Below are 72,089 nucleotides of genomic sequence, written 5' to 3' on the forward strand. Positions count from 1 at the left end.
CGGGTAGAGTTTTGACCCAGTTCCCCTAGAAAAGAAGCCTGAGTCTAAGATTTTTGTGTTAATACTTCGCTGGGGTTTAAGATTCCAAGGAAGCAAGAGTGAGGGAAAAGGAGGAGTAAGGCCGGGGAGAAAGAATAAATGTAATTAGCTGCTTTCTGAGCTGCCACAGATTGACAACGAACTGATTCCTTCGTCTTCTGGCATCTTCAGCGAGGCAATATATAGCTTCTGTGTCTCTAAACTGTCCATCTGGAAGAAAGTATTGGTCCATCAGCAACCATCCCCCACTAGTCAGGGAGGGGCCGAATGGAGTGTTAACCCTGGCAGTTCTAGGTTGTTCAACTGAAGATATTAGGAAGTTGGTCCTGCCGTGGCTCAGCTGTGACACAAAAGCCCCAGGGCAGAAGACAATAAGATAATGGTATAGGCTCAAGGCAGGCACTAGCAGGGCTTACCCTCAAGGGATCTGAGGGATTAGGAGAAACTGCCTCTGTTCCTGATGGTCTCTGCAAACCCCTCTGTTTGTAGCAGCAGCAGAAGCTGCAGAAGGAGCAGAGACTAGAGTCCAAGGTCATGGGAACCCAAGTAAGTCTTGTCTTGGCCTGCGCTGGTCAAAAAATGATGTAAGGGGCAGATCCTGGCTAGGACACCATCTGAATCCCTTACACTTAGGATATACGGACCTGTTTTCCCTTTTAATGGTTCCTAAAATATTTCAACTGAAATCAGCATCAAAAAGGAGGGTTCTAACTGGAACACTATAAATATCTTTTAGGTTCCGAAGGTCAGGTGCCATTTCTTAAGACCTAATGTTTTCCTTTAGATGATTTCAATATTATAAAAGCTAATTATTATTTGCTCTGTAGAAACACTGGAGAAAGTTTGTAAAATATCTAAAAGTGTAAATGTAAAGAAGAAAATAAAAATCCCTCATATCAATAATACCTAGATATAACCATTGGTAGTATTATGTGTATGTGTGCACATAAAAAATAAAGGCAGGCATTATATACAAGCACTAAGTAAAAACATGAACCAAAACTGCATAAGCAGTTTGTTGGATACATATATATATATATTTGATTGTGATAAAGTGTACATAACAACATATGGCATTTTAGCAATTTTTAAGAGTATAATTCAGTGGCATTCATAACCCTCTACCTTTTCCTATCCCCACTGTTATGGATCACAGCTGGGCATGTCTCTTGGAGATTCCATGCCTGTGACAACTGCAAAAGGTCGACTTCAGCAACCACAGCCTGATAAGAGTGATGTGATAAAGGCTTGGAGATACAGAATGGGATCTGCTGAGATGCATGAAAGCGTCAAGGGATATGGGAGGATCACTGAGAGCATCTACTCAACTTCTGTGGGGTTCCCAAAGAATGAGGATCTCTCTTGTTTTAAACCATAGCCCAGAAGTCTGCAAGTTTTCAGTTTCGTGTCTACCATGGAAGGATGGGTCTTCTGTGTCAAAATCATCTGCCCCGGTGCTAAAACCCACAGCATACAGAAGAGACACCAATTCCCTTCTGAAACAGGCCTGGGTCTTTTAGGGATGAGGTTCTGGATCCCTCTACTAGATAAGCACTCTAGGCCTGCCGAAGTGCAGGCTGAGTGTGAGAGAAACCTGGACTGGGCAATGGAAGAGGGAGATGCTGACTATCAATGCAACCTGGGGACCACCTGCGATAGTAGAGACTGGGCTTGTTCCACTAACCCACCTGTATTAAGTCTTGAGGAGATTGCACTGAGCACGGCTCATGGAAGGTCAAGTGCCAGTTCTTGTACTGAACAGTCTCAAGATGGAGCAGAAATCGTGATGGGCATGACTGGTGTAAAGAATGGCCTGACTCAGATGCCTCTTATTTATGCCCGCCTCCTGTAATTCGGCTCTCCCTTCACTTCACCCATTGCTGCAGCATCAGCTTCACACAGGTGTAAGTTTTCAATACCTTGTGTTCCTTGCTTTTTGCCCCAGGTCTCCCCTGACATCTCAGAGTGGGAGGTCCATGGCAACTCTCTCAATACTTATGTTTATGCTGCCCTGGACACAGAAGGAGGCAACACCCATGGGTAAGCCTTGACCAACGGGGTCAGTGACGTATCCTCCCCTCTCCCATCCATTCAGTGGATGATTCTAAGCATTCTACACAGCTCTTCAGAGGGTCCCAGTGGGGCTGAGCCCCCCTTGCTTACAGTGGTGACAAGCTCAAAAACGCATCCTTGCATTGACTTTCCCACTTTTCCTGTCTCATTCTTTCCACCCCTCTGTTCCTCTTTCCTGAAATAACTTCTCCAAAATAAATTAGATGCTAGCAAACTCTTATCTTAGGCTGTGCTTTCTAGGAGAACCTAGGATAAGATTAGTAGTATGTATGCAGTTCTACATAAATATCATAAGCTTGTCTCCCTATTATAAAGTATATAAACATTTTTAATGGTTGTAACATAAGGCAGTCCCTAGAGCCACACTGCTTGTCAAATATCTGCCTGTTAAATAAAATTGGACAAGTTATTCAACTTTTCGGTGTCAGTTTTCTTATACATAAAATGGTGATAATAGTAATTATACCCTTGTAGGGTTTCTGAGAGAATTAATATATTAATTCAGATGAAGTGCTTTGAACTTTGCCTGACACAGAACAGTTAACACATTGTGCTTTCTATTATTATTATAACAAGAAATTGGCTAATTACAACTTTCCCACTGTTTCCACAATTTTCCAGTTAAATTATTCACTGTGTGAACCATAGTGACATGAACAGTGTCTGCCGTAACCATGTTCACGGTGTGAACAATCTCTGCGCGAATCATTCTGCACTTCCGATTATTTCCTAAGGGTAGATTTTTAGATGTAGGATTTCTGGGCCCAAATAGCCCACGCCCTTTGCTATGGCCACACTTAGCATATTCCATTGTAACAGCCCGTGATTACCTGTGATGACCCCCACAAGATGTAAGTTCTCGGGGGTAGGATCCACGGCCTTTTGATCCTCATTGTAGCTTCAGCACTTGACAAATTATTTAAGCCCCTCCTACGTGCCAGCCCCAGTGTTAAAGAAATGCAAACTATGGTACTGATAGATGTATATATATATTTCTAAAGTATTTTGCAGAATAGGTGATAATTCTTAATAGATTTTATAGTGAGCTTGAGTATAAAGATTGAAAATTGATCAGTACATGCCCAAGACAGACAATTCGCACAAGACAAACATCTGATCACAGTTTACAAGAGCTGGCGTGAGGAATATACTACTGTAATATAAACGTACCCATCTATCCCCCCATTTACAAAAGTAAACATGTTTCATATTCCAACTGTGTCAATAACCAAGGGGCAGAAATGGATCCCATAAGAAAACAAACATTTGGCCTTCATAATTAAAAGTCAATATTAGACGAGGACCCCAAATAGTCCAGGCAATTACCTGCCTCCTCTTACCTAAGACCTTGACGATCCCACCCTACATACTGTGGGAGGAACAGCTGCTTCGCCAAGGCTCACCTGGTTAGAATTTTTCATAGAGCGTGACTTTGAGAAAAAAATCCAAGTCAAGCAAAACTGTGCAAATTAATTTAGGTTTACGTTACCAAGTGTGTGTCCCAATTGGGTGTCTGCAAAGGGAGCTGAAGGAAAATTGAAACAGAAAAATGTCTTATAAACAGAAAAATAATTGACCACTTTGGAAGCAATAAAATTAGTACCATCTGGGAAATTAAACTCAGTTACAAAAGGATACTAAGTGTAAACAGAATTGATGGAAACAGACACAATATACACAACTACTAATTTGAAGATGGTGAGATTTTACATCTTGAACTATTACAGTGCATTGTCATGCCTGATGTCGTGATATGTACTAGAGGCACGAGGATCAGGGTACACTCTTCCACCAGGGTTATAGTCACAATACAATGCATGTTATAACAAAGTGCAATGAGAACACAGATGCTAGAGCAATTAATTTTGCTTGTCATCAGGGGGTGGTTATGGAGAACTTTTAATATACAGATAAAATTTGCAGGTATAATGAAAACACAAGGAGAAGTCACCTGCTCTTTGAGATGCAAAAGTATTTCTCTTGAACTCCCATCTCAAGATGAGAAACTCTCTGCCCTTTTAATCTCTGTGGGATTCTAGGGTTTGAGTGTTCTGGGGAGGTTTCTATTTCTCCTGGTTATAATGGCTGTGGCTGTGAATTCTTGATTCTAATAAATTAGACTATTTACCAATCACCTGGCTGTCAACACATGTGGTCCCTTTTCCATCTGGCATCATCCCACACTGAAAACCACTCCATCCTTACTCCCCCAAACACCACTGATACCAGCTGTGCAGCACCAGTGATTGGACAACAGAGGGGTATCTCACATTATAGTAGCATCAAACACAATCTCCCTTTGAGTATTTAAATATACTTATTCTTAATTTGACCACTAGGAGTTTGACTGTCTAATTTATTTCTTATCTCTTTCTCCCTTCAACTCAATACTGTTCAATACTTCTCAATACTGTTCACCCCAAACTCCCAATTCTTGTAGCTATATGATTCTGGGTTAAAATTTTTATTTCACTTTTGTTAAAAGTGAACTGGCATCTTAAGATGCTTAACCATAGAGCTGGAAAGACTATGGGTGGCGCTGGGCCCCTTGTTAACTCTCTAGTCTTGACTTCCAATTGTGCTCTATGGTAACTTCTGGGGGAGGGATGCGAATACAGGGAGCCATGTTGGGCTTGTCCTTCTTCCCACGTGGGTGGCCGGTGGGCAAGACCGGCCAGCAAGTGTGCATGCACTCCTTCGTTCTGTTTCTTTTTCTTTTTCCAAATAAACCATTTTCTTTTGGTGGATTATCTGGAGAAATATTGGCCAGTTGACACTTTATAGATTTCTTTTTCAGGTCTATCATGTTAGTTCTTTAAAAAATGGGGGGTATTTGGTATTTCAGGAGACAATGATATAACCAAAACAAGAACACAGACATTGGGATCAGAAAGAACTCTTCAAACTCTACGTATTTTCTATTTGAGTTGTTTGACCATGAACAAATCAGCAATATCTGAGCCTCTATGCCCTCAAATTGAAAATGGGGACCCTACTAGCTATCTCAAAGGTTGTTGGAGGATTTGATGAAATGCTATGTGGGGGCATCCATGGACAGACAATGATAACAGAGAGCTTAGAGAAAGATTGAAGTGATCTGGCAGGCTGAGGCCCAGTGAGCCTATAGGCAAATGGGCATTTGTGCTTTCTCTGGTTTTGTTTTTTGGCGTACTCAAAACTTTTTCAAGTCAAGTTAGTCGTAAACATTTTTTTTTTTTAATAAGATATTTCACCTGAAAATCTGGTTTTCAGCATTTTAAAAGGTCAGAAGATCTAAAAGAAATAGGTAAATAAATCAGGCCTTCCCTTTCCCTGGCAACAAGTGTCTGGGGCTTTAGTTGTAACTGCCCCATTATAGCAGGCCCTCTCCATTCATTTCTGCTAGCTGCTGGCTTCCAGCAGCTTTTAGGTCTGAAGCGCCCATCCCATCCCTGAAGCATCCAGGGGTCATGCTTCCGAAGGCAAAAATCGCACACCTGGTCTGATGAAAAGGGGAGCAGTCATGAAGGTATTGGGACAAAACAATGAAAATTGGGATTCTCCTGGAACATCCAAAATACATGGTTTCTAGAATAATGTCATGATGGAGGGTAAAGAGTAGTAAGAGTTATGGATGGGATAGAGACTGAAAATTTAGATTAGGACCAAGCTCAGCAACCCTGCAATAGACACTCAGGCCTAGCTGATCTACTCAGTGCAATTCATAGCAATAAGAGCTTTAGTTTTCAGTTTTTAGGAGTCTATCAGTTCCTTCTTGCCCTGTTTCCTCTTATCTTATCAAAACATGATTTCAACAGCCAGAGAATGCAGGTAGGTAGGGGCCCTTTTCTCTCCTGATTTCTTCCATATGTGGGTTATTTCATTTTCCAAGGGGCCCTAGGGTTTGGGAAAACTACTTACCCAGTGCAATCACCTATGAGCTAGTATAAACTCAAGCTTTACTGCAATGTATTAGTCACTGACATGCCAAAATGAAAAAAAGGTTTAAGGAAACTAAGAAAACAGTCATTCAAAATTTTAATTTGAGGTTTATTTGACCATGTTGGGGATTTAAAAAATAAAAAATAGTAGATCCATTTCTATCAGCATCCATGCAACATCCTACATATTTTTAAGCTGATATGGCTTATGTGAGCCCACATTTACAAAATAGCCCAGGAATGGGTTTCAGGAGGTCTTCCCTGATCTATAGAAATGCCAGTGTCTGATGCCCTCTTATGAGAAATCAAAGCCTTGGGTCTGTATTAGTCTTGCTCTGCAAATTCCAGATGGCCTAAAACATCTTTTAAGGAGGAAGTTGGTATACCCTAGGACAGATGAATGTCTTTCCTATAATATGAAGAGCTATCACATTAGTGTTGGGCAGTTCCTTAAAAACTTCCGACCCCGTCTTTTTGAAGGTAGGAAAATTTAGGCCCCAAGAAATTCTTCAGCAAGCCACCAACCTCTTACTCATTCTGGCACTGTGACATAGTAGGGAGAGAACTCTTGCCCTAACCGAGTTTAAAGACTGACAGATGAGACAGATGTATAGTAAACAAATATGAAACCACAATTAGGATAAGTATAGAGAAGTGTATGCATAGACATGTTAAATCTGGGCTAGTGGGGGGTCTCCGAGGAAGTGAAGACTAAGAAGAGATCTTAAAGATGAGCAGGCTTTAACTAGGCAGGCCATGTCAAGTCATGAGGTAGGAGTTATCTTGCGCCAAGAGTGTAAAGAGTTAGGAGATTTGGATTATGGGTAGAGGTAGAAGGAATGCTTTATACAGGGTTCTTTATTCACAACGCACCTCCCCCCCCCAATATCCCTTCAAACAAATTTTAGAACGTTGCTATGCCTGCTTCTAATTATCTTTTTCACATTTCTGTGCAGTGCTCTATCCTAGGCATCGCAAGTGTTTGATTATTTTTATTCCAAAGCCTAAGGCCTGTTACAGAATCTATGATTGCTGAGATTTGTTTTGTCTCCCTTGTTTGCTTACTTTCTGGTAGAAGTGCTAATTGACAGAAAATCTTCCAAAAGAATTTCCAAATCTTCTAACCTCCAGAAAAGAAAAAGGAGGAACTCCCTGACTAATTGGGCTTTAAGTCAAAAATGTTTCCCCTCTAAATTGGTTGTCAGAGGAAGTCAGTGACCAATGAAATGATGTGCAGATTGCTCCCACATTCAACCTCCTCCTGCTCACATTGCTGTATGGGATATGGGATCAGCGGAACTGGAAAATATTAACAACCAGACCTGTGATGACAGACACCTGGACACTTGGCTCTATTTTGTAGTCATGATCATCGGATGGTTCATTAGTGAGAACGTTAACAAAATTAAGCAAATGTTTCCGCTGAATCAGCTCCAGTCAAAATTATATTGCTTTTGGCCAAACACATCACAAGACACTTAGAGCAAATGGTAGTTATAATGTATTTTAATAATCATATTGAAACAGTCACATTCACAAGTCATGCTAACCTTGCCTAAAGAATTCTGTCCATGAAAAGCATCAGACCCATAGGCTGTATAGTCATGTTAAATATAACGCTAAAAATGGCCTTAGCTCTGATGTTAGAAGAAATTGATATAAAGAATGTAAACAAACAAGTGCATATCAATATCTGACAATAGGTTAGTTTTCCTGCAATGGTAGGTACTCGTTAAAATCACCTCAAGAAAAGTGTGGTCATGATACCAAATTCCCTAGATAGGATTAAATTGAATGGAGTAGAACCCAAATAAAATTGAGACAACTGTTGATCCAGCCTTAAATGATGTCACATTAAAAAAAAAAAAATCAGTGAATTATTGTTCACATTATTTTTTAAAGTACTTCAAAATGCAGATAGGAGAGTCCATGTATGACATTGTCACTTGTCCTAAGTTTTTCTTTTCCCTTTTCTCCCTTATATGCAAAGCAGTTGTCCATCCAACAGTCTCTTTTCCAAATTCACTCTAAATCTAAACTTCAGGGGCTCACATTTTTGTAAGTTACTCTCTAGATGTATTAATTACTCTTCTGCCACAAAATGCCTGTCCTCTCCAATGTAAATTACTACATAGGTCATGTAGCGTCTCTCAATTCTCTCCCTTACTAATTACCCTAATCCTGCAAGATAAATGTCCAGGGACCAAGCTGGTAAAGACAATTTTCCTGGGAAGTATGCTTATGTGAGGGAGGAAGAGGGTGTGACTCTGTGATACAGGAAAATGTTAATGTACAAATAATCACAATCCCTTTGCTTTAGTCTTAAAGGTCCATCTCTTCAGGATACCGTGAATCCCTGTAGGGAGAAGAATGATCCTGACTGTGCATATAATGGTCCCTTGGCAATTTCAGCATTATACTGGGAGTTGAGTATACAGATAAGCCTGTTAGCAACAGTATTAAGATGTATTTGGTCAGTGGAGTCTTTTGGTAGTAATTAATGCAAGAAATAATCACTGAGCACCAAACATGAGGGTCTCGGAGATTCTGAGGTCAGATAATCCCTGCCCTCGTGGACCTTTCATTTCATTATGGCCCATTAAGATATCACCTTCCTTTGGGAAAATGAATGTTAAGAGCCCCTGTTTAACGTCACGCAGCAAAGATAGTACTCCAAAGTAAGAATGGGGTAGACTGGGAGTGGTGCTCTGTCACATTATAAGGACAACATTAATCTTTATGTAACCACACAATGCCTCCGCAGGGACCTCCCTTCGCTGGTGCTCTGAGCCACCTCGTCATTCCCACCTCAGAATCTATTTGATCACCCTGGCACATGACCCAGCTGCCCTATTTACATAAAACTACTCCAGCTCCCTTATATGGCTAACTGGATTCCCAGGAGCTAACTAGAAGACTAACTTTAGTTATATTCCTCCTATACTTTCTCCCCACTCATTCTATAAATATTTCTTAAGCACGTGAGCTGTGACAATCATCATGGTTGATGCTAGCAAAACTAGAAAAATATTAATTTCTGGTGAATAGGGATGGCCTGATTGAGTGAATGGGATTAGTTAGAAGGTGGGAGATGTCACACCTTGTTAGATACCGAAACTAATAAATATAAGCATTAAGAGATAGGGAAATCCAAGGTTCTATAATCATATAGAGGGGGTGTTTGACTCAGTAGCCTGGGAAGGAGATCAGAATTCTTCATGGAGGAGACTCAAAAAATGAGTTATGAAGGATTAGCGGGGTATTCATTCAATTGCCTAGGATATGCCTGGGAGTAAGCAAAACAGTATCCTCTAGAAAGCAGAGCCTGAGGCAAGGATTAAAAAGTTGATGATTTATTTAAGAGATGCAAAGCCAAGGCAGCAAGGATAAGAAAAAGAAAAGTGAGGGAAGGAAAGATTGAAGCAATGTGAAGTGACGCATTATGATGTTGGCAACTACTTTGTGATAAACTATGAAGAGACATAGCATATTCCTTGGCAGATGTGTTTGTATGGCACGTGGGACTTCTCCAGGGAGACCACGAGGAAAAGTTGCACCTGAGAATAGTTTATGGTGGGGATTTTCTCTCTCCAGCTACTTCCCATGTCTTGTTTCCTTTTGGTCAAAATTTGCCTTGCAGGAATTTTATCAGCTGCTCCAATTTTCAGCTACTTGGGCTGCCAGATCCATGCCCTGAGGCATGATATTTTACCCTTAGACTAGAAGTGGTAGGAGAAGCCAAGAACTTCAGGCATGCAGCAGGTCAGCCTGGCTGTGGGGTGGTAGCCCTGACATTCCCAGGGCAAGTGACGTTGGCTTCAGATGGGTTTAGGTTTGTTGATCAAGCCTATAAGCTTCAGTGAGTACAGGAAGTGGGTAGTGGCAAGGGAATCTGAGAAGGTTCATGTAATTTCTATCGGATACAACACATCTGCTGTGAGCAGAGAATGTCCGTAAGTCCTTCTAGTTATTTCTTCACATTCCTTGCCCAAGTGATCTTTTAAATACCTTCTCCTACCTCAAACTTTTAAAATATGTCTTCCAAGGCTAGAGAAGTCCATGCACATGATGGATGTCCAGTCCCGTTGCCTTTGAGACCTTTCAAATATGGCCTAAAAGCTGGCCTGGCAATTGGATTTGTGGTGGAATGAAGTGGGCATCAGCACACGTGCTTACTGAATGATTGCTCATTCCCCTGACATGGGGCGTTACTTTTTCCATCAGAGCTTGTTCTAGCTCTATATTTTCCATCCATTGAAATATTTTCCTTCTCTAAAGTCCATTTCCAAAGACTAGCACAGTGAGTCCACATAAACATGGTACTTCAAGAGATGTAAATAGCTCATTTTGACTAGATTCAGAGTCATGGCTAGAAAAGAGACTATGATGATGAAATGGACCCAAATCAACTTTCTGAGTGAATGATCATTACAGTGATGAAACATGCTTCTTTAACATCATTGGAACCAAGAGACAAATAGAAATATCTGAGCACCAGCCTAATGTGCCGAAGTATAAGAGGGAAAGCTAGGTTATAGCTGTGGACAGTCCAGGGCTAAAGGGAATTCTTGCAGAGTGATATTCTAGCTTACTCTGGCCCATGTAAGAAACCACTGATGATTGTCTTATGTTATTCTCCCTGACCAGCCAGGACAGGAAGTGGAGAATAAGAGGGTAGTGAGATCCTGCAGGAAAGTACTGTGAGCCCCTGGGCATGAACAGCTAGCCTGAGCAACCAACAAGAATGCTGCAGTGAACAGTAAAGAGGCCTCTAGGGTCTGATCCAGGTTCATATCAGCTTTGCTTCGAACTAAATGATCATCACTAATTTATTTACATTCTCAGGACCTCAGTTTCATGGACCTGGCAAATGAAGTGTCAGATTCTTCTTGTACCTCTGTAAAAGTAGGGCAAGGATGAGATGATCTCTGTATTACTTGGATTTAGGTGCCTTGTCTTAACTTTAGGCTGGGTTCCCTAGAAGCAGAGCCAAAGAGGATTCTTGTAAAAATAATTCAGTGAGGGAATGAACCAAGGAGAAACCTGGATGGGAAGTGAAGGAAACAGTGTAGAGCAGAAGAAATTCGGCAAAGATGGAATTTCAACTAAAGTCAAATCTTAGCCTTCATTCTATGAACAGCACTGGGGTATGAATGGTATTACAGAGTTGTCCCACCTTGAGGGGCATTCCCACTGCCACCTCTGGGTTCCCAGAACCCTGCACTTTACTTGTGGGAACCCAGCAGCATATAGTGGCTATTGATTCAAGGTGAATCGATATCCTTCTGCATCCAGAAGGATAATGCCCTCTGCTTGCAGGTATCCTCTTGAGCTGGCACTTCAGCTACACCTTCAAGAAGCAGTTTCACTGGTCTTTCAGGCCAGCAGCTTCTGGGTAGGAAATTATGTGGTGTGATCAGTGGGTCCAACAGACACATGCACATGTAAATTTGACCTTTACTCCTGGTGCCAAGGGCTTTAGATCAGGTTCCCTAAGCACGGGAATTCTTGTGCAAGTGATTTGTTGAGGGAGTACTTTCAGGAGACATCTGTAAGGAGGTAAGAACAGGTTAGGGCAGGGGGAGGAGGTAAGCAGAGATGGGGTTTCAACTGCAATTTACTACAGCGTGATCTCTAAGGGAGCACTGGCCCATGAAAGGCACCATAGAATTGTCCTACCCTGAGACAGGAGATCCGTGCTGTTGTATCCCAACATCAGTTAATCATTGGTCTTGGGGAACCCCTGAGGACAGCCTTTCCAGAGGAAGAAGGTTCCCATCAGCTGAGGGCAGTTTTCTAGAGAAATATACTTCTGTGAGCTGTTAGCATCCCACACTCACATTAGCTGGGTAATGGATGTGCTGACCCAGGAAAGAACATCTGGGTGAGGCCCCAACAGTTGACTCCACCATATCTTGTATCCCTCCCATGAAAGTTTTGGAATACCTTGAGAGGACTGTCATAGTCATTAAGCTTGAAAGTGCCCCATCCTAACTTCTAAATCGGGGTAACCTAGCTAGCTGTCAGATTAGAATATCTCTATTGCTTCTTTGCATCTTCCATCCATCAACTCAAAACATTTATTGAATCTTGACTGTGGCAGACATCATTATATGCTTTGGGGATATGGAAATAAATCTAACAATGTTGCTCTTATAAGCACCTCTTCCCAGCATTTTATAGACAGCATTAACTAAGATTTTACACAAGTCAAGCCTCAGCCTACTGTAGTAACAAAAGCATCAGGATAAGGCGTTGAATCTCTCATAGCCACCACATGTTTTCATATCCCTGCCTATGATGTCTGCCTCTGTCAGCTTCCTGATCTGCTTATTCTGGATGATCTGACATCTCTGCTGCGGCTGGTCCTGATAGCATGCTTTCAGTGCCCCCAAATGTAAGTACTTAAAATGATAAACATACCTTTCATCAATTCTAGAAACTATCCTACAATGAAGTTTTTCAAAGTATCGTCCTCTTTAAATACCTGGGGTATTTTTTATAACACACCTTTTTGATCCTTGCTCCAGAATTATTTAAACAGAATTTATAAGGCTGAGTATTCTGCATTTACAAGTACTCCCTAAAATCGGGCACACTAAATTGTTGGACTCTCTAGAAAGTAAATCCATACCTCCCCTTATTGGGACAGAAGAGGAAATTGACTTGGGGCTCTCTAAATAAAACTGTTAATAGGTAGCAAGGCCAGGACCAATGTCCTGAACCTTTAAAGCAGCTATTCTCAACCTTACACCATTGATATTTTGGACCAGACAATTCTTTGCCGTAGGGGCTGTCCTGTGGGTTGTAGGATGGTTAGCAGCATCACTGGCCTCTACTTATCAGGTGCCAGTAACATTCCTCCATGTTGTGATTACCAAAAATCTCTAGTCATTGCCAAATGTCCCCTGGGGACCATGATTGCCACCCCTACCATGGTTGAGAACCATTGCTCTAGGGTATGGTATTTCAAAAGCAATAATTATGCCATGGCTTTTCTTATCAGATGGACTTGTGTTTGAATCCTGACTGCACCACTTATTGGTTGTATGATCTTAAGGAAGGAACTTAAAGAATCTTAACAACCCTACGAAAGAAGTAGCAGGCACACAAATTCATAGCTTCAAGAGGGTAAGTTGTACCTCCAACCATGTTCTCCTGAGATTCCACCTCTAAGAAAAGACAGGTCGCTTACCATACCAAGACAGCTTCACAACAACTCTTCTTGGTTCCACCCTACTTAAAACTAGATTTTACTTCCCACATGACTCTCATAAATATAATACTGAGTCAGCATGGGTAGCATTAATAGTTCCTCTAAAATAAAATGGAAAGAGTGTGAGGCAGACATCTGTCAGTGCTACCTTTTGTCCCTCAGAATATACTATATAATTGGGTTCCAGGCAGTTTCCCAGCTTCTAGTATCTGAATTTCTGCTATTTCCAGAAGGCTGTTCTGCTGCCACATGCATAGCAAGCTGGACGTGCTGGAGACTAACCACCACCCAGAAGCGGTCCTTAGCCAAGGATGGCTGAGAGTGGGAATATATACACCGCAGTTCCCTTGCCTGTCAGTTGGGATAACCCTGAGGGATGTGTGCTACACCACTTCTGAGATTAAACTCTCGCCACCCACAGTGACAGCTTAATACATCCATTATTGACTCTCTTCCCAATATTACTTCTTCATTCCCCCGCCAGTGTTCCCTGTACCTTCCAAATAAACCACTTGCGTCGAGTCTTTGTCTTGGGGCCAACATCAGGGGGAACCCAAACTGGGGGACACTGAGTCTCAAAACATTCACATTTGAAAGCGTGTAGTTCATTGCCTTTCAGCTCACCCAGTAGGAAAGTCAACCTCTCATGGGAGAAAGGTAATTCAACTAAGATGCTTTCAGTCATTCTCTATTAATGCTGTAGCTTTAAGGCAAGAATGGCAGCAGAGGGAACCAAATATGTCATTTGAACACTTTGCATTTCAAGTGCAGGGGACCATGCTTTGGTGTCAGTTCGCAGTGAGGAGGTGGTGTACTAGGGGAGGCAGTTGAGCCCCAACAGTGTTGCTGTCTCTCCATCACACAGAATTTGTCAGAGCCCAGTGAGCCTCCGGAAGCTTTTCACCATTACTCGCCCTTGCAGCCTAGAAGGAACATAACACTCTTCCGAAATCAAGATCCATAGATTTTGTTGTCTTCACCAACTGTTTTATATTTTATCAGCCTAAACACAGAAAAGTCTTTTCAACAGATGGATTGCATCAGATTCTGTAAACATTGTAATTGTTTGGCAGGATTACTGCTTATGCTAAAAAATGTAATTTGCAAGGATACACACAGACGGCACAAATTCCCCCACTACACACAGTGACACCGTTTATGCTGCAAATGAGGCTCCATTGTATGCCTTCTGTACAGTGCGCATTAACTCATCAAACCCAGAATTAAACAGCAATTATCTCCAACATCTCAGAGTGCTGTTTCTGCCATGTTGATGTTTGATGGGAGCTTGAGAAATGAAATAAAGCACATCCCCCTGTCCCTTTCTCCCTAGCATATTCACAGAGAGACCCTGGAGGGAAGCCAAGTGACACAGTATTCTAATGAAATCAGCCCTTTTAAATTAGGTGTGGGCAGAGCAGATATTTTACTTTACTAAGAGATAAGCATCCTGTAGTTTAGGCGGTTTCACAGTCATTGCCCAAGGAAATGTACAAAGATGCTGGTCGAGCTTACAAGGAACTCTTCTCAGATGATTGTTCTGGGAATGATTCAGAGCGCTTGGGAAAAGAATCCTCTTAACTTACATAATTTCATCAGCCTCCCATTGTAATGGAGTATTTTATTGCTGAAATCAAGGAGGGAAGAAACTGCAAGTAAATCAACCTCAGGCATCCTGCCAGGAAGAGGGAGACAGGCAAACCTAGGTCCATGGAAAGTTCAAGGCTGAAGCAAGAGCTCTCCACTTGAGACTTCAGTAGAGCAACTGTGGGTTTATCATGTTGATAACTGAAGGTTTCCTCTGTGCCAGGCACTGGCCTGAGCATGTCACTCCTTAGGTTGAGGCTTAAATGATTTTAAGATGGGAGAATTAAAGCTCAGGGGGGTGCTTTAATCACTTGCCCAAGTCGATTGCCATCAGACCTGGATTCAAACTTAGTTTTGCCAGAGTTCCAGGCTCTGAAACTGTGCTGAGAAAGGGTTTTTTTTGTGTTTTTTTTTTTTTTTTTTTTCCTTTCTAAACTTAATTTGACAAATCTTCAAAGAGATTCCTGGTGTTTCTAAAACTTATATTGCCCACTAGGACAAAATTGTTTTCTTTTCCCTGATTTCTCAAAATTGAGGAATGGAAGGGGGGAGGCAGGCTCCTACACGGTGGGGGTTGGGAGAAAAAAAAAAGAACATGTTGGTTAAAAATAAAGTCATCTTAAAGTTTTCTTTAAAACGTCTCTCGATTCTAAAAGCGTTCACAACCAAACTTTGTGGCAGAATATAGATATTTTTTGTTCATTGAAAGATGAATTTCAATCATTACACACAACATTGCTTCAGTGTTTTTTGAATACAAAAACAAATCCAATGTAAAGTTCAAAGTCAAAAAATAAATTGAGAAGATAGAGAAGCACAAAAAAAAACCCTCAATCTAAAGTAATCACTATTAAGACGTATTACTGAATTATAACATACAAAAGAGTGCAAAAATTGTAAGTCAGCTCAGTGAAAATCTTTGTGTAATTACATCCCCACATAGTTCAAGGGATATTAAGAGTTGTTCAGAAGACCCGGTCATGTCCTCAATACGTCATTACCCTCTTCTTCCCCCACCTTTTAACTCTTTCTAAACTATTAATTGAGTTTTATCTGAGTTTGAGCTTTGTGTAGACTCAACATTGCTTTATGGCTTCATGTTTTATGCACCTATAGTTCATTTGTTTTCATTGTTGTATAGTATTCCGTTACAGATCAGGTTAACAGATTTAGCAAATAAAAATTTGAGATACCCAATTAAATTTGAATTTCAGATCACTAAACATTTTTTAGTACAAGTATGTCCCATGTATTTCTTGTGGTGCTTTACCTTGACCTATTTCCCATGTCCCTCTCCCCAGATCCATGACAGCCTTGAAAACTAACAGCCTCACAATCATAGTAGCCATGAAAAATAGTAGCCTATACTGGAAGGGCAAAATGGGATTAAACCTCCCCCAAAAATCTCAATTTCCAGAGAAGAGTTCTTATTTGCACTGTCAGTTCCCTGGAAATATTTAATCGGAGACATTGTCTATTTGACCTGACTCAGAGCTTACTCTTTGCAAACGGTTTCCCCTGTGCATTTGTCAAGAATGAAATTACGCGTTAGTGTGGGCCTACTTCTGAGATCTCTCTTCATTTTCATTTACCTGTTTGCTGAACCTTATACCAGCGCCACACTATCTTGATTATAGGAGCTTTGTACTAAGTTTTGAAAACAATTTGAGTCCTCCAAATTTGTCCTTTTCCAAGATTGCTTTAGATATTTCAGGTCCTTTGTATTTCCATATACATTTTAGAATAAGGTTATTAACAGTTACCAAAAAGAACCTGGTAGGAGTATGATTAGAACTTCATGGAACTTATAGGTCACCTGGGAGAGTTGAAAGCTTAATAACATTAGGCCTTTCAATTAATAAATGAGGTACACGTCTCCATTTATTTAGTCTTTTCAAATTTCTGAGGACAGCACTTCAGGGTTGGCAGAGTAAGAACATCTGAAAGTCCGTATCTCCATGCAAGCAACATGAACCCTAGCAAAAACTTGCCCAAAATTGATTTTTTGCACATGGAAATTAGGCAGAGGCTTACAACAATTTGAGAAAAGTTTATTCAAGAAAAAGTGAATCTTGGTAAGAATAGCAAAATGTGTGGTGCTTTAACTTGACCTATTTCCCATGACTCTCCCCCAGATCCATGATAGCCTTGAAAACTAACAGCCTCACAATCATGGTAGCCATGAAAAACAGTAGTTTATACTGAAAGAGCAAAATGGGATTAGTACCCACCCCAACCCTTAACCCCCGACTATCCCATCCCCCCAACCCCGCCCAAAATCTCAGTGTCCAGAGAATAGTCTCTATTTGACCTGTCAATTCCCTGGAAATATTCAATCAGAGACATTGTCTATTTGACCTGACTCAGAGCTTACTCTTTGCAAACTGCCTTTCCCTTGGGCATTTGTCAAGAACAATCACAAAAATCATTTAACATCACCACGCCTAAAGTGGCTGATAGCAGTTGGTGTAAACAAGAAGCTGACCACCAAATTTAAAAGGAAAAGAAGGGGAATGACATGTCAATAAGGGGCTTGGCAAAGCTCCAACATACTCCTGGAAGCCTAGAAGGCCACACACACGTGTAGAGTTGGGCACGTTCCCAGAGTTGTGTACATGCTCACCCAAGACCTGAGAAGGTCTGAGGATTTTTTGTCCCTGGCTGACCTTGACACTCTGTGTAAGCAGGAGTGAAAGCTAAGGTGAAGTTGTAAACCGCCTACCCGAGCATTGACGGCATGTTCAAAACACACACTAAGTCCCTAACAGAGCCCGTTCCTGGACGGCCAGTGTAAGGACAAAATTTGGGAAATTAATAACTTAGATTTAGTTCAGTAACCTCATAACTTGCTATTCAGCCATCTTCTCTTTTTTGTCCCTTTCACTGCTTGATTTAATAACTCTGCTTCGTTCCCTTCTTAGACTGTACATACATGTTATTGATCTAATTAATCAGCACAGCACTAATTTGAAAAGATTGATGACCAAAGGGAATTTTCTAATACTAGCCCTCAAACAGCCAAGATAGAAATCAGATATTACATATTTGAAAGAAATGGAAAACTAAGTGCCACCATTAAAAATTGCATTACCCCATTATATTTCACTTAAACCATCAATCTGGCCCCTACAAAAGTCAGGTTCCTGAAGAAACTTCCTTGAGAAAGAGTGGATTACTATAAATTCAATTCCGTAATAGACGAGTATCGATGTAAGAATGTATAAACCTACAGAAAAATTTTGTAAGTGTGCATTAGAGTTTATTTGAGCCAAACAGAGAATACGCCTGGAAACAAGATCTAAACAGTGATAAAATGCTTCTGAGAATGAGTTTTGTAGTTCCTTCTATACATTTGGAATTGAGGTAATATTAGGAAGATTACACGAAGGTGGAAGGGAAATCTCTATGATTGGATTACAATATATTTAACATGATTATGTGCTCCCTTGAGGGTTGTTATGCCTCCCAGAGGTCTGAAAAAAGAGATTTACTCTGGCATTTCAAAGATGCTAACCCAGAAGCACAAAAACAATGGACAGGGCTTGCTTAAGGCAAAGATAAACTGTTTACTAGGGTAGTTATAGGCCAGAGGCCTGACAGCCACCATGATCTACCCAGTTAGGAATTTGTGATCAGATCATGCTGTGAGGTTACTTTTCATCACAGAGCTTTGTCAGATTTATTATGGGGTCCCTTTTTGTTTACATCAGCTATTTTGCTCTAGCTGGCTAATATAGCCTCAAGTACACAGCCCTGGGGCTAGGTTATAATTATCTTCCTGAGGCTTTATCCATTTTACCTTCGGTTAATAGTCTGAAAGGGCTGGTACATCTGGACATTTTGTAAAATATTGTATTAGTTTGCCTTATGATGACATCATATCATTGGTTAGATGAACAAGATATAGCAAATACACATATTGGAGGGTGAGAGTTAAAAAGCCATGAAAATTCACTGTCATTTCAGTGAAGCTTTTAGGAGTCCAGTGGCTTTGGGGGCATACCAGGTCATAGCCTCAAAATAAAAGACACCGCTCACCATGTAGAAAGAAGCACAATCAATGGCTGATATGCCTCTTCAGCTTCTGGAGGCATCACATACCACCCTTGGGAATAACATTCTGATATTTATACCAGATGACACAAAGGGCTGCCAGCTTTAAAGGCCCTTCTATTTGAGCCATACAACCTGGCATCTCCTATAGTATTAGAAGTGTCTATGATAAGAGGAAAAACATAGAATGAATGGCATATTCTAATAAAATCACAGGATACATCGCTGGTGTGTTAGAACAAGGCTATACCATCTGTATCAGAACTACATTCCTTTAACAAAATAGCTCTTAGTATGTTATTGGACCCAATAGAGATAAAGCAACTAATCCAGGACACCAAGAAACCATATGGCCAGCACAGCCTTTCCTGAGTGAGGTCCTGGTCAGATTAGCCAAGACATAAATTCAGGTAGGTCAACAGTAATCCCTCATAAAATGGAAATTGTACATCCAGAATCTAACACAATTGAGCTATACAATTATGTGGCCAAGACCACCGTGTCCTCCACAAGTGTTTTACTGATACAACTCCATCAACTCACACCTGTAGCCATGTAGGGTATTTCTTACGGTGAGGTGAGAGAAGTAAAATGATCAAGTTTTGGCCCAAATGGCTCACCTTGTATGTGGCTACAATAAAGGACCTCTTCTATGTACAGATACAAGAGAGAAAAAACCCTCTAGGTGGACAGAGCTGTGAGTGGTGCACCTAGATACACACTTTGGGAAAAGTGGGTAGCTAGTGGAGAACCAGGAAGCAAAAAGATCAGAAGATGAAGGGCAAAGAGGTCTGGGGAAGAGGCGCGTGGATGTACATGCGGTAGTGGGCATAACATAGGAGAATCTTTGCATTATTTGTTACCCACCCTAAGATGCCTGCCACTGAATAGACACTCTACAATAAAGCAGACTGAATAGTTCTGCCAGTTGACATCAACCAGTCGCTCTCATCATTGAACTCAGCACTTTCCCAATAATTATACAGAAGTAGGGTAGTCATGGTGACAATGATGGAAGCTGTGCATGCACCCAAACCCACTGACTCCCATTCACCCAAGTTAACCTAACTACTGCTGCTGCTAAATATACAAAATGCTAGCAACAAAAATAAATCTTGAGCCTGAGAATATGGTACCATCTCTGGAGACCAACTGGTCATTTGGCAGTTCATTTTGAGAGAAATAGACACGTACCCCAGGCAAAGGTTTGCTTTTCCTGCCAGCAGGGCGTTAACTAGTACTAGTGTCCTAAGGCTCCTCGGGTGTTAGACCCAGTGGCGGAGAATCTTGTATATTACATGGAGCAAGATAGCCATTTTACAGCAAAGTAGGGTCGCAGTGAGCACATGACCATGGGATGTACTTGTCCTACCCGTGTATTGTACCACAACATCCAGAGCTCCAGACGTGATGAAGTGACGAAACAGCCCATTAAAGGTGTAGCTGTGATCCCTAATTAAAAATGATCATCCTGGAGGATAATACCCCATCATCACAGAGTGACTGTATAATCTAAATCAACAACCATTATATAAGTGCTGTATCACCAACAGATAAAATCCCTGGGCCCAGGCACCAAGAGATAAAAGCAAAAGTGGCCCCACTTCTATCACTCGTGATGACCACATTTGATAACTTGTGTTTCTAGTCCTTGCAACTTTGGACTCTGTAGTTTTAGAGAGCCTGGTTACCAGAATGGTGTGCTTTTATTAGGGGACACAGCAAAAATCCCATTCTATCTCAAGCTATGGCTGGCACCTAGCCACGTCAGTGCCCTCTTGCTAAGAGACCAGCAGGCTAGAAAAGTTATCCTGAACCTGATTACGAGGAGAAGGTAGGCCTGCTGTTAGAAAATGGAGACAGGGTATGGAATCTAGTTGACCATCTGGGCATCTCTTGGTATTCCCTTGACAAATTGTTATGGTAAATGGGTAGGTATAGCAACCTTGGACTGAGAAGCCATGGTGACCAGAGGCAGATGGCCCTCACGTCTTTGTTGCCAGTAGGGCCTTGGCCAGCACTGTCACCCTATTGTAGATTAAGTAACAAGGTCAGCAGAGGAGCTAGTCAAGGGTAAGGGGAGGGGAACAATAAATATTTATGGAGTTGAGACCAGCTGCAGCTGCAGGGGCTCTAGTGCATTCTACTAACTCTTCTGTTGCCCCTAGGGGAAAAAGCCCAACAGAAACTTCTTCCAGAGTCTACGAGGCAAGTGCATTTGAGTAGTATATTGGTTGAGCTGTATGTAGTAGATGCTGTTGTGCCACCTGGACTCCCCATCTCCACCCCCACTTCAGGATTGAGCACTTATTCCCTCAGTTTACAGAAATGTCGGCAGCTAACAGGTCTCAGCTAAATCTTATTTCATCTTGCCCTTGGCTGAAGAGAGCTGCCTTCCCAAAATCATACTTCTAGAGCCATTCTGTATTCAGTGACTATTTGGCATGGGGACAGAAATACCAGGACTTTTGCTTCACTTTAGGATGACTCTGAAAGGCCATCACAGCTCAGAGAGTTCTCTGTAGGATTGGCTAAGGCCTTTGTGATGTGATTGCAATCCAGATCACCTTCTTTCTCTGCTCAGTTGGGCTTCCTTCCCTTTCCCAAGGGCATTGCTTCCAAGAGCACTCTCCAATAAACGCTGCAGACACATTTTCATCTCAGCCTGTTTCCTTGAGAAACTGACCCGTAACAACGTACAGGTCCTGCTCTTTGTGTGCACCTATTATGTTCTAGCATAAAATACTTGAAGAAAACCCCTAAACTCAAAAAAGCAGTGTCTGTGTAAAAGTTAATCTACATCAAAAATAAAATGCCTGACTGAATAGCAATGACTCTTGTGATGCAACATGTTAGGGAAGAACACTTACAATGGCCATGTCCAATAAAGGTTAAAAGAAAATTATATAATATCCAACTCGTATTAGAAATAGGATTACCATGAAACGATACACTTCAGTACATTTCACTATTAGACAGTGTCATTGTCTTTTAAGGAGCAAAAGAATGTGGCCCAGCCAAGGAACTTATTCATTCCCCTTTGGTAATTTCTAACAGTTTCAGACATCACTTCGTAAGAGATTGCTATGTGAGTCTGGAGTTTAAGACATAGCTTTATCCTTTATTGATCTGCCACCAATCTCCACACAAACCCTATAAGTACCTCATAGTATTCAGAGCAGAAATAAGCTGAATCAGCCCCCTGTTATAACTCAGCTCTTTTGCCCACATTCTATAGATTAAGAAATGGTAATGGACTTATGGTTCCACTTAGAAAAATATGTTCCATGAGCCATCTGTATCACTGATGTGCAATATTTGACCTATTGAAGAGACAGTAAAACTTCTGATCAGTCAAGATGACACAGATTTCTGGACTCTATCCCAGATGTACTGATTGAGAAACTCTGAGGGTTGAGTCTGGAATTCTGCAGTTTCAGTTCCTGTTTGTTCCGAGCATGTTAAATGAAAGAGCCATTACTTTAAATGTGTGGCCACTGAAGTCTCTGCTGTGTTAGTTTAGTGGACAACTAGTGATTGAACAGAGACTTCCCTTAAACACTTTTGTCGATGTAAGGAACATCCAAACCTGTAAAGAATTTTCATAAAAGTTTATTTGAGCCAAAACAAGATCTCAAATGCTTTGGAGAGTCACAGTTTTACAGTTTCTTTTGTGTTTGTTTCCATCGATTAATAGGAATAAAAAGTAATTTTTATTTTTGTCTTTTCTTGGTAGCATAGCATTTACTTCTGTGAAACTATCAGCCAGATTCCTTTAGTGATCAATGAGGAAAGGAGAAGTAAGAAGAGCTGGGTTGGGCTGCCTGCCGGTTTCACTTGTCTTTCTGAGGGTGTGACTTCGAAAGTGTTAAATCACACTCGTGCCACTAAATGATTAACGTTAGTAATCTTTTTTTAGATGATAAAAAGGAAAATATACAATGGACATAAAAATGGTTAAAAGATTTTTCCTGTGGATCAATTCCCTCCTCCCCTCAAAATACAAAATGCTCATGTAATTGGGATGGTCACTCCTTTGGATATTCCAATTCACCCCATTGCTTATTCCCCACAGACGTAAGGGGAACAGGCATTATGTTTTATTAGTAGTGTTACAGTAGTCACCAGATGTGTTCATGGCAGCTTATTTGAGGTCCATTAATCAAAGCATGGGTGCCATTCTGACTGCCCACATCTGAGCACATTTAGCTACCACGGAAACTACAAAGGAAGGAAAAATATATTGATTCAAAGATTCATTGGCTGGGATTTTTAAGTGCCCTGTCTTCTGTAGAGCCCCAGAGTGGTGATAATGTGCTAGGGGCTGCTGTGTTTCCCAGCATGAACTCCCATCCTGTGAGGGTCTCAGAAAGATAGTGGATTAGCCCTGGAGCCCTCATGAAAGGAGGAGGTGGTCCCGTTGGGCGGAACATGTGTGGCCCAAAACCAGGGAGTTGGGGCAGGGCCAATGTTCACCCAGCGGGAGGCCCACTGGGCAGTAGGTTGAAGTAGTTGGCAGAGGCTTCTTCTGCTGCTGCTAGAGGCTGAAGAGCTCCTGGTGTTACCGGACTCAGATCCAGAGCAGCTTGTTGCCCAGGGCCCAAAAACTTGAGTGACAAGTGTTGTTGCGGAGAAAAGCGTATGTTATTCTAGATGCTGGCAGCTAGGGAAGATGGCATACTGATGTCTAGACAAAACCACCTTTCCCAAACTGAGGATAAAGAGGTTTTACAGTCAGACGAGTAGGGAGGGCAGGGGGCGGAAAGAACAAAGAAAGGTGGAAGGTGGTCATGTAAGTTTCAGGGCTGACAGTTGAGAAATCGCCTCCTGTGGTCTGGCTTGCTTCATAAGCTTATCTCAAATGCAGTAGGCCTGGGTTGAGTGTCATGCATCGTCAGTAAAAGCCACAGGGGAATTGCATCCATGGATCCCAGGGTCTGGGACCTGACAATTGTTCTTTCCAGATTAGTGCTCTGCTGATTAATTAGATCAATAACATGTATATACAGTCTTAAGAAGGGAACTAAGCAGAGTTATTAAATCAAGCAGTGAAAGGGACAAAAAGAGAAGATGGCGGAATAGCAAGCTATGAGGTTACTGAACTAAGTCTAAGTTATGAATTTCCCAAGTTTTGTCCTTATACTGGCCATCCAGGAACGGGCTCTAGCTTCATCCCAGCACCTGTGATTCCACCTCTTTTTCTTTTCCTCTGGCTGCTTGGGACCTTCCCCATTTCACATTGAGTCTTTGGCCATCGACGATCAACTTACGAAAGGACTTCTCCACAGCCGCTTCTGCAGCCTGCATCGTGGCAAACTGGATGAAAGCACTGCTGTCTCTGCACAACGGTGATTGTCTGGATTTCTCCAAACTGGTAGAATCGATTTCTTAGATGTGTCTCAGTAAAAATATGACCCAGACCACCAACACACAGTGTGGTGATAGTCTTGTCCTCTGGTGGGTTCAGATGAGGCATCGTTGAAGCCCGCTTTAGAGGCTTATCTGCCACAGGGTCATTGATTCCGTGATATCAATCTTGAATGTTCTGATCAGCAAGGGGATCGCCTGGATCTGTTGGCTTCCCGTGTCTGTATGGACACTCCTCTCCCCTCCTCCATCCCCCTTTCACCCAGAAAGAGCAAATGTGAGGTTGATTCCTTTTGTAGTAGGGTGTGGTCCGGGCCAGTTTGAGCAGCATGTCACTGGTGGATGTGGCTTTCCCCAGCATGCCAACTGGCCGTGTTCTGCCAGAGTTAGAAATCTCCCTCTCCACATTCTGTGTGTAGTAGTCTTTGTTGGCATCTGACTTTGGCATGTCACCCTTAAATCCTGCATCACGAACCCAGATGGGAAGGCCATACTCTAGATCCAAGAGACAGGTCTGACAGACATGCTTCAATTTACTGCAGGTCTGGCACACTTCAGTCTTCTGAAAATGCATGTGGACCCTGGAGCACCAGCGACACACTGGCTATGGCCTGGCACAGGTTTCACCTTCCCTCCCATACATTTCTTTGGTCATTTGGTTATATGGGTTTTCTCCAAGACATGTCTGGCAAAGAATGGGGACGTCCTCACACTCCCAGTTCTGGCTGCTGTAGGTGTTGGAACCCAGGGAAGTTGCCACGTTGCGAGAGTGAGGCAGAGGCAGCGTCGGAGTTGGGAGCGAGGACTGCCACAATTCTCCTGCAGTTTCTTTTATACATTTGGAATTGATGAGGGAATGTTGGGAAGATTACACGAAGGTGGGAGGAAGCAAGGTGGTGACTGGGTTACAGGATAGTTAACAAGATTGTGCTTTCTTGAGGGTGGTTGCTTGGGAAGGGGTCTGAAAAAAAGAGGATTACTTTGGCCTATCAAGGATGTGTTAACCTAGACACATAAGAATAATTGGACAGGGCTAACCTAAGGCATAAACCTTTCACTCAAGTCATATGCCTGGGGTGTGACTACCTACCTGGACCTGCTCAGCTAGGAATCTGTGATCAGATCACCCTGTAAGGTTACTTTTCATAGAACCCCTTTTTTTTGTCCACACTTTAAACCAATAAATCTCCCAACCTCTGTTAGGGACTTAGTGTGTGTTTTGAACATGCCGTCAATGCTCGGGTAGGCAGTTTACAGCTTCACCTTAGCTTTCACTCCTGCTTACACAGAGCGTCAAGGTCAGCCAGGGACAAGAAATCCTCAGACCTTCTCAGGTCTTGGGTGAGCATGTACACAACTCTGGGAACGTGCCCAACTCTACACGTGTGTGTGGCCTTCTAGGCTTCCAGGAGTATGTTGGAGCTTTGCCAAGCCCCTTATTGACATGTCATTCCCCTTCTTTTCCTTTTAAATTTGGTGGTCAGCTTCTTGTTTACACCAACTGCTATCAGCCACTTCAGGCGTGGTGATGTTAAATGATTTTTGTGATTGTTCTTGACAAATGCCCAAGGGAAAGGCAGTTTGCAAAGAGTAAGCTCTGAGTCAGGTCAAATAGACAATGTCTCTGGTTGAATATTTCCAGGGAATTGACAGGCCAAATAGAGACTATTCTCTGGACACTGAGATTTTGGGCGGGGTTGGGGGGTTGGGAGAGTCAGGGGGTTAAGGGTGGGGGTGGGTACTAATCCCATTTTGCTCTTCCAGTATAAGTTACTATTTTTCATGGCTACCATGATTGTGAGGCTGTTAATTTTCAAGGCTATCATGGATCTGGGGGAGAGTCATGGGAAATAGGTCAAGTTAAAGCACCACAAATTTTGCTATTCTTACCAAGATTCACTTTTTCTTGATTAAACTTTTCTCACATTGGTTCCATTGGCTATTTACTCCTCAGTTAGACAGTCTTTCAGATTCTACTTCTGAGACTGGCTATCAAACAAATGTTTTTTTCTTTGGGTTTTGTTAGTTACCATGTAGTTCCACTTTCTTTGGTTACAAGTTATTGTGTTCTGAATAGAAACTTTTTGAATTAGATTGAGCTCTTAGCAAATAATGATTTGATTTTTCCAGTAACTAACTCAAAACAATCTGAATGTGCTCCCGTCTTAATACGTTTTCCGCAGCACAGCAATCGAGACATAGGAATACTTGACTGTATAGGGGCAGACTCATCAAGAAAATGTCCCGCAAGGAGGATGGTTCTGCTCCCCAGCTACAATACCTCCACATTACATAAAATATTCATTTCACTCTTTCCAGTCTGATCACAGCCAATGAAGAAGTTTGACTGGTAACTAAATCTGGGTCTTCCCTGCTCAATGCAAGTGTCTTCTTTGGGTAGTCGTTGCCCTTGTAAACCACAACAGCCTGTCTGGGACTTTTGCAGGGCTGTCCTAGAATGTGAGTCTCTTTCTACCTGATCCTCCCTTTTGTCTTCTCTGAAACCAGAACAGCATTCATTCAACTCAGGATGGCGCCCCATTTATTGCTGCTCACTTTTCTTTTTATTCTTCATAAGATTTCCCTCAATATCTCTTAAGTGTTTACTTCCATCTTGATGCCTACTCTTCAGAGGGTCTGGATGGACACCATGGGAGTGATCCAAGAGAACAGCAGTGTGGAGTTTGAAGACCTCAAATGGAATGTAGGTCATGCAGAAACCCCCAGGCACACAGTACTTGTACAAGTGTTGAAGATTTCACTTCCGGTGACATGGGAAATGTCCCTCTAGAAGAAGATGCTATTAACAATACAATGATTATAACATTGAAAGGGATGGGGGTAACAACATCTAGAAAGACAGTAGAGATGTCCAGTTGTTCATAAGTGGAATCAGTGTTCTGTAGGGGGATCTTGAGTAAATGAAGGTTGTTAACAAACAAGTGAAAACTTAGTGTGTAAAACAGACATCTCTGGTATTGTGTTTCCCTGAAAATAAGACCTAACCAGAAAATAAGCCCTAGAATGATTTTTCAGGATGACATCTCCTGAACATAAGCCCTAATGCATATTTTGGAGCAAAAATTAATATAAGACCCGGTCTTATTTTTGGGGAAACATGGTAGCTTACCAAGAGGACATCTGCTCCTTCATAAAGACAGCAGTGAGCTAAGGGACAAGCTTAGAGACCAAGTCTGACAGATACTGCATGCTCAGCTGAAACAGGTGTCTTATGCTAAGCTCAGAACTCTGTTGGGAAAAACCTGGGGCCTTGAAACATTGGATGGAGACATCTGTGTCAGTCCTCAAGGATCTTAGCTTTTGTCACACCTCTGAACCCATGGGAACCAAAGAGGAATTGTTTATCACACCTGCACTTTACAGGTCTGTTTATCCAATCAAGGTGTCACCCTTGGAACCATAGAGGTGTTCTACAAGGAGTAGCTGGTAGGAACATCTTCCAGCTGCCATCTCTTCAAATCTGCAGCAGCATCCACCAAGGTCACACTTCTTGGGATGCTCCAGCCAATGAGAAAGCATGGCAAAGTTGCAGGAGCCTGGCCACTCCTGTCTGATGCAGGACTCCTTTATAACCACCTTTGTACTGGGGCTCCCCAGTGGTTGGCCAAAAGCTTCTCAGACCTGCACTGTAGTCTAAGTCTCCTCTTCCTAATCATCCTTTTTCTGTTTCACTGTCAGACCTGCAAAGTACTCCAAAGTCTCTCCCCATGCACTCCTATTTCCTTCCTGTTATCTTTACAGATATTTTCACAAAGAAATTCCATCTTGGTTCCTGCTTCTTGTAGGGTCTGAGCTGACACAATCCCTCTAATCATGATGTTAATCTTGACACATGTCACCCACAACATTAAAAAGTCATCTGGAAGGATACGTTGTAAGTTTGCTCTTGGGCCAAACCTAGACTGGCTGACCTGGAGGTATTGTGGTCGATTCACACTTTAACCACACTATTCCTCAGGGCTTCTGTGTCATTGCATCTAAGCCTCAAAGAAACTGGGAGGTGAAAGCTGTTTAAGGGCCATACCAGCATGCCCAAAGAGGTTTAGCCATAAACAGCTCCAAATACATTTCCAGAGGCTATTTATTTTTTCTACAAAGGCCTTCACTCAGTCATAGGAGTCAGAGTCATACAGGAAATAGGTCTGCCCACAGAAGGTAGACAAGTTCAAGTTGATCCCCGTGTGCTACTTGTTCAAAGGTGAACGGTTGGTCACTTGAAGTCTATGAGATTGAATTAACTCCTTTCCCCAGGTCCAAAGCTTTGATAATCAGGACTTTGGGTACACATGAATATTTTTGTTCGTATTTTCTTTTAATATTCGATAACGAGTTGTGGGGGCCACAATCATGGATCTCACAGACCTCCTTCAGGGAGGAAATGGACTGAGGCTCCAGCTGCACTCTTTGAAATCCGTTTCTCCATTTGTACCAAGGCCACAGTACCAAGGGCTGCTGCCCAATGACAACATGGCTCTCTTGCTAAGGAAGACTTTTTTTCTGGGAGACAGGGGACCCCTTTGGCTGTTCAAGTACCCTCAAGAGCACACCTTGTCCTGTGTGGTGGTCTTGGATGCTTCCACTCCAGCTTCTCATTCTCCTTCACTGGGGTCACACTGGCATCACAGTGAGATGGCTTTCCACCCTTGCCATGCTTCCTCCCTCTTCCATGCAATCTTTTCTGTTCAATATGATCTTTGCACATTTAATCTCATCTTGGAATCTGATCTTGCAGATTCCAGTCTAACCTGGACTGACGTGAACACTAAGATGAAGAAAAATATTTTGTGGTTTCCCACAGTAATATATTCAGTTTGTTGTGGAGACATGTCTTACCATGTCTGGTTCTTACGTAGATGTTTAGTTGAAGCAAATACCAGGTGTTTTGTCCAAAATTATGTTTTCTTACATGACTTCCTACATATCAGCAAACTAATTGGATTTTCAAAGGTAGACTGAAGTGCAGATGTCTAAAAATCAAGACATTTTATGATACGACATGGAACTCAGAACTGCGAGCCCCCAGATACAGTCGCCTACATATCCTTTTATAGAAATTAATGTATTTAGTTCTCTGTTTTACGATGCCTAAACACACTTCTATCTAGAGTACAGAAGTGTGTTCTCTTGGGTTTTGGATAGAAATCAACAATGGCACTTGGGATCAGAATCTAAGCCCCTAGAAACAACCTGTCCCTTCTTTGCAAAGGGACTTGAAGCAAACGATGCCCTTGGCACAATACCTGGTTCTATTCTGTTTCAGATATGCACTTGCTGTTATGTAGAGTCAGAGTGACAGGTTTTAAATCTTCTAGCATTTTCAGCCTACAAAGCGACACGCTTGCCAGCCCTTCTTATTTTAAAGAAAAATGCAAAGTGACTTCAAGGTAAAGACACGTGTATTGATCCTATTCTTGGACTGTAACGACGTTTACCACCTTCTAAGTACCCCAAACACTAACTGGAGTTTGCAATTTGGTGGCTTCTCGAGGTCACTTCTGTATAGACAAAAGCAATGATTGGGGCCCAGGAATTTGAATTCACTTGAGACTAGTGGGCATCTTTTGACAAATCAGAAAGTACAAAGCCTGTGTTAGAGCCAACAATTTGAAAGAGGAGAAGGCCAACTAAAGTGACCTGTGAAACAAGAGAATGCTGTGTGTGACCTTGTTTTCTAGGTAACATTTCCCAGCGTGGTTTTATAGTTTAAGAGTCTGAAGTACCTCAGCCAAGACTCAATGGAAGACCTAAGAAATCTCAGGTAAGGATAGAGCAAAGCCAATTAGTGCACCTTGTCAGGACCTCAGCAATGTACCCTTCTATTGGGGTCTCTTCCCTTCACCCCACCATTCCTTTACTCACTTTTAAGTGTCAGCATCTAAATTCTTTTCTCAGGTTCTGTTCCTGGTGCAGAACTCCAAATAAAGCATTCAACCTAGAATGCTAAATATGATTATTTGTCTTTGAGGAATGGTATGATAGATATAAACAGGCTAGCAGTAGTCTATTCTGTCCAATAATAAGAAGATTACACTTTTCCACATGGATATTTTCGCTACAGGGGCAATTTCGGGCAGGTCTGTTCCTAAGACATTCAAACCACTGACAACAATGGCCTAAACACAGCCTTGAAATAGGTCTCCAGCATTGTACCCTTCTGGCATAAGCCATATGACAGGAAGCGATAGCCTTTAAAAGTTGATCTATTGGTGCACACAGGCCCACCAAAAAAACACAAAGAATAAGTCTATCTATATATTGCATCTATATAGTGTTACTACAGGTTAGAATATTTTTTAAATTACCAGCTAAATCCTCAACAAATCTAATATCCCCACTTATTTTGCTGGCTTTTGTCTACTTGATTTGTCGACTCCCCCTGCAGGCAGGCTTTTCACCATGTTCTAGATGTGATGCGATGAGGCCTTCAGTGAAAGAAGTGGCACCACTGGGTTGCAGACACTGGGACAGTGCACAGGATCCCGTCAGGGAAGGGCGTGTTGCTCTTGGTATCAACAGACAGCCTTTATCTATCAGCCCTTCATGGATTGCTTCAGCTGCAAAGGGCTACCTCATGCCAAGGTCATATCTCTTCCCAGGTTGACCACATCTAGCGGTCAACCCAATGGAGGATAAAGCTGTGGCCAGGTAAGCCTACTCAGGGCAAATCGGAAGGGCCATGCAGCTCGAGAGCATCCCTTGTGGGTGGCTGAGGGTATTTTGGGATCACATCATACCACATAGTCTTCCTCTGTCCTTTCCTACCGTCTTCTACAGGCATAGATCACAGAGGTATGCCTCCTTAATTAACATCTTGCATATCACACTTGCATATCAGATTTGCAGCTGAGAGGAAACCTATGGTTCAACACTACTACTAGAAGTGGACCAGAAAGCATTCAAGGGGACAGGATTTTGGAATTGGATCACTCGCTGACTGGCAGACAATGAGATTCTCATTAGTGATGGTAGGTGGAGAACAGGGTCCCTGGCACTAGATGGTGGTCTAATTGTTAATACTTATACCAGTATATTGGGAGAGTATGTCAGGAGAGCACATTAACTGGTATAACATAATTCCACACGAGATTGCTTGGCTGATATCTATTTCCCAATTACTACCCAAAGTTCTGGCAGCTCCTTTAGGGTTCCTGTACATTAAGTTTCAATGATCTCACCTGGACCCTTCACTTTCAATCCCTCTAGGATGTACGGTCGTCCACCAAAACCTCAGTCCTCTAACAAGCTGAATGTGAATGGAGCTCACTGAGATGTTAGGTTCCTTCATTCAGGTAACAACTTTTCTAGTAATGATTTAGGACAAAACAACAGGCAATGGAATTTGAGGCCAGGACCAGCCTAGCTTTAGTCAGGGTCTTCCTTTTCCTTAAGGTCACCTTTTATACTTCTATATCTCAGGAAATTAGAGAGCTTCGGGCTTAAAAAAAATGGGGTTAAACCACCAAATATGATGCTCTGTTTGTCCGTTTTTCAGACAAGTATTTATTGGTATTTAAATTATGCTTACAATTTCCAGGATTAAGATATAAAGCATGACATATTATGTATAATCTCTACTATATAGATTTTGTTCTGGTAGCATAGAGCATGGGCAACATTTTAAAGCTTAAAATGTTTATGATATCACATAGACAGCTTGTAAAGTCATCATTAAGAAGTACTAATAATTCCTGTTTAATGAAATATTCCAAATCAACCTCAAGTCTAAAAATGTTCCATTTTAGTGGGTGGAACCAGGGATGGAGAAATCCATCCAGAGGTATTTTCTCTTGTGATCAAAGTGTCACCAGGACCTACAATGGTTTCATACATAGTAGGTACCTACTGATTGACTGACTCGTCATCTTGTACAACATCTGGCAATTAGGGAAAATAGTGCATTTGAAGGATCCCTCAATGGGCTGAAAATGCTTCAAAGGATACAAAACTTGGCCCAGTCTGTATCAGCTCACCCCCTCCAAAATGATGAAACAGGTTCAAGGGACTTGATGACCAATACGTGGCCTCCTCTGTTGTCACCACTTATGATTCTAAGCTAATCAATTCATCCTTAAAAGATTAGACTCATGGTTCAATACCAATTTGAAATTTTACAAAACATCAAGACTATTGACTGCAAAGCACATTTTTCTCTGTGGCCATGACTGATAAGGGGCTCATATCCAAGAGTAATTTTACTTCTTAGTTAACTGAGTCATGTTCTAGATTAAAAGAAAAGTTAGGTCAAATACAGTAGTTTGAGAATAATTAGAAGGAAGATGGCAGCTGACAGAAGTCTGTAACGCTCAGAATCTGTCAGGAAAATATCTCCCAGTCACATTTACTGTATTTTGGTGTGTATAACGCACTCCTGTGTATAACGTGCACCCATGTTTTTGGCCCAAACTTTCAGGGGAAAAAAACTTTCAATTTTTTAATTCAAATTTTATTTGTTTACAGTTAGGTACAGGTAACCCCCGTATAACATGGTTGTTATGTTCCTAAAAAATGCTGTGTTATGCGAATTCGTGTTATACGAAACAAAGAACTAGTACAAAAAAGGTTAGGTTCTAAAAATTTTTTTTAAAATGTACTATTATATTTTTGCAATTGAGAAATATCTTTTTTAAAGCAATTTTCACCAAAAGCATAACATATTAATATGTATTAAATAATGTTTTCTTCATCATCACTACTAAACACCATAACAGAGGGTGTTTTCTTTTTGACAAGATATCTTCATCCTCTGAACTTAATACTCCACGAACAAAATGGATTTAAAATTCTAATAAATTTTAAAATTCTGCAGTCAAATCTGACACAACATCCATGCTCGAATGAAAAATTTCAAATGAGATATCTTTTGCTCTTAAAAGCTTTTATTACATTTAGTATTATTTGGGGATTTCCCTAATTTTGGATATCTTTTGCTCTTAAAAGCTCTCACTATGCCCCGTGTTGTTCGGGGATTTCTCTAATTCTCAAACCATGTTAGAGTGAAACCTTCATCTAGGATGCCGTGTTGTACGAGGGTGTTTCCCAATTCTCGATCCGTGTTAGAGTGAAACTGTGTTACAGAAGTACCGTATTATATGGGGGTTACCTATACTTGGTTGTTTTTGTATTATAAAGGAATTTTAGCATTTATTTTTCTAACGTATTATGGTACAAGACATTTTATGTACTAGTAACAAATGTATGATATTTACACAGGCCAAGAACTCTTTGCCGTTACAAGTTCATCATAAGCTCAATAAAACTGATTACTGTATTCCAGGGTATTATTTTGCATACGAATATCATGATTGACTTCTAGAGTTACACTTTTAACTCATAAGCACAAATAAAAGAATTAAAAACATTTATATAGACATGGAACTCATACTACCCATGTATAATGTGCATCCTTATTTTCCCCTCACAAATCTGGGCAAAAAACTGTGCATTATACATGGTAAAATATGGTAATTCTTGTGGCTTACACCATGTGAGTCAACTGGCTATTAATGCCCTTTCTATGTAAGGGACAGCCAGTGTTCGGTCCTGAGGAGGCTAAGCCTCATCTATCCTTCCAAAAGTTATACCTCTGAGAGCACTTTCATTATCTACACATACGCTCATATTCAGTCATCTATGTATTATGTTTTTATATATGTAAACTTATATGTATATCAAGACTCCCTATAGCCCTTGTGCCAAATCCAGGGGTCTGATACTGTATCTATCCCAATCATCTCTAATATCTATGCTTTGGATTGGAATATGTTTCTTCTTGCTTCTATGGCTAAAGTTGCTTGGGCTCACATAGCAAGTAGTTTCCAGGGAAGCTCTAAGAAGCCCATTTAGCACTGCTTGTCTCATAATGTGCATCTCAGTGACCAGTCTCCCTTTATTATTGCACGCAGTACACAACCACTCCTACTAGCCAGACACTATACTACAGGGCCCCTTTCTGCCAACGTGTTGGCAGCCTGGGGTGTCACTGAAGCCTAGCTACTATAATGCCTTAGCACTGATTTTCCCTGGATGCCCTCACACTGGGGATGACTGCAGGTTTTATGTCTGTGCCATTGGCAGGATGATGCGGGTAATCTTTTCCTAAAGAACACGGAATAACTTGGCCAATCATTCCTATGGAAAGAGGCAGACTAATTTCTGGCAGCTTGTCCCAGCAATCAGCAACTGATTGCTGTTGTTTTCTGCCAATCGCTCACCTTTACAACAGAATAGTTTCCATGGTCATGAAGCAGAAGCAATTTAAAGAAACAAAAGTGAGACAGGAGACAAGTTACCAGCTCAAGACACTGGTAAAAGAATGACTCATGTTCTAGAAAAGGCAGAAGACAAACAAGATGAAAATCCTCAAGAGGAGAAGGTAGGAAGACTTCCCAGGTATAAGGGCCAGGATTCAGCATGGTCACTGTCACACCAGCCAAGCTGGGGAGGGCAGCAGCCAATTGCTGGGATGAGCTAGCCATCTCCCCAATTTGCACAAGGCCGAGATCCTTAAGTGCCAGGGATCCCTTGGCCTCTTGCCAAGAATTCCTTTAGAACATGTCGATATATCTATTCATAGGAGCTCCTTTTTCTCCTTTTCAGAGACATAAAGCATAGTCTTGCCATGCTGGCCACATAAAAGTCTTCAGTTGGTTGCAAAGTTACAGAATGTCACTTCTGGCATTTACCTGGAGTCACCAAAGCTATCTTGTGATGACTAGGTTCTACTCAGATGTTTTCCAGTCTCAAGGATTAAAGAATCCTCTGGAAAATCTATTAGGTTTCCAAGACCTACAGGAAGGCATCATAAGAGATATTCAATCTATGGGAGCTGTTAGTTTATACTTTGTTGGCTATTGAACAAGAAATGTGTGGATAAATCAGGATTTGGAAGAAATAAGCAGATCAAGTGAAAGGAAGTTACCACTTGTTAAATGAGAAAACAACATATTCAGAGACTGGATGAGTTGGTGGAAGGTGCACGAGATTTCAAAAGAGAAGAGGGAGACCAGTTTGCCTCAGACCAGAAGCTTCAAAGAGCCTCCACAGAGCTATTGGCCTACATTTATTATTTGTATGTTTTAATAAACAGTAGAAAAGAAGTGTGACTGAATGTAGCTTGGTAAGTTTAAGTCTGAGGGTTTGTCTGAACTCACCTGCCCAATAGAAAACAACCCATGGAAACTTCTAATAGCTTTTTCCTCTAGGCACCAACCTCAAGGTTACTGTGTTTCTTCTATGGAGAATGCCAGCCACATATTTGGTTTTGACTGGTAAAGCCAATGATTAGAGATGTGGGGTCAGAAAGACTAACTTTCAGTTTAGTACAGAATAAGTCTATTTTTGGATTTAAAGATTCAAAATGGTATTCTGAACATGGGCTGCTGTTATTCTCCCCCACAGACACCAGAAGCTGGAAATAATATCTAAAACATGAGTCAAAGGAAGGCCTTGCTTAGAAACAGTGAGGCTTTTTGGAGGCACAAACACTGCATGCAACTGCCGAGAGGGTAAATTATCATTTTCAGAGGAGCACAGAAAGGCAGGTGTTCCCGGAAGCCACCACCACAAGCTGGGAGAACACTAGGGTTCCAAGCGCACAGTGAGTAGAAGCTGGGAAGCAATGATTTTAGGAACCAACAAGGAGATGTTGAGGAATTCCACATTAGTGAGCACCAGCAAGGGGAAAGTTTGAGTGGGGAGATGGGCATCCCACAGACTTTAAACCCACAGGGCTTCTGTTGTCTGGGCTCCTTAGGGCTTTCCTGGCAAAGTGGATGGTGCATGGAGTTACAGAAGATATAGATGTTGATGTTAATAGCTATTAGGGGAACTCTAAAGTTCTGTGAGAATACTTATCATTGGGCCTGTTATTTCCTCCAAGTACTGCCAGGATGAACCATCTAGTACGGCTCCACTTAAAATCTGTAAATGACCCTGTGATTGGGGCCTTCTGGAGGAAGCTTTGCCAAGTTATCCTTGGGTTCCAGGGAAAACATTGTGAAGATTTTATCCCTCCAGAACATCTTGGGATCTCTCTGGTGTTTTGGACTAAAGTAAGGATGTCCCCAGAATGATTTCCTAATAAACTCTGCTGGACTGCTCAGTACATCAAGAGAGCCCAGGAGAAAGTACAGAACCCCAACAGCTAGCACTCAGCAACTGTTCTACTCATGGCCCACATGGCTGTGCTTCCTGTTGTAAGCTCTGCCTCCTATAACTTCACAGTCAGTGTTAGAGATAGAGGTGTACCTTAGGGTGAGTGGTCTAAATTCACTCTCTTAAGACCTCAGACTGTCCCTCAATGATCTCAGTCACATCACCACCAGCAGAGCCCGGAACAGTACCTGCTTTTATTCCAGACTCAGAATTTTGCCCTTGCACGTGAGCAGTCTGTTCAGGCCCTTTTAAAGATTCTCTTATCTCCCCAACTATGGCAGCAACCACTGCAAGGAACCACTGAAGGAAGAGATTCCACGCGCATTATAGTAACCACTGTTTGTAGCTCTTGGGGAGAGGCAATTCAGTCTAGCACGATTGATAAAATCGATCAGCTTATTGACAAGACTATTAATAGTCCTCGACCTGCATGGTAGACGAGATTTTTATTCCAGAGGTATGAGCCACCTGCTGCTGAGGAATTCTGTTCCCAAATAAAAGTTCTTCTCAGAGACTACCAAAAACTAGCGTTACAGACCACTCAGAACAATGATCACACCATGTTTTAGCTCAAGGATCCATGTTTCAGCTTGAGCAGAAGTCTTGTGAATCTCGCTAGGGGTACTTCAGTCTGCTGTGCTAGTATTACTCTGGCAATGAATTGACTACAGAAAAACAAACACATGACAGCAGTTTCAGAGAGTCCTTAGAATGCAAGAGAAAACGCAAATACAGCCACAAGTGTACTCTATCAACATTACATTACTGAGTTTATTATCTATTTGGGTGATATATTAATGTTAAAGACTTAGCCAAATCAATAACTAATCACTTCAATTTATTCAAGGACTATAATTATGTATGGCCATTTACAACATAAGTATGTTGTGGAGCGATGCTCTGAAAGAGTTTGCCAAAATCTTGCTCAAACATTATCTTGTATTTCTAACTCTGTTCAGACCCAGCTTTAAGCACAGGATTAAAAGGTCCATCTTTTCGTTCATGCATAGTCTGGAGTGTTCTCTCTCACACTATCCAATTCCCTGACACCAGGGAATTGTGTCCAACAATTCAATTGACACTGTCTAACTAGTATCTGTCAATAACTCCAGGTAAAGAATTCAAGAATAAAAGCTTGCCATTGTGACAACATGGATGGATCTAGAGGGTATTATGCTAATTGAAATATGTCAAGTAGAGAAAGACAAATACAGTATGATTTCACTTGTATGTGAAATCTAAAAACAAAACAAAAACAGACATAGAAACAGACCAAAGGGATGGTAACCAAAAGGGAGGGGGTGAGGGGGTAGATAAAAAGGGGAAGGGGAATATAGTCAATAAGTTTACAGTGACAGATGATTACAAGAATTAGTGGGGTGATCACATCGCCAGGTATAAAAATGTTAAATCACTATATTGTACAGTTGAAACTAATGCAGCCAGTATAATATATTATATACCAACTACACTTAAAAAAAAAAAAAAAAAAAAAAGAGCTTAGTACCACAAGATTGTTCCCACTTCAGATACCAGTCACAGTTGAGGGTCAACCTGCACTTCTGTCTAACTTGGCTATACATTTGGGGTTCCCACATCCTCCTCCTCAGGTTCAATAGTTTACTACAACAGTTGACAGAACTCAGGAAGACACTTTGTTTATGTTACCAGTTTATTATAAAGGACACAACTCAAGAACAGCCAAATTGAAGAGATGTGAAAGGGCAATGTTTGGGGTGGGGGAGTGGGACAGAACTCCCATGCCCTCTCTGGGTGTACCACCCACCCAGGACTCCCTCCCACGGAATTACTAACTCAGAAGTTCATTAGATCTTATTGTTCATGAGTTATAGAGCTTAATCTTCAGCCCCCACTTCCCTTTTCTGGAAATCAGTGGGTAGGGCTAAACTTTCTAACCTAATCACATCATGTTTCTAGAGACCATCCCCATCCTGAGATTATTTAGTGGAATCACTCTAACTCATCTCATTAGCATAAACTCAGGTGTTATCAAAAGGGTCTCCTTATAAATAACCAAAGACACTTCAATCACTCAAGAAATTCTCAAGTTTTTAGGAGCTTTGAGCCAGGAACCACGGACAAAAACCAAATAGAGTCAGTATACCAGACACTCAAAGTGGTTTCTTTAATAGTTTTATTTAAATACTATATGTTACTAGATAAAGTATTTTTGTATGTTTCTTACTGAAGCCAAGTATGATCATATAACTTTTTACTTTCACTCAAAACCTAATGCTGGCTGTTAAGTAGAATTTAGACATTCTATTTTAATCATACAACACAGAAAAACCTGAACAATCTCATGATAATGTACTAATACGTATCCACCATAATGGGAAAATTTTTAAAGAGCTCTAATGCTAAAGATAGAGGGTGTCTTTTTAAGACAAAGTAAAGAAGGGAAGACGGAATGCTGCATTGACGTTAAGTTGTACCACTTTCTACTATGCAGAATATCTTTGTTAAAGCCTGTAGAATTAGAAAACCCTACCTCAGTGCTTAGATGGCACTGCTTTTACTGAGAAGGAACCTGATCCTGTAGAGCCAGATGCTAGAGAAAAGGGCTATATGGATCCCTGTGGGAAAGGCAGGCTTCGAATGGCTTCCCTGGGGTGGGAAACAGATGGACTGGCTTCAAGGACAGTAAAGGACATGCTAGTCTGTTTCCAGAGCAGCCACATAATGTTAGGCAGCTTTTGAGCCACAGATTAGAAACAGGTCCCTTCAATGACAGGAGAATTTAAGGAAATGCTATCAGAAATGCTGAAACCCAAGTGTTAGAAGAAGCAGAAAGGAAGCATGAGGAAAAGCAGCATTTTTCTGCACGTACAAAAGGGAAAAAAATAGAACCATCTGCATATGCAATAGAGCCGGAGCCTTTGCAAAGCAAACTTAATTCCTAACATCAAGTTTATATCAAATTAGATTATCATTATAAATACAAAACTCAGATCTGTATTGAAGTAAGACAAGATTTTCTCCCATAGTGATGTGTGAAGTTAGACCCACAGGAGGTCACAAATAAAAATAGATTTCCTTGTCTTCCTGTATCAGCACCTATCTGGACAACTTTTTCCTGGCTTCCCCTAAATAGTGAATCCCTAGACCTGAGGCCATGTCGAAGGTTTGTCGTGGTCACTCACTCACTGTCACGCACAAGAATTAGCTCACTGTTCAAAATCCACTAAAAACAGCGTAGTTGACGTGGAAATTCAAGAAACTTAAGCATTGACATTTCTGCTGAAAAAAATTGCCGTTTGGGGAAAATGGTCTATTTTAAAGAATAAACTCTAAGCAGTAGAATGGAGTAAAAGGATTTAAGGTAGTGCAGCCTCCTTAGTGTTTTCTGAGAAGAGCTTTGAATAAAAAAGGGAACAGGATAAATGGCATCTGTACAGATGAATGGAAGCTGAAGTTTAGCTTAGAAGAGAAAAAGTGGTAGTAAAAATAATTTAAAAACTAAAGTCTTTAATCCCATCGAAGATGTAGGTGCAAGCAGGGAAAAGGAAGCAGGATGGAATATGGGCCCATGTGTCATATCAGCCAAGGCCTCCAATTCAAACCAGGCCCACAGGGAGCAGTGCTTAGATTGCAACATCTAGGCCATTGTACTGAATCGAATTTTATAATCACGTAATGATTAGGTACCTGGACAAAAAGTTGCCACCTGCATCTCCCAAAGGTACTGAGTGGTGCTCATACCAAATATTCATTGTTTGAAGGTACACCTGCCCCTTTCCCACCACCCAAGTTGAGACTGATATAAAGTGATAGGAATACAAATGCCCAAACTCATGGTTTTCAGGCAATGAGATGATCTGCCCTTACGCTCTTCACAACATTCACTAAAATATAGCTTCCCTGAGACAGTGACTTTGGTTTCACTTATTGATACTGTCGGGACTTCACCCACCCGTTGCCTCACAGCAACAGGGAATTTGACAGGAGGTGCTGGCTGCTGTATATCTTGCTCCATGTTTTACACACTTTTTGCAGTTCAGAAAACAGTTGTGAGATTTTTCTTTGAGTCTTCAAGCTGAAACATCACGGGCAGAAGAAGTAGCTAAGCCACATATACCTGCGATTGGGATCTGGTAAAAGATGAACCTTTGAAACTAACCACGTGGAATATTGCACATATCCAAGGCGTCCTTGTGTCAGGAGCTATCCACGTCCCCAGTCTACTGCACAAAGCTGCCTGGATGTCCAGGAGACAGAGTGCCCCTAGGAGAAAGCCATAGCCTCCTAAATGCGGGCCTGTGATCCAGTCAAACTGGAACCGGGCATCCCTGTATTGTGAGATTTATCTACCAATCGACTTCTCTGCAAATTCCTAGGATTCTATTGACTCAGATTAGAACTATACGGTTTCTTAGATGAATTGTGATCGCAAACCCAAGTTGGGAGTGCTACATATTCTTTTAACATTGCCGTGTGTCCAAGGTTGCTATGATTTGTGAGGACTGGGGAATGGAAGTCGTTAGAAAGGATCATATAAACAGTAAGTGTCTCAATGCGTCTGGCAGTGTGATGATAATCAGAAATCTGCATTTAAACACTTTCACTACTGCCTAGAGTCTGAATGAGATTAACTATAAATAAGGTCAGGACTATTGGCAAGAGGTTTCCTAGTAACAACTGAAGAGCAAGTGTTCAAAACACTGCTTTTTAGGACAATGGGAGGAGGGGAAAAGAACAATTTGACACTAAGCCTGAAAAGTAATTCCAGGAAAAGTCACTGGTGCCCTGAGACAGGGAAGGACGAGAGCAAGCACTGGGGGATGGAGCTGAAGTTCTGTAGGCAACACCTACATATGATCCAAAGAGCTCACTGTGTACAAGTGAAACCCAACAGCAGGACAAGAGTTTAGAGAAAGCTTAGTGGCCTTTGAAAGATGTGATGCCGTTCCTGGTACAAGAACATCTGTGCATAAATGAGAACTTACTGATTCAAATGTGGTTACTAGGGATGTTTGAGCCGTAGTAAGTATATGGAAATTGGAAGGTTTTGCCTGATAGACACAAGAAGGAAATTGAAAACTGAAAGATGCAGAGGCTTGAGGAGGAGCAGGAAAATTAGTACGTAGACAGGCGTTCCTGAAGGGAAAAGGTGAGAGTGAAACTAATATAAGCAAATTTCCCTGAGCTGAAGATTGATTTGAAAGGACTGTTTGTAAGGTCAATCCAGGCAGGACTGACGACAAAAGAAATAGCTGTATATATTATGGAAAATTTGTAGAGGGGGCTTTCTTTTATAAGCCTTTAGAGAGGAAAACAAAATAATGACTTTTTTGGCATCTGATATCCAATAATAGGAGCTAGAAGACAATAGAATATCATGTGTATTCCTCTAGATGGTTAAACTAGTAGCTTTAAATTTCACAGCCTGCTGAGAACAGGAGCTTAACAAGTGAAACTCTCCAGCTCATCCAGGTGGTGGGACCCCCTTCCCTTCTCCTTATGCTCTGCAGATCCACTGAAGTTTGAGGTGCTGGTGCAGAGAGGATGCTGAATGGAGCCTCAAGACACATGTCCTCTTCTACCTCCAGTTACACTGCATTTGAAGAGCCACTCCAAGATTGTTGCTGGGTCCTTGCAGAGCCTGATACACCCAGCAACTACGCAACCTGAGCTGCCCATCATGAGCTGGGCACCTGATGACCTAAATAGCTATAGGAGATCACATTGTATCAGGCTCTAGCCCAGTAAGGAAGCTGTTGCAAACGGGGTCTTCCGGAAGCAGATACTGAAAAGAACTATGCAGGCGTAAGGTTTATAATGAAGTTATCACCTGTGATATAAAAGGCCAGGAAGCTGGATTGGGCAGGGAGAACTGTCAAACCATGTTAATCTAAGTCTTTGCCAGTGCCATATGAAGCTTCAGAGCCCATAAAGAGTCCTGCCTAGGGTGACACTGGTACCATGGTGCACTGCCACCATAGTGGGCCATTGACTGGTGTCTATCCTAAGAGGAATGTATCCCTGGCTGTCACCCACTTGCTCACTCATCTGCCAAGAGCCTCTCATGTGACCCCCCCCCCTCCTCTCTCCGTATCACTTCCCTACCCTTCTACCAGCTTTCCTGCATCTCCCAAATGAACTATTTGCAATCAAATTCCATGTCAGGAGTCCACTTACATGGGAAACTGCGATATGAGACTTATTCTGTATAACTGAAATAGGGCAAAACTTCCCTGCTCACACGTTAGAGAGATGTGAGAACAAGAGACTTCTCCCCACACTTCAAAGTAGGCCTCGTGTAATCAGTCCTGTTTTCTTTAACACCACTCATGAAAACTTAGTCTAAGATTTGCCAATATGTCATGGCCTGAGATACTATGAAATGCCTGGCCACAGGCAGAAGTGGGGTTTTCATTTAGGGTGTTCAGTTCCGTTGGAGGAAAACTAGGGGAGACAAGAGCAAGCAGATTCTCCTAAGATAGGACATTTTTTGGTATCCGTTTTTTTTTCCATTAAACAGAAGATTGTTGATGTGGATATTACTGTTATACAATCACTCATGTTTTATCCTGTAATGTGATCGAACTTTAAAATTTCAGAATTGAAAGAGAAACGGTGTCCAATTAGTGGTTAGAAATAGAGGTGCTCACATCAAAAATGTCAAAGAAGGCAATTGGAGTAAAGAGACACAGACTTTGAATAAGTCAAAAGTCTATCAGAAGGAAATGAAGAAAGAAAATGGAAGAAAAAAACTTTAAAACTTCAATTTCTGGTGTGAGAAGAAAAAAAAAAAGAAGAAAAAACTCTATGACACAAACACCCAAATTTGGGCACTTTTATTTAAGGCTCAGATCTAAACTGGCAAGTAAGGATTGTGCTCAGCATTCTCGAGATGACCCAGTTGAAAGAAGCAAATCCTAAAGGGAAGCTCTGCCTTGCAAACTTCTACTGAGGCACTATAGACCGGGGTTGTGATTGATACAGGCAGCGTGGGGCAAAAACAGCTACGTCTAAAATCTAACTCCGTCTGGCGTCAAGTGTTTTGGGCATAGTTTTAACCTATGCAGAGTTTTCCTGGAATGCAACTACTGTGTACATTGAAGGCTTCACGTTGCTTTGTTGGAGACTTTTCTTACAATTAAGGGACCATCCTTAAAAGTCTCATCACCAACAGCAAGAGTGCCAGGGCATTTGAGTCACTGGTACAACATGTATATGTTATTCTCCCATCACGTTCACGTTTATAGCCATCCTCAGCGACTTCACTTTTAGTGCACTTGTGGGAAGTGGACATTTAAGGCACAGTGTGATACCATTTCACACCCACAAGATTGTTAAGTCACACTGTACCAAGTGATAATTAGGATGTGGGATATGGGGAATATTTGTTTACACCTCCAACAGCGTTTATGTGTAAATTGACATCGTCACTAGAGTTAAGTGAAGAGTGATCAAACATGCTCCTGCCAGAGGTGACGCAGGTAAGACCACACACAAGTTGCTGTGATGGATGCAGATTGACCTGGGAGGGATATCGGACACTTGTGAGGGGTCCCTCAAGACTTGAGTGCTTTTTAGTGTATGGAAGTTTCTTTTAGATGAGGTGATCCCACATTACACCCAACCTGAACTCTTAAGTTGTGCAAAATGTGCTCAGATCTGAATGCCCCGATAAAGCACAAAAACCTTAGGCTTACAAAAATCACCTTCATTGCTTCTTGTGAGAAGTTACCGGACACAGTTTTAAGTTCTACCACCTTTGGTGACTGCCGATGGACAGTCTCTCCCAAAGCAATTTCCAACCTATGCTTACGAGGGGAAGACGGGGTCCGTCTACAAGTCATGCCAAAGAATTTCAAATGTAGTACATTAGAGGGAAACAGTACCCTAAGATTATAGAATTATACGTTCTGATGCCAAGAACCAGCCTCCATTCTGTGCCCAAATTATGTTCAAAGATATAATCCATCACATAGCCAGGCTCATAAATAGGACTCAAGTGTGAGGTGGCAAGGCTGGACACCAGTGAATTTACTACGGATGTTTTAAGAACACGCTCCATCATGAACCTGTTCCTTTCTTGCAGCATTACCTAAGTTTGTCTGATAAGCATCATCTGAGATACTTGTTAAACATTCAGTCTCCAGGCAACTGGCCTGGGACTCTTTATCAAAGAGCCTTCAGATCAAACATATAGAAGGAATGGCACCATTTCATCCTGGGGGACATTAGAAGCACAGAAAAGCGAGTCCCTGCGCCATTGCTATAAGAAGTGGTGTTGGAGAAAATACCCACTAAATACTAGTGACCTTAATTGCTATGTTCAGTTTTATCCTATAGACATCATGAAAGGTGCTAGGATAAGTAAGCCCAATGGCTCTTTGTTATACCTGACCAAGACGTATACACCACCTGTGTGGTTTAAGAGGTCAAATCAGTTCCAGGACATTCAGAGTTATAGAACAGTTTTTTTTTTGTTTTTTTTTTTAATGTTTTGGCCAGGCTTCATTATGTAACAAAACCAAACCACTGCAACTTTGGACTGGAATCAAACCAGAGGATGACCTGAGTTAGCAGTGAATTTAATTCACGACACTAACATTAGCAGTGATTCTTGCTTACAAAAGAAAAACGTGTAGGTTATAAATTAAGTTAAAAGGGCTACATCCCAGAACTATTTAGGAGCAATTTAGCTCCCAATACTCAAGCTAGGTGAGCAATCACAACCAGAAGTAAAAAGGTCATCTCTTATCGTCCCAAATCAGAACCAAGAGAATTTTATGCTATTAATAGAGAAAAAGGCAGAAATTAATTATGCATTTAAAAATAATTTTATAGCTAAGAACTTTTCTGGTAAACAATAGAAATCTTTCTGTTCAGTGCAATAACTATGCCTGACAAAATTACTTGATTTAGGAAGCTGTCATATTTAAGGATGTAGACTAGACCACTGAAAATGCACTTTTACTTGCTACCCTAACACAACAGTCCCAAGAAGAGGTGGGTCACTACATACCTGAGGTTGTTCATTCTATAAAACCCTTAGGTGCCTAAGGGGGAAATCTAAGGGAATGCTGCAGCGCAAGAGATGAAGTGTTTCATCACACAACATCGCTAGAATGAACATGGCATCTCTTGAGAAGTTACAGGAAGCTTCGTTTTCACAAAAGTAGGGTTTTCCATTTGCTTTAGAGATTCTTGTTATTTCAGAGACTCAGTTATTCTACCCAAAAGAAAGGACTTTCACTGTAGAGACATAGTATCCAGGCAGCTTGAAACTAGAGCTCACCTAAGTTCGAAAAACCAACACCAGAATGAGGTCATCACAGCAAACAGCTTGGGGTCCAATGGAATCAATGCTATGCTACTCACTAGAAGAGTTGGCTTGTCTTTCCATGTGGAACAATGTTCCAGGACAAAACAGCTGGGTGGAGTAGCACTCCTTCCAAAGACATGGAATCAGCTCTTCATCCTCAGTTCCCACCTGCCTCTGGACAACCCCCGTTTCAGTCCACTACCCAAGTGAGTCTGGACAAGTGACAGGATTAGTATGTGCTGGCAAGGATAAAAGCTAAGGTCTAGGGTACACAACACAGATCTGCTTAATGTACTGGGAGACCGAGTTTTGGTGGGTGATAGCTTAACTGCATTCTCTTCCTGACTCTACTGAGCTCAGACACCCTTAGAGGGTAACAATCCCTCTTATTGACGGGGGAACTGAAGATGTAAAGTGACTTTGCCAAAATCCCATGAATGGCAAGTATTGAGAGTCAGGTTTCAAGTCATTTTCAGTTGAAAATTATTATTGTGAAAATCATTTCTCTAGTGGGGGGAAAAGAATCCCCATTGTTTTTAAGCAGAGTATGTATGTTCCTTTTAGTTTAAAGTGGAACAGATTTTAATGCACCTTTTAAAAAATGTTTTTACTGTATCCTCAAACATGTCTCAGTTTTGAGATTATTTATGTTCACATTGTTGACCTACAAATGACTCAAAGAACCGTGAGTTGCACACAAGTCATCTTAGTTATCTCCTGATAGAGTCCTGCCTGTGCTCACATTTAAATGCATTGCGTCTTATGACCATCATCTTCCCCACTTTTCCTTAGCATTTAGCCCCTTATGGGTCCAAGTTCTCTCCTGGCAGTGTTCAGAGATCTTAATTCTGTACAAACATACACTTAATTAAACCAGTAGTGAATACATGGGTTTAAAGGTATTTTAAATGCATTGTCATAAAAATCCTTGGCAGATTATTATATGTTTATGGGTGTTTTAGTGATATTTCAAGAAATCGATTGGGGTTTTAGAGAGGCTGGGAATGCTTTGTTTTCCCATTTAAACTATTGATTCCTACTACCCAAGTGTTTTCTGTTCAACACTTTCTGGAGATTAATACTGGCTATAAGATTAAAGTACACACGTATTGTTTCTGAGACAACTACACTAGAAGACGTAATGAAGTAGTCAGATTTTTGTACCTGTATGTAGAAACTCCAGAAGGTGACAACTACAAATGCAGACCAATGCAAATGCACCGAAGTGGCCATACATACCACTAGTGTTATCTTTAATAAGATGTTTTTAAAGTATATGTACTTTTTCAGAATTTTACCAAAATCCAACCTTGCCTGAGATGTTGCATGCTTAGAAAACTCAACAACCAGTACAAATTCAATAACTAATAACCAGTACAATCGTTAAGCTCCAAGCTCATATTTTAAAGTTTTTTTTTCACCTGCTTGTAAGTTAATGCACCATGTAGCACTGTTAACAATTACTGACATCCTGACACTTAGCACTCTGGAGTTGCCGGAGTCTTGCCCACTGATTGCCAGCATTGTCAGCCACCAAGTGATTGTGACAACTAAAATTGCCCACTTAAGTTGCCAAGATGCCCTAGGGGGAGTGTGACACTGTCCCCTATTGCTTCATTATACTCTCTACCACTATTGAAATCTTCATTTCAGTCCACAATTTGAGAAAGGACTAAATGTGCCGTAGTCACAGTTGACAGACAGCATGATGAGATTTCTCACTATTATCCTGGGGTTCAAGTACGTAAGGATTAACTACATAACTCCTTATGTAACTTCAAGTGCTTGCAGAGGCCAGAATGCCTCTAACAGATGAGAGTATAGAGTTGACAAAGAGTATAGAGTATTAAAGAGAAATGGCTTTGGAGTCAGACGACATTAAGTCTCAGCAATACGAGGAAAGGCCATTTCCTTACTCTGTTCCTCAACTTACTCACTTGTCAAGTGGGTATGTTAATAGCATCTACCATATGGGCTTATGAGGATACCCTACAGTGCTTGGCATGAAAAACAGGGATGCTGTCTGCTGTTGAATTATTTGCTCTTTTCTAGGCTGGTGCTACCACATTAGGTAACATATATTACAAAGATAATGTTATCCAGAAGTTTCCCTGAAAAGAGGATTCATTTCTTAACTATATTTGTAGACTCTTTCCAGAGTCCAGATTTGCATTTGTAGAAAGTGAGGTATGTAGGTATATGCTCATTGCTAAGCATATTTTCTAGGTTGTCAGTTCTCTTGCTTTGTATTCCAAGGGTCCATATTTCTAAACGTTTAATTTGTTATAGCTAGACAATTCTTCAGGTGTTAAAAAGAAACACATTCTTGGTACTCATGAAGAAAAACCTAAACATTTGCATGTCCTTTCCACTACGTTTAACATAAGCTCATCATTGATCAAAACCAAGTTAAACTTCCAAGAGGTAAAGACATCTGTTTTACATTACCTTTTATGACTTGCAATATTTGACTGGTATTTCTATAGTGGCATAAATGTCTGAGGAGAAACGTTCATGGTCTTCTTCCCAGGCCTGTAAGAACACCAGTTGGGATCATTGTCAGTCCTGGGGGGACAATTTGCATGTGAACAACTGATTAGTTAGCTTCTCTGTTCAGTTTTACATGAAGGCCTTGTCAGGTGGCCCCTAATAGGATATGAGGCACCATCAATTTCCACTGGGGGAGTTTCAAGAACTTGGAACCCTGAAGTAATCAATTTTCTGAGCATGAAAACAATAAGTAATATCTTCCATCCTTTTCATTGATGAGCCAAAAACTCAAGGTGCAAATGGGAATAGACGTGAAGGACTCTTTCTGTTGCATTTCACATAATTGTTATTTCTCCATGCCCCCAGAGAGAAGCATTTGAACAATAACAAAAGGAAACAAAGGTTTTGGCATTTAAGTGTCTCCAGGTTTTCAATCTTCAATGGACTACTTATTGTTCCCAGCATCATTTATCATGCATCTTCATAAATTACATCTTCCTAATGTTGGCTTGTTAGTATTCATCCAAAACTAAGTCAAATGGCAGCTTCTAGGAAGCCTTCACACCAATCAGTCAAAACAAACCAACTTTAGTTGGAATTAATCTTCACTGCTGTGCAGTTACTTCTTACGTAAGTCCTAAGTTACCCTACCATGTATGAATACAAACGACAGGCTGGGCTTTTTCTGACCAACCACTTCAAGTTCTCTTTTATGGAGCCCTGTGCTCAGAGTAAGTACACAAAGTATTTCTTAAAAAGGGTATTTAAACCTATCATTCTATATAAGAACCAAACTGGTAGTGACCATGATTAGATGAATACAAAACACAGGTTAAAAGTTTATATGGTTTGCCTTCTGTTTGTGGAAGTAACATTGGTTACATTCGTAAGATGAGAATACCCAGCAGAAAAATCATTCGTTATTTGGATTTCTTCAACTGGAAGAGCTTCCAGTGATTTAGAGAAAAATTTCCTGGGGAATTCCACCATAGTGAAGAAACAGGAATCAACATTAATTTCTCTACTTAATTATCCAACAGCCCCTAATTCTGTGACCATGGAGGTGTGCCACTCCTATTTCCATTATGAGAAACAGTCAGTGGACAGTCCTCAGTGACCTGCCATGGCATTCACGACAAGGCCACGCATTGAGAGCTGCCAGCCAGCCGACTGCCCTCGGACGTACACCTCCTCATAACGGACCATGATTGCTCTAGGACGCCATTGCCTAGCCTAGAGTTTTAGAACTAACCTGTAGAGAGATTTTTCCTACCCAATCTCGCTCCCATCTCTCTTTTCACAGGAGTCAGTGGCACATCAGTGTGCTTCCCTTAATAAGTCTAATTCAATCTTGGCTTCTGCTTCTGAGGATCTGAACTGATAAGGGATTGGTTTGAGAAGGCAAGTAGTAGAATGGCTTGAGGATTCACTCCCTCACTGCTTAGCCGGCAAGGACAGCCCCACCCTGAGTGAAACTGAGGACAAAGATAATCCATGTCATGAAGTGGTGGCATGATTGAATAGTTGGTGACCTGGGAAAATATTCCAATAAAGGGAAAGCTCCCACCCAGTGACACGTTTCAAACATTTAAGTATCAGGAGGAGACAACCCACAGAATGAGAGAAAATACTCGTAAATCATAAGGAATTAGTATGCAGAATAAAGAATTACAAAAAAAAAAAAGAAATGTAATACATGGACTGTTGCCACGCAGCAGCTGGGTTACCTGTCTGTCTCCTCATACCTGTTCTTAAAGCAAGGAGAGTCTGTGAGACGGATCCTTTCAGGGACTTTGCGTCACCTTTGTGCTTGCATCTTATGTCTCCCTGTTTGGCCCCAGAAAGATGGCTGGTCAGCCAATGACAGGTACAACTCCCCACAGGGTAGGGGGGGCAACCTAAGTCAGGTAGAGCCTAGTGGGGACCAACAGGAGAATCCACAGGGTTCATAGAGGCGGGCACAGGCCCCCACTTCCCCCAGCTAAGGGGAGCCTCTGCCTCCGTGGCGGCATTCCTTCCTACAACCTGCAGGGGAAGAGATTCAATGATGGGCTCTCCATCTATTCATATGCATAAAGGTTTTGTCTGTTGGAGAAGTACACACACACTGAGACTTACTGGTTCTGCTGCCTACAGGCAAGGGTTATTGGCTTGAATCAGTTTCCTATTATAATGTATAGGATTTTCAGATCTTGAGATTGACAAGCTTTATCTCCTTTACAGCCCCACCTAACTAATAAAAGCTATGCGTAGGCCCAATTCGGGGCTCAGTCCTTGATGCTGGAGTCCTTTGGCCCCACTTGCACGCTATTCTTGGCTACTGTCTTTTCTTAACCCTGCACCACCCTCCTAGCTCCCCACAACCCTCCTTGTGTGGTGCAGGATGAGACAATGGACAAAGCACTTGAACAGATATTTCTCCAAAGAACATATACAGATGGCCAACGAGTACATGAAGATGCTCATTGTCGCTAGTCATTAAGGAAATGCAAATTTAAACCACAATGAGAGCCATTTTAATGGGTGTGAAGTGGTATTAAAAAAGAAATTTTGGCAAGGATGTGGAGAAATTGAAACCCTTGTGCATTGTTAGTGGGAGAATAAAATGGTGCAGACACTAAAAGCTTGGTGAATCCTCAAAAAAAGAAGTAGAATTACTATGATCCATCAATTCCACTCAGAAAATATAGCCAAAGGAATTGAAAGCAGAGATTCGAACAGATACTTAAAAGCCAATGTTCACTGCATTATTCACAACAGCCAAAAAGGAGAAACAACCTAAGTGTCCATCTACAGATGATTGAACAAAATGGGGCATATGCACAAAATAGATCATTCAGCTATAGAAAGGAATGGAGTTCTGATACATGCTACCACATGGACGAACCTCTAGGACATTTTGCTAAAAGAAATAAGACAGAAAATAGGACAAATATTGATTCTACTTATTAGGTACCTAGAATAGGCAAATTCATAGAGATAGAAAGTAGATTAGAAGTTACGAGAGGTAGGGAGAAGGCGGGTGGGGAGTTATTGCTTAATGGTTACAGTTTCTACTTAGAGTAATGCAGAAGTCTTCAAAATAGATAGCAGTGATGGTTGCATACCATTCTGAATATAAAATAGCACTTAATTGTACACTTAACAGTTAAAATAAATTTTGTGTTATGCATGGGGGGAAAGAAAGGAAAGGCAATGAAAACGTTTATCTACACAAATACTTGAAGACTTGTACACAGATATCTATAAAAGCATTTATTCATAATTGTCAAAAAGTAGAAAAATATCTGTTGGCTGATGAACAAGGTGAGTTGGATTAGGCAATAGAAAGGAACGAACTACTGATGAATGTTACAAAATGGATGAGCTTCCAACACGTGTGAAGTGAAAATAAGCCAGAAGAAAAATACCATGTATTATACAATTCCATTTCTAGGAAATGTCCAGAAAGGGCAAATCTAGGAGATAAAAATTAGATTAATAGTTGTCTGGGACAGGAGATAGGGATAGGGATTGACTACAAATGGGTATGAGGAATATTTTTGGGCTGATAATCTAAAACTGGATTGTGGTGATAGATTCACAGTTCTGAATTTACTAAGTTAGGCTGTACCCTTAAAAGGGGTGAGTTTTATGGTCTAAGTTACAGCACAACAAAATTTTTTTTTTTTTTTAAGGCTATGCAGGTCTGTGGAGAGTGGGTGGGAAGGCCCATGCAATTCACAGTGGAGAACTGATGCCTTTCAAGCAGTTGTTAGCATTCTGCTGAGTAGAGATCAAAAGGTTGACCAATGTGCTCCAAACGACCATGACTGGAATTACCCACTATTAGCTTGGTTCCATCTGACTTACCAGTTTTATTCATAAGTTCAGACAGGACCAACAACCATCTATTGTAAGGTAGAAATGGAATAGCCAGAGATCACAATGTGCTTTAATAGGTAGCTCAAACACCCATGTTACCTAGTACTAACATTGCATCAATGCCCGATGTGTCTTGTACACATCAGCTGAAGGAGGAGAGCTGAGCTTGGTTTATGATGAGTTTTTTTTTTTCTAAGAATCAATATATTTTCTTCCTTTGAAATAAATACAAACCAGTTTGAAAGGTGGGGGCATCTATGGGAAGAAGGGGAGTGGGGACAGGCCCCAGTCTTTTTAGTACCAAATGACTCTGGCGCGACCCGGAAACACAGTTACAAATGAGAATAATTTAAATTCTCCGATAATTACATTTGGGTATAAGTCAAAAATTTGGGTATAAGTCAAAATTGGAGAGCTGCTACATTTTAGTTGGTTATCAGGGGTGGCCTTAATAGAAAATAACAGAAACATTCTAAATGGGCAGATACAAGGAACATATGTGGTCATCTACATTATGGAAAGAAGTGGCTCAAGATGAGAATACGTGGAGATTCCCACACACTGGCCAGTGGCCTGGCTGTCTATGTTGAGGCCTGGGAAAAACTGGGAGATGAGAAACAGACAAAGGGTGCTGGAGTACAGATATATGACACCCATACTGCCATATGAAGATTTTTCTATCATATGTCAACACTTCCCCACAAAGCGTGTACCATAGAGGAAGCACTGAATAATCAAGTAGACAAAACAACTCAGCCCACTGACACTAGATAGCCTTTGTCATTGGCCACCTGGATCTGGCACAATGGCAACTGAAAGGTGTAGCCATGACAGAGAGATGCCTACATGTGCGCACAACAGCATGGTCCCATCTCGTGAAGGCCATCTAGCTGCTACTGCCTTTGAATATTCAACTTGACAGCACCAAAGACCTACATGGAGCCCAGAGAGGCTTTAATCCTGGAGGATATAAGAATGTATTCTGCTTTGCTGAATTATTCTATAGCTATCAATTAGATTCAATTTTTATTTATTTTTATTTTTTTTTTTTCAACAATATTGCTTGTGCAAGTCAGAATCTGACACCAATTAAATGGTGGCAGCTTTGGCAACAAACTAGAATATGCTCGTCCACGACTGGGAAGGGAGACTGACATTCAGTTGATTGGTGCTGCTGTTCGATCATGCGGATTTTCTCCCTGCTGGATCTGTCAATTACCTATAGAGATGTTGAACTTTCCAAATACAGTAGTGATTTATCCATTTCTGCCCATTAGGTGTAAGTTAACTTAATTGGGCTCATCCTGGAAGAGCTGGAGGTTCATTTTCTGAGAGGTAGGGTGGATTCACATAGAACCAGGTGGTCCTGGTTCTGCATGAGCTGCTGTACCTGTATGGAAACACACAGCTGCCCCCAATTAAGAGTGCTTGCCAAGTGATTCAGCTCCTTAGGAGTGAAGGTCTGGGTCACACCATCAATTGAGCCAAGATCTGTTGACCTGGTACCTGAGGGCGAGGAGAATTAGAGTGGGGAGTGAAGACAGGAAGCAGGAAGCATTCCTTGTTGCCCTGGTGTCAACTACTGTACAGGAAGCTGGCTCCTTCTGCTGCCCTTTCCTCATGTTTCTCTTTAAGAAGAGGCGCCCATGGGAGTGATGGAAGAATCAATCCCTGAGCGTGGAAAAACAGATTTGTTGTAGCACACAGAATGGACTCTGGTGGCCATGGAGGCACAACCACTCAGCTCTCCTTCAAGGGAGCCTAGTAATATGAGCCTCCAGTGGATTCCCCGTTAAATCCAAGGTCTTCCCACTGCGATTATGCTCTTTCTGAGAAGTTCCAAGCCATTGGTGCTCAATGTGGACTCCCCTGGAGGCAATATTTGTACCCAGGCTCCCCTCTTGGCCTGCAGAGACCTGTAGAAATGCACTGCAGCCTGGGACTCTCAATCTTCCTTCCCCCCCTCCTTTCACATGGCCAGATCTATGTAGCTGTGTATAGGTTTGTTCTACTCCTGCTCCCTCCCCTTCTACCTTTCACTGGAATTTTCCCCAATACACACTTAATCCATCTTGGCCTCTGTTTCCTAGCAGTTCCAAACTGACAGCACCCTAAATCAAAATTGAAAAACACACTAAGTTTAACACACTAAGTTTAATTCATTGCCATAGAAGTTAATAGGTGTCTCTTATGAGCACTGCTTAGCAAAAAGATCTTTAAAGGTAAAATGGGGGCTTAGACTGATTTTAGACCTTTCATAATATACATACTGTGCTATAAGTTTTCCTCTGAGCACTGTTTTACTGAATCCCAAATTTTGGTAAGATTGAATTTTCATTTTAATTTAATTCAAAATTTAAAAATTCTCTTGAGATTTCTTTGACCCATGTGTTATTTAGAAGTGTGTTGTTTAATCTTCAGGTATTTTAATGTTTTTTTTCTAGCTATCCTTCTATGATTCATTCCATTATGCTCTGAGAGCATACTTTGAAGTGTGTTGTTTAATCTTCAGGTATTTTAATTTTTTTTTTTTCTAGCTATCCTTCTATGATTGATTCCATTACACTCTGAGAGCATACTTTGTATAATTTCTATTCTTTCAAATTTGTTAATGTCTGTTTTACAACCCACAATGGGCTCTTGAAAGCTCTGTGTGAGTTTTGAGAAGAATGTGTATTCTGCTTTGCTGAATTATTCTATAGCTATCAATTAGATTCAATTTATTTATTTTATTATTATTTTTTTTTCAACAATTTTACTTGTGCAAGTCAGAATCTGATACCAATTAAATGGTGACACCTTTGCCAATAAATAAGAATATGCTCTTCCATGACTAGGAAGGGAGACAGATTCAATTGATTGGTGCTGCTGTTCAACCATGCTGATTTTCTCCCTGCTGGATCTGTCAGTTACCTATAGAGAGATGTTGAACTCTCCAAACACAGTAGTGATTTATCCATGTCTCCTTACAGTTCTATTGGTTTTTGCTTCATGTGTGTTGATGCTTTGTTAGATACCTACACATTAGGAATTATGTCTTAGAAAAATGGACCCCTTTATTATGTAATGCCCCCGCATATTTTTTCTTGCTATAAAGTTGGCTTTGTGTGAAGTGAATACAGCTACTCTAGTTCTTTGATTAGTGTTAGCATAGAGATCTTTCTCCATCCTTTTATTTTTGAACTATGTGTTTATTTAAAAGTTGGGCTTCTTATAGAACACATAGTTGAGTTTTTTTGTGTGTGGTTTTTTTTTATCTACTCCGACAGTCTGTCTTTTATCTGTTGTATTTAGACCCATGACATTAAAGTGATCGATATAGTTGGGTTAATATTTGTTACTGGTTTCTATCACTTGACCCCTTTTCTTTCATTTTTGTATTTCATTCTGCTTTCTCTGGTTTCAGTTGAGCATTCTTTATTATTGCATTTTCCCTTATTATATCAATTATAATTCTTAGTATAGTGGTTGTTCTTGAGATTGCATCTATGTACGTTTACAACTAGTACCACACTTTTAAAGAACACTATACCACTTCATGGGTACTTCAATTACCTTAATACTCTAGTCCTAATTCCTCTCTCCTATCATAATTTGTCATTCATTTTACTTATTAACTATAGTTACCAAATACATTTTTAACAATCAGATCAAGAATAGTTTAACTTAATTCATTCCTTCTCTTATGCCTTTGCTAATGTATATCTGAGTGTCTAACCTATAGCGTTTTCCCTTCTTTCTGAAAATCTCTTAACATTTCTTACAAGGCAGGTCTACTGGCAACTGGCAACAAAATCTCAATTTGTATTATCTAATAAAATCTTTCTGTCTCCCCCTCACTTTTGAAGAATAATTTTTCTGGATGCAGAATTCCAGTTTTGTTTTGTTTTTCCCTCTTTAAAGACTTTAAATGTTTCACCCCAGTCTTGTCTGCATGATTTCTGAAAAGAAGCCCAATGTAATTCTTATTACTCTTCTGTTGTCAAGGTGTATTTTTTATTCCTGGCTTCTTTCTGGCTCACAATTTTCTACAGTTTGCATATATGCGTAGATAGTTGGGTTTTTGGGGAAGGGAGTGTTATTTATCTGGCTTGATGTTCTAACCTTCCTGGATTTATTTTTTGTTTGTTTGTGTCTATTAGTTCTCAGTCATTGTGGCTTCAAATATTTTTCTGTACCTGTCTCTCTTCTGATATTCTTATCACATGTTACACTACTTGTAATTGTCCTAAAATTCAGATATTCAGTTCTGTCCTTTTCATTTTTTTTCTCTTTGCATTTTAATTTCAGAGATTTCTATTGACATTTCAAGCTTACCGATTCTTTGGTCACATCCAGTGTATTGATGAGCCCCAAAGCATTCTTTGTTTCTATTTTTTATTTCTAGCATTTCCTTTAGATTCACGTTTCCATCTCTGTTCACATTATCCATGTTTTTTGCATGTTGTCTACTTACAGCCTTTAGTCTATCAGTTCTTTTAAATTACCAGTCTTAATTCCAACATCTTTGTCATATCTGAATCTATTTCTGATGTTTGCTCTGTCTCTTCAAACTGTTGGGTTTGTTTTAGTATGCCTTGAGATTTTTTTTTTTTGTTTTGTTATTGTTGAAAACTGGACATTATGAACTGGGTAAAAGAAACTGAGATAAATAGGCCTTTAGTGTGAGGTTTTATGTTTATCTGGCTAAGGGTTAGGTTATGTTTACTATTTGCTGTAATAGTATGTGTCAGAGGCTAAACTTTCCTCTGGTATCCTTTTTGTTTTGTCTCCTCTGTGGTTTTTGGGGTTCCCTAGAGACTTCAGTAAGGTCAGACATGCATTTTTTATTTTATTTTTGTTTTAGTAAGACTACATTTCTGTTGTGTCCTGCGCAACGAGGGTTGTGGGAAGTGAGGAGGGCAGTGCAGGGTTAAGAAAAGACAGTAGCCAAGAATAGAGTTTAAGCGGGGCCAAGGGACCTCCGGCCTCAAGGACTCGACACACCTAATCAGGCCTACGCATTAGCTTTTATTAGTTAGGTGGAGAAGTAAAGGAGATAAAGCTTGTCAATCTCAAGATCTGTGAATTCCATATATCATAATAGGAAACTGATTCAAGCCAATCACCCTTGCCTGCAGGCAGCTGAACCATAAGTCTCAGGACGTATGTACTTCCCCAAGGGACAAAACCTTTATGCATATGAATCTCTTCCCTTGCATGTTGTGGAAAGGAATGCAGCCACAGAGGCAGAGGCTCTCCTTAGCCAGGGAAGGTTGGGGGGCTGTGCCCACCTCTATGAACCCTGTGAGTTCTCTAGTAGGTCCCCACTCGACTGCGCCTGTCTTAGGTTGCTTTCCACGTGGAAAGTCGTACCCGTCTTTGACTGTCCAGTCATCTTTGGGGCCAAACAGGGAGACATAATGTACAAGCACAAAGGTGAAGCAAAGTCCCTGAAAGGATCTGTCTCACAGACTCTCCTTTCTTTAGGGGCAAGTAAAAGGAGACACATGGGTAGGCTGTTGCGTGGCAACACATTTTTTAAAAAATTAGTTTCAGGTGTACAAAACAATGTACTAGACCTTTATCATTTATATCCCTCACAAAGTGTTGACCCTCCTCCCCCAATCTACCACCCCTCTGACATCGCATATAGCCGTTACATTTCCACTGTCTCTATTCCTATTTCTTTCAGATGTATTCCCCTGTCATATCAGGAAACCTAATAATATGGTGCCAAGGTGTGAGGAAAGGAAAATCATTCTCAAGTTCTCTAGTCCATTAATTAGGTCTCCGGCTTTTAGTGAGTCTGTGCCCTTGGGCTGTAATCTTCAGGAGTGCTTTTCAGTTTCTCTCTCCTTCCCTCTCTCCAGGAAGTGTAAGAGAGACCTGGAGTTGGATATTTCCCTTCCTCCCACATGGAAGGCTAAAGAGGGCTAAACTTGGGTATTTCCTTTCCCAGTAGTTGGTTAGGTAACTTTGGTAAGATAGTTTCTCTTGAGGGCCGGCCTTGTTAGAAACACAATGCTGTGGAATATTTCAAGATGGTTACTTTTCCTCTCCCCTTCTGCTGAAAGCAAGAAGGGATTTTTCTCTTCACTGGAAGAACCTGAAAACTCCTAGAGGGTAAAACTCACAAAAGGGTGGAGCCCTCCAAAACCAGGCCCCCTGGAGTTTTTAAACTCTCCAACTGGCCCACACTGAGGCTCTAGCAACCATCAGTTACAGTTCGTTTTCCTATTTAAATACTGGGTCCTGTGAAGGTTTCTGTTACTGAGTTTCTGCTCTGGTCATTCTTCTCATTATCTTCCTGACTCTTCAATTTTAGGAGCAGTTTGTCCTGTACTCCTAACTTTCTGATGGACCCAAGAAGAGTTGTTGACTTCGTTTAGCTTTATTCCTAGTTGCGTGCGTGAGTGACCACTTCTAAATTCCTTACCTTACACGCCCCAAACCAGAAGTCTTAACTACCCAAATCTTTATAGACATCTCCATTCAGCAGAAAGTACAACTCATCCACAAGGGTCAAGATTGGTGATAGGTAATTTTAAAAAAATAACTCATTTCATTGAAATGGTGGGTTATATTATAAAGCCCCTAGTACTAGAATAGCTTGTTTTAATGCATAGAACCAGATGGACTTGGAATTCAATGATTAACTTCTGGGAAACTTGAACACTGACTTTTGCTTTTGGGCAGCCAACTTCCTACTTAGGATAGTGTCACGCAGGGTGTCATGCGGGTTCTCAGCTCCCGCTCCCCACATAACACAGGACATGGTGAGGCCAAAAAGGAATACCCACGGAGCCATAGATAGGGGAGTCATACCACTATATTCTTGCTGGCGGCTGGGTTGGAGACACAGAAAGCAGGAGCCACACTATGTGCAACCTGCCGTTTGCTTCTCTGCCAACCAACCTCACGTGCTAACTGCAATTCGCGCTTGCTAGCTTAGCCACCATCTTCTTGCTAGCCCCCATTTGCTGCTAGCATAGCCACGGCAATTATATTAGTGGCCAATGGCTCACTGGTTACAGCTGACGGCCAACTAGCCACAGCTGATGGCCATCCAATCACAGTTGATGGCCATTTACTACCTGAGCAAGCACCTTTCCATGTGAGGGCGAGAGCGTGGAAACTGCACTCCTGGCTCATCCCCAAAGATAGGATACCCTTCCTTGGTTAGAAAACTATTTTCCTCCATTTACCTCAAGAGACTACATTTTAAACAGTGAGAAAAATCACAGTCCAGTAGCACTGGCCACATTTGTGGCTTTTCAAGGGGAACAAGAAAATTACATGGCATTTGACAATAAGTTGCCAAATGCATTCCTTGTGCATGACTATTGGCTAGGTCTTTGATTTAGTACAGGTAAATTGCGTTTAAACATCTGTAGAGAAACGTTTCTCCTGAGATTATCTCAAGTATAGCAGCATGATCAGACAGCTGCTGGTCCAATAAAAGGAGGAAGAAAGAGGGAGAAAACAGGCAGTTACTTGGCCTGGGCCTCAAGTTTAGACACATTTGAATAGTCTCACCATATTTGGTGTCAGGTGAAGCATTGCATTTAAACTGTTTTTCTTCTTTAGAATATTTCAAAGAGGCCCCAAACCATGTGAGAAATGTTGGGATATATCCTCATGTTACTATCTTTCATTGCTGTAAACAGGGAAACCAGCTAAAACTGGAATGGATTTTGTCCTCACAACTTCAATGGGCCTGCCATTCAGCTATTAGGTAAACAGTGGGAAGGGTTACTTGAGTTGCTTTCCCAGACTCAGCTCAGTAGGGAAGCTTGGACAGGTATGCAGGAGCAGTGGTAGCAAACCAGCTGCTTGTGGGTTCTGGAGCATGGAGACACATTTTACCTCTTTTGTTTGAGGCAGTTACAAGGCTTCTGCTACACACTGATGTAACACAAGTTGATGTAACACAAGGAGTTATCACATTATCTTATAGATCTGTTCTGCCCACTTGGGCCATATATGCCCTCTTTGCTTATCAGCATTACAATGCAAGCTCTAGGGGCAACTCTTAAATATGTGGGTATTTTCTCTGCTACACCCAATTTTTAGTGTTAGAAATTCAAAGTCACTAAACTGAATGGAAACACCAATTTCAAGTGTGTATTGATGCCGAGTAGCAAAAAGGCAAGTAGTTCCTCTCCATCACAGAATTCAACTCCTTTAGTAGATACTGTCAGATGTAACAGATGTACCCGACATGGATAGTTGCTCTACCTGTATTCAAGACAACCCCCAGAGTGGTCCTTCTCATTTTGCAGATGAAACTGAGTTAGTGATTGTCATGTGGGGTCTCTGCTCCCACTCCCCGCACAAAAACACAGGATATGGTGAGGCCAAAAAGGAACACCCACGGAGCCATAGATAGGGGAGTCATAACACTATATTCTCGCTGGCGGCTGGGTTGGTGACACAGGAAGGAGGAGCCACAAGATGCACAATCTGCCGTCCGCTTCTCTGCCAACCAACCCCACTTGCTAACTGCAACCCGCGCTTGCTAGCTCAGCCACGGCAGTTCTATCAGCGGCCAATGGCTAACTGGCTACAGCTGATGGCCATCTACTACCCGAGCCAGCACCTTTCCACGTGAGGCCGAGAGCCCAGAAATGCTCTCTGGGACTGTCCCCACAATGATGAACCCAGCAGCCTCACATAGCACTTGGAGTTGCACTGAGAGCCACCTTCAATGTCCATACTTCATACACTCCCTAGCTCTCAGTAACTACAGAAGCCTGAGGACTTAGCCACATTGGAATTAGACGCCAAAATGTGAGATGCCAGGGAGAGGAGCCGGAAAGAGCTTTAGAAGCAGAGGCAACAGCTTGACCTGAGGCACAGGATTTAGCGGATGGCGTATTTGGGCCAACATGGCTAACTTCTGGGCTGGCGTCAGCTCCAGTGAAAATAAAGTGGACCCAAGATTCTAGAAAGATGAAAGCAATTTACTACCAGAAGGCGAAGATAGCTTTTAAAATGGATGCCAATACTCCGGTTTTTCAGGTTGTAGAAATCTTTCCTTTTAAAAAAGATGTCAAATTGCTCCCCGTACGCCAGGCTCGTTCCTACAGACCATGTTCAGTCTCACTTCCCACCTGCTCTGTGCCCAGGTAAATTCTATCCAACCTCCAAAAAGCCAGTTGACAGCTCACCACTTCCCTAAGTTGCTTTAACCAGAACTTTTCTACTCAAATCCTTTCATACAACCAAGAGCTGATGAATTTACATCAAGTTCCGTCAGGGATCTATTTCTCCTTGACATGCTTGTGGGAAGTACACTAGTACTATTCTCAGTGCTGAGTATTTGAAGTATGTAGCCACTGTGGGTGATTACAGACGTCTCCAAGCAACTTTCTAGAATCTATAATCAAGTAGCAATATTTGAGAGCTTTGAATCTTTAGTTAACATGACTTTGTTGCGATACTAAGTTAACCCAAGAAGTTTTTTCTCCAAAATCCTTACAAGTTTTCTCTCTCCTCCCCCTCAACCAGCTAAAGAGGTTTACTTGCTGTGACTACAGCTCAGATGTCCCTTATTTGCCAAATAATCACCTCCATACAATCATCTGTTCACCTTAAAACCTTTATATGGGCGATAAGAAAAATGACTCAGATTTCCACGGAGGTCTATAAACTTGTTATAAGTCTTACAACACCTCATGTCATGAGAATCAATTCAGTCCTTCTTAAATGGTTTTACCAGCTGGTTGCCCTAACTCTGCTTGGCAGAAATAAATCACTCGATTGGAAGAGCTCTTGGCCATGGTCTGTGGAAACTTGAGTCTGTGCAAAGTGGGGAGGCAGAGTCAAAGAGGGAAAGCCAACCTCTTCCTAAGAGCTTTCTGACACTAGATATCAGGACTACTGGAAGGCTTGATCCTTTTAACTTGTGCTCATTTGTCTTGAGATTTTAGATTCCTAAACTACCATTTCTCATGCAGATTAGAGAAACATTCCCCAGAAGATTCTAGACCATGGACTGCTTGAATCAGTGTTTTAGTTAGACTTCTGCAACTGCAAGGGGTCACAGCTAAAGACGAGTTAGTTCACTTAATACCCTCCCGCAGAAGGAGTGACTCGGGGGCTGCAACACCTTACTAGCAGCAAAAGCCTTTTTAAGGATTTCAGCTGTGTTACTGGCTACTAGGAAGAGCCAGCACTTCAGAGTACCAACTGCAGGTATTTGATTGTAAAACAGAATTGAGGTACCTGAGTTTTACTATCTGAGAGACAGAGTAAAGAAGTGGCCTAATGATAGGGAGGGTAAAAAAAAAAATTGCATTTAAAATCAGCTTAACATTGATGGAAGCAGCCTTATGTGTAGCTATCAGATGGACATGCCTAGCCCCGGATGTTTGTCTCCATGTTTGTGAAAGGACTCATTGCTCAGCAGTCTCCATTAAGGCATTAAGGCTTGCACTGAATTTAGAGCACCCAAAATAAACCCACCTTCTGCCATTTTACTGTTCCACATGATATCGAGATATTACTTCACATCCAACTCTTAGTAGCTTTGCTGGTAAAGTCTAGTGAAATTAAGTGATAAACAGGCTACCTCTCACAACATGCTCACTCCTTTCTCTTCCCTCTGCCTAAAACAGTCATCAAGTGTAGCTTATTCCACTTCTCTCTACTCAGCTGGTACTTGACTGCTAACTGCTATTGAACACAAATGGATTCCAGTAGCTTGCTAGCATCAGCCCAGCCTTTTATGTAGCCCAGATTTCAGCACAAACAGTTGAGTCCCCAAAGCAGTGTGGCTCGTCACAGTGCCCCTGGAGCTCTCGGCTTGCTTCATATTTGGGAAAATCTCTCCCAGGAGAACAATGCTCCAGAAAGCCGTGCTTGGCTCTATCCCAACACTAGCCTTCAGAGTTACTTTGAGAAACCCGGGAATAGGACAGCAGAGTTCTAATGAAGAGGTTATATACCCTGGTTAGAAACAACCTGCTTAGGGAAAGGGGCGGCCCCACCCCCATACCCCAGGTCTCTAAGTTGAGGGTAGGCACAGCCCAGCACATTTCTGTGCCCGACTTTTAGGCGAGCCTGACCTCCCTTTCCATTGCGGGAGTATCAGCAGTTGCCATGATAGTTAGGAGCCTCTCCCTGCCGGAGGCCCTAAGAGACAGTTGCCTCAAGCTTCCACTTCTCTTAGAGCAGGTTAGACAGAGTCAGAAGAGAAAGAAAGAAACATTTTGGAGTTGTGCCGTCTCCCAACCCTTAGAGAACTGACTCGTTCAGAACTATGGTAGAGGGATGAGGCGAAAAGCCAACTCTCCTTTAAAGGTGAAAACACAAGGCTTTGTAAGAGAAGTCAAGTGAAAAGAAAAGTCTTTTTTGTGAAACAGCTTTCCAAGTCCTGGAGGTAGGACTGAGAAGGAAAGTTCTTGCAGAAAGAAAGGGAAAGAAACAGATACCATTTCTTCATTTCTCCCCAATCACTATCTGATTATAAATCTGCTAATCTACAAAAATAATACGCCGCCCTGCCCCCAGAGAAAACAGCAAGCCCACCTTCCCCAGAGCACAGGCCCCTCCACAACGCTGCCGGCCAGCAGCCCAGCCCTGGCTTTTAAAGGCAAGCGTCATTGGCGCATGCTCAGGAAGAAATAGAGCTGCATTAGGAAGGGAAAACACCTGCCTTCCCATCCCTCCTCTCACCCTCCACTTTAAAGGCATCTACCTCATCTAGGAAGAAAAGGAAAAGCTGAGGGTAACTGAGGCAGCAGGTTTACCTGGTGGGTTAATCGGGCACAACTGTCCTCCTCCTCCCTTGTTTTCACCTTTTCCTCAATTCCTGCCTCAACATTTATGCCACAAAATGTTCAGGGAGAGGTGGTTCTCAAAGGCTCTGAGGACCTTCGCATCATTTTACCAAATGAATGCAAGAATTCTCCTATAGGCAAGAATTCCCACTCATGGGTAGGGTTGCCAGATTCAACAAATAAAAGGGCAGGTTGCTCAGTGACATTTGAATTGCAAATAATCAACAAATCATTTTGTAGTATAAGTATGCCACATTTAAGCTCTCCTGTCCTATTTGGGATATATCTGTATTGCAAAATTACGTGTTGTTTATCTGAAATTCCAGTGTCACTTTATCTGGCAACCGTCTTGGGACCCATGACCACCCAGAAGATTCCCCCTCCCAGCCAAATGCTGGTTGAGTTCTTTGAGATGATAATGAGGGAAACACAACAAGAAGACCCATTACTGCTGCTCTATTGCATTTGAAACGGAACCATAAGACAGATCCAGCTCTGTCCTGCCCTGAAGAGAGTGCCGCCATATTCAGCAAGCTGAAAGCCGCCCCTTGAGGAACAACTCTGCGTTAAACTTCCTGTGTGACTTGGAATAGATTTAATCTTCTCAGTGGTTATTAATTCCCCCAACTGTGAGATGACTCCACTCAATGACAATGCTGACTATTCCCTGAGCCAGGCACATCAAGCTCCTTGTTTCTAATTCGGTCAACAATGCTGCTACATAGGTACTATGATCTTTATTTTACAGATTTACATTTTACAGAACTCAGAGAAACAAAGGGCCCACAGGTAAGACCTAGGATTTAAACTGAGACCCATTTGATTATAAATCCTGGGATCTTTTCAGTTCTTCATAGCACTTCTCCAAATTTTTCTGGATTGTTCATTCATGTTTGTTCAATTGCTTGTTTGTTGGTTGGCTGGTTATAATTAGGTAGTACGGATGCATGATACAAAAATAAATAGATACAAAAGGGTAAAACATAAGACTCCCTCCATAAGTTGTCTTCTAGCCACTCCCACTCAATTCTCCCCCCCCAGGCAGTTAATAGTTTTCAGTCAGAGACTGTCGTTTTCTTTTCCACATAAGATGGCCTTCTGTACAAAATTTTCGTCATGTCCCTTTTTTCCCACTTAATATATGCTGGAGATCCTTCCATTTAAACAAATATAAAAGTGTCTTTTTAAATGGCTGCATATTGTTCCATTGTATGGGTGTGCTATAATTTATTTTACCAGTGCTTTATAGAAGTACACTTAGGTTTCTTGTCCATATTTTGCTCTTTTTACAAACAATGCTGTAATAAATATCTTTGTGCAAGTTTATACTTTTACATGTACTAACCATGGGATGCATATTTAAGTATTTAAAAATCGAGGAACCACTTGTCCAAAGGGTATGTACATTACAAACTTTGAGAGATACTGCCAGGTTGGAGTGGAAGTGGAGGTAATAACGGACATTCCTTCAACAATATATAAAATTACCTGTTGGCCTGCAAAGATCATTACCCAAGTTTGTGATCTCTGCCCATCTGATAGGTGAAAAAATAGTGCCTCATTATGGTTTTAATTTGTATTTTCCTTATAAATGTGACTGGGGATCTTCCCCTGTGTTTGGGCTGTTTTACATTTCTCCTTTTGGGAATGTCCACCTGGATTATCTAGGGCCTCAGGAATGAAGGCAACACATAGGAAAATTCTTGTGTTTAGTTAGTAAAACAATACAAATTTGTTAAACCTTTTCTTATTAATTTGTAGAAGCATATTATATTCTCAAAAAAAATATGTCCCTTTGCCTGTGATTTGAGTTTTAAATATTTGTAAGTTGTCTTTTAATTTTGTGTATTGCCATTTTTCTAATTTATAGTGTTCAATTTTTATATACTCGGATTTATGGCTTCAGAATTTAATGTCAAACTTAGACTTTCCCTACTTTAAGGTTATAAAACAAATTTTCCATTTTTTTTTGTCCCATACCTCCATATTTTTTTTAAGTATTTAGTTATTTTGACCTGTCAGGAATTGATCTGTCATCAACATCTCAAAAGTTTTCTTCCAGGTCTATAATTTTGTAGATTATTTTGTTGTCCCAGGTTATTTGTCCCCTACTTTTCCATAAGAGGATTTTGTATCATTTTTTGTTGATCTGCAGTGTCTCCCACTCAGGGAAGAAGGAGTCTATATCCCTCGCCACTGATGTGTACTTGGCAAACGGTCACCAATGTTTTTACAAAATGATGCACTTATTTTTTGTTTGAAGAGACATTATGAGTTTCTAACAGGTCTCTTTTTCCTTTCCCTTTGCCACAGAAACAACATGTCCCAAATAAAAACTGTTCCTTCATCCTAGGTCAAGCAGATCCACAGCCACCAAGAATTAATGTGAGTGAGAAATAAATGTTGACTGTTATAAACTACTGAGAATTTAGGGCTGTTTGTTCTCTAAGCAAAGCCAACTAATTTGCATTTTTAATTGTATTAAGTTAAACCCTTATATCATGAAGTATAACATACATCCAAAAAAGGAAACAAAACAAATGTTCCCTGCCATAAATTAACACTAAATTAAACCCCATGTTATCATCATTACCTGGGTTAAAAGGCGAAATAGCTACAGTCCTCAAAAACAAGATTGTACCCTCTCCTCCTTGCTATAGGTTGAATTGTGCCCCCTCAAAATTAGAAAGTTGAAGTCCTAACCCTCAGTACTTCAGAATGTGATCTTATTTGGAGAGTCTTTAAATATGTAATATAATTAAGTTAAAATGAGGTCCTTAGAGCGGGCCCTAATCCAATGTGACTGGTATCCTCATAAGAAGAGGAAATTAGGACACAGACATGCACCGCCAGGTAAAGACAGGGGAGAAGACAGCCATTTACAAGCCAAGGACAGAGGTCTCAAAAGAAACCAAGCCCTCCAACACCTTGATCTTGGACTTCTTCAGAATTGTGACTAAATACATTTCTGGTGTTAAAGCCACCCAGTCTGTGATGTTTTGTTATGGCAGCCCTAGAATTAATTCACCCATTATAGTGGGTTCCCCAATACCCATGAACAATAATCTCTGTATTTACTTCCATCAGTATAGATTGTTGCTTCTTTTATCTTCGTAGAAATATCATCATGCACTGCATTGTGTGTGTGTGTGTGTGTTTTGTTTCTTGTGCTCAAAATTATGATTGTGAGATTCATCACTTTTTTTTTGCTATAAAAATATTCTACCATGTATTAACTCATTCTACTGTTTATGGACTTTTGTGTTGTTTCCAATCTGGAACTATTATAAATAATACTGCTATAAAGTTCTTATACGCATCTTTTGGTGCTTTTGTGCAATGAAGAGTAAAACTGCTGGATTATGGGGCACATGTATGTTCAACTTTAATAGGCAAAGCCAAATAATTTTTAAAATGGTTTTTAACAATTTATATTTTCATCGGCATTTCAGAAGATTCTCTGATGTTCTATATTTACTATTGTAAGATTTCTTAATTTTGTCATTTAAAAATAAAATGGTTTCTTATTATGGTTTGAATTTGCATTTCTGTGGTTACAAATGAGGATGGTGAACACACAATGCAATATATAGATGATGTACTGTATAATTGTACATTTGAAACCTATATAATTTTACTAACCAATGTCACCCCAATAAATTTAATAAAAATTGAAAAATTACATTAAGTATCTTTTTAAATATTAAATGGTCATTAGTATATCCTCGTCTGCAAAGTCTTTTTTTCAACATTCTTGCATGTTTCTATTGGATGGTTAGCATTTTCTTAATGATTTATAGATGTTCTTTATACATTGTGAAAGAGAGCCGTCAGTTGGTTATGATGCTATAAATTCATTCTTTCATTCAGAAAATGTAAATTTGTCCTCTATCCAACACCATATTAAAAAATCAATTACAGATAGACTATGGCTCTAAGTAAAAAAGATAAAACAATACACTTCTTAGAAGATAATATGCAAGAATATCTTCATGACCTTGACGTAGGGAAAGTCTTCTTAAGCAGGGCACAAAAAATAGACTACTAAATTTGATCACAACAATATTAAAAATAGTTACTCCAAAACCACCATTAAAAGGATGAACGGCAAGCCCATAGAGGGGAGGTAATACATCTAGGGGTGTCTAACTGGGGTAAATCCTCATTTTCATATGCAGAAGTTAATGGAAAATATTTAAAGTTGATTCATAAATAAATAATAAAACACAGAAACATATAATAGATCACTGTTTCTGGGAGGCCTGAAAGTGAGGATGAGTAGGAAAGAAATGGAGAAAAGAACTATTGGTTTTCACTATAATCCCTCTGTATTATTTTATCAGTTAATTATGTGCATGTATTACTTTGATTTTTTTTCCAAATACTCTTTTAAAACAAGATGTAGTATTAAACTCTTACTGAAGTACTTCTAGAATGGGGAATGAAGACACCTCCCTAGAAATGTAGGCATGCACTAAAACTGTGATGACAAACTAAAAAATGCTTTCAGGTCTTGAGTTTTATAATGAAGATCACAAAAATTTTATATGCTTACTCATAATATATTTGTGTGAGTTTAATGTGAAACAACTTTTTATTTAAAGTACTTAGGTACATATTTACTCAAATCCCCTAATAAATTTCATGCTCAGGAAGATCCAGCAGGTTTATTCTTTGGCTTCAAGTAGCCCCAGGACACCTCTGTGAACTCCCTGGGGCTGTAAGTAACCCAGTTTGAGAAGGATATTTCTAACTTGTTAATGCTGCCATAATGGCTAAATATATTATGGCTTCCAGATGTTGTATCTACTTCAGATGTTAGATAGGGAGCACAGGGCAGTGTATAATTGAAGCAATATTCATTTTGCAATCAGAAGATCTGTTTGAGTTCAGACTAGGACCTTACTTTGGATAAGTTTCTTGAAGTCCCAAGACTTTAACCTCTTCAATTATAAAACAAGACTAATAAATACTTATTTTGCCTATTAGCCCACAAAGTTGTTCTGTGGCTTATGTGAGAAATTATTTTGTAAACCATGTAACATTTGTCTTCCAGAGTACGGGCAGAAAATATGTATGTCATATTTTAACGCCAATATTTTCAACATAAGTTGAGCACTATGATACATTTTAGCATCTTTATAGCTTCCCTATGTCTCCTGCTCCAAGGAGTGTGCGTTGGCCAGCTAGTGAGTTCCATCTGACAAACATTTACAGCTCCTATTCCATATCAGGCCATGCACTCTGAACTATGAATATACAGAGGAATCCCTGTCCTCAAGTGAGATACGATGTAGAAAACCTGCATTATAGAGTTGGTAGAAATATCTTTCACATGAGCATACATGCTGCATATTTTTCTGGTTGTGTTGCCTTGTGAAGTCATTTCCCTTTTCTGGGCTTTAGTTTCTTCATCTATAAAATGAGGGTGTCAGGATTTTACATATGCTGAAGATGCATCAATTTCCAATATTCTGTATTTACCAGGGCTCTTTAATGCCTTAAAACAAAATCTGTAGCAGTTCTTTATTGAGTACCTCCTCCATACTCAGGATACTCATATGAGTCGGGATGAAACCAGGAAGCACTGAATATTGAGCCTGGAGGAAACTACACTGGTGAAAGACGAGCTGAGAGGCCAAACACAAGGCAGTGAGACTCCCTCACCGCCCAAGATTGGCTTCAGCAGGAAACTACTACCACTCTCTAGGCTGGAGGGACAAACGGAGAAGCTGATGTTTCCAGAGCCCAGTGGTCAGGGTCATGTGGAGGATGATGGAACCAGACAGGCTTATGTAGTGTCAGAGACACCTAGTCAGAGGAGGGAGCGAGGACAGCCTGAATTTTTTTCTCCTCTGCCTGTTATCGCCGATTTGTGCCTCCCTGGGTCCAACCCAGCCTCATCTTTCTAAGCAGGAGCCTGGGCAATGCAGCCTTCTGGAGTCCTCCTCAGTGATACAGAGAAAAGCAGGAGGAAGGTGAGGAATGGATTTGAGTACAAACAGTACACACCCTGGCGCTGTCACCATGGTGCTTGTTACTCCATTAAGGAGCTTATGATGCATTGGAGGAAGCCAAGCTCATATTAATGAAGCAACAAAAAGTTAAATAATGATAGTTATTCTGTTTGATTCACATATGTTATCTGAAACCTGGAAATTATTGTCTTCAGTTTTCAGATGAGGAAACAGGCTCAGAGAGATAACTTGCCCAAATTCACAGAGCAAGTAAAAGTGAAACAAAATTGGAAACTACAACCACCACCTCCAAAGGATGTAATCTTTCTTCTGTACATATTAGGGGTTGCAAGTTCTCAGTAAGAAAGGTGTTCACAGAATAGCGAAGTTTCTATCTCCTCATCTGAGAAATGGGATTTGGAAGAGTTTCAATAGAAATCTTTTATCAGTGTAGGCTGGAATCATCTAGAAAGGCTTTATAGAAAGGAGGGTCTCTTTGAGGGTCCTTGAAGGATATGTAGGACTCATCGAGAAAGGGTCTGAATAAAGTTCCCTCTGTTTTTCTCTCTGTGAGAAGTCCCTTTTCTCTCGGCATATTTGATTTGAGTTTTGAGCACTGAAACATAATATTGCTTCCAGGAACCCTAGTGAGCTCTCCTAAGTCTTTGCTTAGGGTATGCAAAGTAGATGTCACATCATTCAGCTCTGAGGCCTCAGGGGCATTCCAGACAGTGTCTTGAGTCCACCCTCCATCCCCAGGGCCTTGTACCCTGACTTGAAGGGTACCTGCATGTTTGACATTAGTTCTCCTGGGCAACTGGATCTCTATTGGCCATACATCTGAGAATTCTCAAGAACACTGTTTATTCCTTGAGAAATCTGGAATGAATTAGGCTGAATAAATTGGCTCTCAACTTGGCTGTTTCAGATGGCAGCAAAGAAATAACATATGCTGCTTTTCCCATTTTTCTTTTTCTTTTTTCTTTATGGAAGGGGAAATGAAAACACACCCATATCCACACAAAAATTAGATTTGGTCAAATTATGCTCCACTTCTCCAGCAAGTTGAAACCTTTGATCAGTATATGTAGGTGTCTCAGAAGAGTGTTAGGATAGCAAGAAGCCTGGGGAATTCATTCTAATGTATGTCTGCAACTTGTGCAGCATAAATCTAAGTTGAACTGCCGTGTCCACAGAGCAGACCTGTGGCTGAGTTGCTAGGGCTACTGATGCAGTAAGCAAACACAACAAAGAATGTTCCCTTCTCAGTCCCCCACCCATCTTACCTTTCTAATTTCGGTGCCAAACATTCGTCAAAAGAAAGCCATATGGAGACTTTGAAACATTATTCAGAAAGAAATTAGAAGGAAAAAAAAAAGGAGAAATAATCTGGGCATAATTAATCACGATTAAACCTGACACAGGCATTATTTCAACTGCTCAATCTCAGTTTACAAATAATTAATGAACACAATTGTAGGTGGCACTTTTGAGCATTATGCTAAGTTTGTATCACATATTACCTCACCTACATGTAAGTCACCTCATAATCAAAGTACTATTATTATCCTTACCTTATTTATAGATGATAAAACTGAACCTTAAAGAGTTTAAATATATGTCCTGAGCTAATACATTTAGAAAGCAAAGGAGCCAGATTTCAACACTAACTCTCTCTATCTGTGTCACCCAACTCTAAACCATTATACCATATCCTATGTGATGGACATGGAGATGTGATGCCCAGATTATTCTTCGAGAAAGAATTTGTTGTTCCAGCTGCTTGGGGTGTAATAAGCAGGCAGCCTTCAGCTGTCAGCCCCTTTGGGGGTCCTCTCAGCTGCAGAATACCACCTCAGCCAAGGTCAAACCTTTCCCAGTGCTGCTCATATCCAATGACTAACAGGCAGTCCCGGACATATAGTCACTCGGTATCCCATGGTCAAGCTGGCAGCCTTTTCTGTCACCTGGTATATGGCCAGAGTATTATTCCTAGGTGTGGAATGTGATCCTTTAAAATCTGAAAAATTCTGCCAAGTGGTTTATTTCCTTCTTTATGATAACAGATACAAGATCCAGGAATTTGTCTTTTTTACTTTAGAGGGCATATCCCAGCATGCCCTTGGCCACTGGACTGCTAAAACTTTACTGAAGCGACAGGTTTCTGAATCTTTGTAGGTTTTATTTCCTACCTCCTGGAGCACCTTTGTCTTTCCAAGGCCTCCAGTGTACTAGATACTTGTTCATTCTGCTCAATCAGCATGATGACATCAATGTAATGCATCA

The 72,089-nt window shown here is 41.0% G+C and overlaps 2 non-coding genes and 1 pseudogene across 2 annotated transcripts; all 3 read right to left on the minus strand.

Annotated features, from left to right (window-relative positions):
* Positions 1–23,205: 23,205 nt before the first annotated feature.
* On the minus strand, positions 23,206–49,423 carry LOC109453223 (pre-mRNA-splicing factor RBM22; annotated as a pseudogene).
* A 3,712-nt stretch (positions 49,424–53,135) lies between these two features.
* Positions 53,136–53,273, minus strand: LOC141572563 (small nucleolar RNA SNORA24). Its single transcript, XR_012497887.1, has one exon. It is a non-coding gene; the product is annotated as a small nucleolar RNA SNORA24 (small nucleolar RNA).
* A 1,558-nt stretch (positions 53,274–54,831) lies between these two features.
* On the minus strand, positions 54,832–54,941 carry LOC141572562 (small nucleolar RNA SNORA24). The gene has a single exon (XR_012497886.1). It is a non-coding gene; the product is annotated as a small nucleolar RNA SNORA24 (small nucleolar RNA).
* Positions 54,942–72,089: the final 17,148 nt, after the last annotated feature.

Source organism: Rhinolophus sinicus, linkage group LG06 (genome assembly GCF_036562045.2).
Source record: "Rhinolophus sinicus isolate RSC01 linkage group LG06, ASM3656204v1, whole genome shotgun sequence".
In the NCBI taxonomy this organism is placed as follows: Eukaryota; Metazoa; Chordata; class Mammalia; order Chiroptera; family Rhinolophidae; genus Rhinolophus; species Rhinolophus sinicus.